General features: G+C 41.8%; 1 protein-coding gene across 2 annotated transcripts; it reads right to left on the reverse strand.

Moving 5' to 3' along the window:
- Positions 1-17,627: 17,627 nt before the first annotated feature.
- On the reverse strand, positions 17,628-32,038 carry ZNF334 (zinc finger protein 334). Of its 2 annotated transcripts, XM_059407998.1 has the most exons (5): positions 31,956-32,038; positions 28,214-28,269; positions 22,539-22,665; positions 22,199-22,294; positions 17,628-19,427 (listed from the first exon to the last, which is right to left on the reverse strand). In XM_059407998.1, the coding sequence occupies exons 1-5, from the start codon at positions 31,966-31,968 to the stop codon at positions 17,662-17,664; spliced, it is 2,058 nt and encodes a 685-aa protein (XP_059263981.1). In that variant the 5' UTR covers positions 31,969-32,038; the 3' UTR covers positions 17,628-17,661. The 2 variants fall into 2 exon arrangements, with proteins under 2 accessions (XP_059263981.1, XP_059263982.1); XM_059407999.1 differs by lacking the exon at positions 28,214-28,269 and having other exon boundaries at positions 31,956-31,996.
- Positions 32,039-72,089: the final 40,051 nt, after the last annotated feature.

Below are 72,089 nucleotides of genomic sequence, written 5' to 3' on the forward strand. Positions count from 1 at the left end.
AAAAGATATATTGACAAATATTGTTAATATTGATCAATACTACATATTGATCAATATTCAATCTACTAATAAATTTAGCTTTTGTGCTTGTATGTGCCTAGTACCATAGGATTGAGACGTATAACACTAAAACTGATAGCATTGCAAGGAGAAAAATCTCGGTGGGAAACTTCAATACACCTTTAGAAATCCACAGAGCAAGTAGTTGAAACATCTGGTAAAGCACAGGAAAGATTTGAAATACCACAGTTCACAAGCTTTATCGACTAGATTTATGTGCAGATAAATGTTTGCTCTTTTCAGACACACATGATAACTTTACAGAAATCGTTCATGTTCGAAATAGGTTTTCTTTCAGCCCTCTCCCCCTTTTTCTCTCTTCTCCTATTTTTTTTAAGATTTTATTTATTTATTTGACAGAGATCACAAGTAAGCAGAGAGGCAGGCAGAGAGACAGAGAGGGAAGCAGGCTCCCCACTGAGCAGAGAGCCCGATGCGGGGCTCGATCCCAGGACCCTGAGATCATGACCCAAGCCGAAGGCAGAGGCTTTAACCCACTGAGCCACCCAGGCGTCCCTATTCTCCTGTTTTTCTTTCCTCCCTTCCCATGTTCCTCTCTGGGCCACCTGCTTCTCCTCCTTCTCAGATAACCTTGATAGCAGAGCGATTATCTCATCTAGCTCTCTCTTCGAGCTCATACAATCGGCTGAAAATAGATACACCTGTGTAGATTTCGCTCCCCGTCTCTTACAGGAATGGAACTGTACATTTTTATACATTTTATACATTTTATACATTTCTCTGCGTCTTGCAGAGAGGGAGGACAGAAGTCCCCTTGAGATGAGAAGTTTCTTTTTTAGTGACTGCATGACATGTCATGATACAAACGTGTCACACTCAGCCCTTCCTCTGCCCATACTCATGATCCCTGTTGATGAGAACATCCACATCTATGTACATTCTGTGGTTTTTATTTCTATGGTTGTGGATTCCCAGACATGGGATTGCTGGTCAAAGAATATATGGGGTTTTTTTTGTTGTTATTGTTATTGTGTGTGTTTTGTTTTTTTTTTTTTTTTGTTTTGTTTTTTTTTTTTTTTTTTTATAGATGTCGCTAGATGGCTCTCCAGCAATCTGTGACGTGGTGACTAGAGTCCTTTCCCAGCCTGTGGTAGGTGTTCACAAGCTTCCGATTTGCTAGTCTGATGTGAGTAAAGCCATGTCTTACATTTTCTTTGAGATTTTATTTATTTATTTGGCAGAAAGAGACACAGTGAGAGAGGGAACACAAGCAGGGGGAGTAGGAGAAGGAGAGGGAGAGGGAGAAGCAGGCTCCCCGCTGAGCAGAGAGCCCCATGCGGAGCTTGATCCCAGGACCCTGGGATCATGACCTGAGCTGAAGGCAGAGGCATAACTGCTTAACCAACTGAGCCACCCAGACGCCCCACAGCAAAGTCTTATTATTTAATGTGTATTTTTCTGACTCCCAGGGAAGCTGGGTATCTTTTTAGGTTTTTTCACCATTTGAGTTTGTTCTATGAGTGCTTATGATCATTTTTATTCTGATACTAAGCTCTGATACAAAGCTCTTTGTGTACCTAGGTATTAACCCTTTATCTGCCGTCTGCATTGCAGGTGGATAGAAAGAGGTTGCAAGTGTTAGGTAAGTATAGCGTTACCTGTTTTCTTCTAAGATTCGAATCACTTTATTTTTTTTAGATTCAAATCCTTAAATCACTTGGAATTTGTTTTTGTCCGAATGATGTGGGCAATAAGGTTCTAAATTTATTTCTACTATCTCTAGGCTATCTGACATAGTAGCCATGAACCACATGTGGATTTGGGGCACTTGAAATGTTGACTGGTCCAACTGAAATGAACTGTAAGTTTAAAACAGATGCCAATTTCTGGGGCGCCTGGAAGACTCAATCTGCTGTATTTGCCTCTCGATTTCAGCTCAGGTCATGATCTCAGGTTCATGGAACACGACCAGCATCAGGCTCTGTGCTCAGCATGGAGTCTGCTTGTCCCTCTCCCTCTGCTCCTCTCCCTTGCTCGTGTTCTCTATCTCTTAAAATAGATAAATACAATATTTTTTAAAAAATAAAATAAAATATACACCAATTTCCAAGATTTATGATGAAAAAAACCCAAAATGTCTAAAAAGTAAAATTATTTTTATTGACTGGTTATATTTGTATATGTTGAAGTCATACTATTTTGGATATGTTGGATTAAATATTAAAATTAACTTCACGTCGTTCTAGTTCTTTTTTGTTCTTTTTAATGTGGCTGCTAGAAAAATTTTAATGACATATGCAGCTTCCATTATATTTCTATGGGACAGCGATACTCTAGGTAATGAGCTTGCCAGGATTATTTTTTTAAACATGTTGCTTCTTTTTCTCTTATTTTGATCTGCCTCACGAGGGGTGTAGCTGTCTTATTGCTTTCAGTAGACATCTGTCTTATATTCGCCGCTTCCCATCCTCTTTGGAACACCGCTCTTTGATTTGGAGAAATTCACAGTAGTGAGTCCTGTCTCTCCAGGCTTGGATCAGAACTCAAGTTCCCAGGGCACCTGGGTGGCTCAGTGGGTTAAGCCTCTGCCTTCAGCTCAGGTCATGATCTCAGGGTCTTGGGATCAAGCCCCACATCAGGCTTTCTGCTCAGCAGAGAGCCTGCTTCCTCCTCTCTCTCTGCCTGCCTCTCTGCCTACTTGCGATTTTTCTCTCTCTGTCAAATAAATAAATAAAATGTTAAAAAAAAAAAAAAAAGAACTCAAGTTCCCAAGGTTCCTTAATTGTTAGGGCGTGGACACTGGACCTTTGTGGGATGAATGGAAAGTGGGCTGGTTCCATGGGGAATCAAGTTCTGCATGGGGTTGCCCTTTCTGGTCCTGGTGGGACAGGCAGTGAGCTTTGCAGGTGGCCATGCTGGCAATGATTCCAAGGTCAAAGTCATATAGCATGGGGGGAAGGGTGATGGCAGGAGTGGTAGTTCATCAGTAGATGGCACAGTTGTGGGCATTATTTCACCTTGAGTCCGGCTTTTCAGCCCTCATAGCAATAGGGTGAGCTACTCAATCTCTCATCAATAAACTTGCTTGCTGCCTTGTTATCAGCATTGGCGTACATTGCTGACCCCAAAGAACCCTGACCGATATCTGGGGACGGTTTTCCTCAAAGAAAGGGATTTTGGATATTTTCCCCTACTCTTCCTAAAATATCATCTTCTATCTTAATGAATTCTCCTTAATTTTTTTTTCAGTTTATTTTCTCATTCTTTTTCTATTTCTCAAGAACAGCATGGGCTTAGCCTGGACTTCCCAGAAAACAGTGCATGTGGGTATAGTCTACAGGCTAAGACTGCATGAAGGAGTTCAACCTCAGAGAAACCAGGCTGGGGCGGGGTGGGGGGGAGAGAAAGTGAGTCAGGGAGGAGGAGATCCAGGGGGAGCCTCAGCATTACTAAGAGTTTTGTAACTAGGGTCCTGGGAGCAAGCCCTGAGTTGGGCTCCTTGCTCAGCAGGGAATCTGGCTCTCCCTCTCCATCTGCCTCTTCCCCAGCTCATGCTCTCTCACTCTCTCTCTCTGTCTTAAATAAATAGATAGATAAATAAATAAATAAATAAATAAATAAATAAATAACATCTTAAAAAAAAGGTATACGTGTGGGGAATGAGTGGATTAGCAGCGTCACCTGGGAGCCTGTTAGAAATGCAGAATCTCAGGCCCCACCCCAGAACTACTAAAACAGAACCAGCAGTTTAACAAGAGCCCTGGCTGATGTATTTGCTCATTGAAGTTGGGGAGGAATTGTTGTGTGTAGTAAGACCAACAGATCATGCTCACTGAAGCAAGACAATGCCTGAGGACAGAGGGAGGGGAGACTGAGGCAGGGAAGACGAGGGAGGTGTAAGATGTGGCTCTGGATTTGAAGAAATGCTTCAAGGGAGTCATATACAAGTAGCAAGTTTTCCTCACTCATTAATGGAGTTACTTAAGGCTACAAAATTTCCTTTGAGTACAGCTTTTTTTGGCCCCATAAGTTTTCCAGCGAAGTCTCCTTTTCTCGGTTTTCTAGATAATTTGTAATTTTGCTTTTGTTTTTCTTTGATCCAAGTATTTTTAAACATTGTATTTCCTACAGTTGGTTTCCAACTAGTAAGTATATTTTGGTAACCGTTTAAATTCTTTCTTTTTCTTTTTTCTTCATTGAATGATGAGCTAGGAGATAGATAATTTCTTGAATTTTTCAAGATTTTTCTATGATCAAGTAGATGATAGATTTTGGTAAATGCTCATGGATGCACAAAAATATATATTCTGCATATGAAGAAATATTTGAGTTTGTGGACTATGTTACTAATTCTTCTAAGTATCTATTTTTCGCTATCAGAGTTACCAATTTTGAAAGAGATAGATTGAAGCGTCCTACTGAAACTGTATTTTCATGAGATTGTCTTTGCATTTCTGACCATTTTTGCTTTCTACGTTTATCTGCTCTGCTGTTGGGTGTGGAAAGTTTTATGCCCATTACATCCTGTTCATAAATTGCGTAGCAATCGTCTCCTTCATGATCCAATCGGGGATTTTAATCTTAAAATCCAGTTGTCTGGTCTGAATATTGCTGCCCTTGCCTTTTTGCCTGTTTCTAGATCAAAGCCAGTTTTTGGATCCTGAACCCCTTGACCGAGCAGAGTATCAGTATGACCCTGAGACCAGCTATGTTGCAGGGGTTGTGGTTTGTCCCTTTAACGTTGCTCTTATAAATTTTCCCTCCAGGAAGGATGCCAGTGGGAGTCCTGGAACTGGAAATGAGGAAGTGGTGCAGAGTGGCAGGGGTGGACAGTAGCGGACACTGGATGCATGGCCCCGACCCCCTTTAGGAGGAAAGGACCAATTCCCATCGAGGCTGGAAATACGGCCAGCAAAGAGTCCCCCATTGTGAGCACTCTTCTGGGAGTGCCTGGGCCAAAGAAAGCTGCTTCATCCAAGGTCCATCCAAGGTCATGCCCTTTCCCTAGGGAAGCCCATGTTCAGTGACTGGTTGACAGGGGAGTCCCAGCTCTCCTCATACAAGCTTGGGACAACTGTGAAGGGCCAGCCTAGCTTCATAGCTCATCTATGAAGGGACTTGCACCTACTTTTACTGAATCTATGTGACAGCCCAGATCTTTCTCCCTTTCACAGATGTGATCCCAAGGGCGCCTCTCGTGCAAATCTCAGCTTCGGAGTCTTCCTTCTGAGAAAGCCAGCTATGGCAATAGGAGATCATCCTTATTCTTAAGAGATGTGTGCTTAAGAGTGGAGCGTCACTGGGGCGCCTGGCTGGCTCAGTGGGTTAAGCCTCTGCCTTCGGTTCAGGCCATGATCTCAGGGTCCTGGGATGGAGCCCTGCATCGGGCTCTCTGCTCGGCAGGGAGCCCGCTTCCTCCTCTCTCTCTCTGCCTGCCTCTCTGCCTACTTGTGATCTCTCTCTGTCAAATAAATTAAAAATTAGGAAAAAAACTTATAAAAGAAAACACTTTTTAAACTTAAAAAAAAAAAAAAAGAGTGGAGGGTCATAGTGGCACCAAGGTGGCTCAGTCAGTTAAGTGTCTGACTCTTGGTTTTGGCTCAGGTCTGTCAGGCTCTGTGCTGGGCATGGAGTCTGCCTGAGACTTTCTCTCCCTCTGCCCTCCCGTCTCCCTCTAACTTTCTCAAATAAATAAATAATTCTTAAAAAAAAAAAAAAAAACCACAGTGGGGGTGCCTGGCTGGCTCAGTTGTTAAACATCTACCTTCAGCTCGGGTCACGATCCCAGGGTCCCAGGATCAAGCCCCGCATCTGGCTTTCTGCTCAGCGGAGAGCCTGCTTCTCCCTCTCCCACTACCCCTTCTTGTGTTCCTTCTCTCTCTGTCAAATAAATAAATAAATATTTTTTAAAAAGAGAGTGAAGTGTCATAATATTGGTAACTGTAGTCGATGATTCAGGAACAAAAATGTGTTTCTATGTACGAAAAGATAGAGATAAAGCTAATGTGGCAAAATCTTAGCAGTTGGTGCATCTAGATGGTTCCTAGAGCCGTGTTAATTGTAGTGTTCTTGTGCCTTTTGGGAATTAGAACTTTTACAAAATACAGGTGAAAATAAAATCTCTTTGTTTTTAATAGGCATCTCAGTGGAAGCAAAAATTAGTCTTGAATGTTCAATGTACTATCTTTACCTGGGGCCTCTTCATTACTTTTAATCTTTTGCTTGCTTTTCTAAAGCAGTCATATAAATCTCTGTGTTCCTTCAAATTCTCCTTTGGTCACATCTCATAGATTTTTGCATTTTTTGTTCTCATTGTTATTCATTAGAAATAATTTATAATTCCTTCCTTGATTTTCTCTTTTACGTGATAGATAGTTGGAAGCATGAGTGCTAGTATTTATGTCTGGAATGGTTTTGGTGAAGTTTTTGGTTTCTGAGTTGGGTCTTCTAGTTGATGATTTCTGGTTTTATTGCACAGTGGTCTGTGAAAACGGCCTATGGTATTTTGGAATAGCGTGAATTTTTTTCCTGGAAATTCCAGGAACATGATTTTTTTTTTTTAAAGATTTTATTTATTTGTCAGAGAGAGATCACAAGTAGGCAGAGGCAGGCAGAGAGAGAGGAAGGGAAGCAGGCTCCCCGCTGAGCCCAGAGCCCAATGTGGGGCTCGATCCCAGCACCCTGGGATCATGACCTGAGCAGAGGCTTTGACCCACTGAGCCACTCAGGCGCCCCCAGGAACATGGTTCTTAAATATAGCCTTGCCATCATTCTCCTGCAGCTTTAAACTAGCTACAGAATATTCTTTGAGGCAAGAGGCCTCTGAGGTTTAGGGTGGCTATAAGGCTTTGCTTCTCCAGAGTCCAGAAGAAGAGAGGTGGCAGAGAAACTTTCCACTTCTGAGTCCAGTGAGAGCCTGGGGACCAGAAGCACAGAGCCCAGGAGTCACGGTCAGAAGCCAAGGGGTGAGATCTGGGAACACCGACCTGTAGAAATCCTAGGATATCCTGACATCGAGGTTGTACTTGCCCACCTAAGGCTGCTTTGGGCTCATTGCTCTGACGCACTTAAAGTGCTGTGGTACAGGGGCGCCTGGCTTGCTCAGTGGTTAGAGCATGCAGCGCTTGATCTCAGGGCCGTGAGTTCAAGCCCCATCTTGGGCATGGAGCCTACTTAAAAAAGAAAAAAAGAAAGAAAGAAACAAACAAACAAACAAAAAATGCTATAAAGAAGAAAACAAGGTGCCTCTTCCTTCTTCAGGAAAATGTCAGCGGAGGAGGCTGGAGTCCTTCTGGGAACCACGACTTGCCAGCGAAAGTGCCACTGATCCAGAAGGGCCAAGCCTGGTGGGCCATCCATTACTTAAGGGACTGACCCTGCGGAAGATCGCCAGCAGCAGAGCACAGGCCCTGATGAGCCAGCGAGGGGAAATACTGACATGCACACAGGAAGCGAGCGAGATTAAGAACAGGTGCATCATGGAGACCGGCGGGCACAAACCTACCGGAGGAGAGAGGGGGTGCCCTGGATAGGAACCAATGAGGACAGCACCACCCACGAGCTGCCAAGCACAGGGCAGTACATTCACCTTCACATTCACTCACACACATACACACACAAGTGTGCTGGGTGGTATGAAAATCTGTTCAGACTAAACATCCCAAGAGAGGAGCAGAGGATCGGAGGAGGAATGGTCGCTGCTGGCACCTGATGTGGGATTCCCTGGGGAGACGTGAAACAAAACACACATCAGAAATGCAAAGGGATGGAAATGATAAGGTGAAAAAGAGAGGTTGGAGGGAGTGATGCAGGCAACCAGATGTCAGGATACTGGGATTATTCAATATTGGAATTATTATTATTGGAATACTGGAGACTCATTAAATGGAGGAAATGGAAGACCGGCAAAAATGAAATGGAATGAAGGGGGAAATTTTCCCAATAGATACTTGATCTGAAGATTTGAAGGGTTCACTGAATTCCACACAGAACTTAGAAAAAATAATACCTTTAGGTATGTCCTGAAATGACATATGTCCTGAAATGTCCTGAGTGAGCTCTAAGGATAAATGTGAAGCTTCCCCAGGCACCTGGGTGAATGAGTCGGTTAAATGTCTGCCTTTGGCTCAGGTCATGATCCCAGGGTCCTGGGTTTGAGCCCTGAATTAGCCTCCGTGCTCAGCAGGAAGCCTGCTTCTCCCTCTTCCACTCCCCCTGCTTGTGTTCCCGCCCTCACTGTGTCTCTCTTTGTCAAATCCTTTTTTAATTATGCTCCTAAATAAAATCTTAAAAAAAAAAAAAAAAGCTTTCCAGTTTCCAGGGAGGGAAAATAAGTAACTTACAAAGAAAACCAGTGAGGCAGGCATTGGACTTCTTATTTCGTTTTTAAAATGTTATTGTATGATTTATTTATTTATTTGGCAAAGAAAGACACAACAAGAGAGGGAGTGGGAGAGGGAGAAGCAGGCTTCCCACCCCAGCAGAGAGCCTGATGTGGGGCTCGATCCCAGAGCCCTGGGATCATGACCTGAGTCCAAGGCAGATGCTTAATGACTGAGCCACCAATGTGCCCCAGACACTGGACTTCTTATCTGTTACACTGGAAGCAAATGATGGCGTAAGCATAATCTACAGAGGTTTGAGAGCAAAGGAATCCTATGGAAGACCAATAATACTGGAGGACCTCCACCTGGTGTTTGGGGGAGGGGCAGATGGAGAAGGAGATAAGAGCCTTCACGTCTCTTTGGGGATGGGGAGCACAAAGATGTAAAAGTATTATAAATGGGAAATAGATGGTATTTTTTTCATATAATAGATTACATGATTGTGATGATGTATTTTATTCTAAATGTTAAAAGGGAAAGATAGGGGTGTCTGGGTGGCTCAGCCGGTTAAGTGTCTACCGTCAGCTCAGGTCATGATCCTGGGTCCTGGGCTCGAGCCCCTCACTGGACTCCCGACTACTTCTCCCTCTGCCCTCTGCCCCTCCCCTGGCTCATGCTTTCTCTCACTCACTCACTTTCTTTCTCAAATAAAAGAATAAAATTGTAAAAAAAAAAAAAAAGGGAAAGGTAACTGTTGTTGGAATGGAAAAATACAGAAGAACACTAAAATCTAAAAGAAAAAAAGATAATGGCCATGTTATCAAGCCAACGAAAACAAGAAAAAGGAAATAATAGAGTAAAATGAATAGTAAGGCCGAATTAAAATGGAAAGAATAAAGTATATCCATTTCTACACTATTTCAAATGGGTCTGTGGGTATAAATGCCAACTCAGGCCCTGTGCCCGTGTTTTTTTTAAAAAATACTGGCATCTCCCCCTTTCCCAGCATATTGTTATCTGTCATGGTCTTATGGGGTCCTTCTAGGGATCCTGCCGCTCCTTCAATGATGTGTATGGAATCCCAGCACTGGCTCAGGTCTGGAAGCTGAGTAAGGGATTGGGTCTTGTGAAAGGGGTGATAAACCACCTGCTCAGGGAAGTTAAATTAGGAAAAATTACATATCTTCGTGTAGAAGAGGTACAGGGTCACATATTCCTATGTATAAGACGTTTAGGAAAAGACTAGAAGGAAACACAGTGGACTGCTGGCCATTCTTACCTCTCAGTGGTGGTAGCGTGGGCCATTTTAATCTTGTGTTTGTCTGTATTTTCCACATTTCTGTACCGTAGCAGATGTACTCTGCAACACCAGAGATTGCATGTGTGTAGGTGGGTTTTCTCTCCTCTGGAGAGAGGTTCCAGAAAACCGTCTTGGCATAGTGAAAGTTGTTGTCAAATCCCAGCTCTTCAAAGGGAGGGTGTGGCTCTCTGGCATCACTGGAGAAAGCTTCCCAGGAAAGATCCTTTTGAATTATGCACGAGGAGTGGGAAAGGGATCTTAATCTCCCCTTTGTTGTCAAGTTAGAGATGCAAGCGTCATACAAGCCAGTAATATGTCTCCTAGGTGTTTCACTCAAGAGCAATGAAAACCCAGGTGCATACAAAGACGCACATGAACACATCTAGCAGCTGTATTCATGGGGGCATCAGACTGGACACAGACCAAATATCCATGAACAAGTGAACGAATGAACAAATTTTGGTACAACCGAACAGTACTCAGTAATAAAAAGGAATGGACCGCGAAGAGACCCAACATGTGTCCAACAACATGGATGCATCTCAAAATATTTAGGCTGAGAGAAACAAGCAACAAAGAAAGCGTAGGTTCCATTGGACTCCATTTATAGAACGCTCTGAAGATCGCAAACTTGTCCACCATGACACAAAACACATCAGTGGTTGCTTAGGGGATGGGCTGGCAAGACAGAAAAGCGGGGGAAAAGGATGGTGCATGGGGAAACTTTTGGGAAGGGTTCTAATGGAACACTGGAATTTCACTTTCTCCGGGGGGCGTGCATTCCAAGCAGTAACAAGATCTTCAGTGAGGAACCGTTGAGGTTGGACGGTACCTGACATACCCCAGGTTCCAGGAGAAAGGACTGTCCTACCTGCAGATGTGGGGCAATGCTGGGGTGTTCCCTTGATGCATCTCCCCTTCCTGCAGTGTTTCACAGCCTTTACTCTTTTAGGTTCCAGTCCTCCACCCCCGAAAAGCCTTTTTAGATATTTTCTTCCCTAATTGTCTCCCTCCTCATGAAATTTTAAAAGCATAGATAGTTTATATCTATCCTATGGTCCTTTCAAAGCTACAAACCATTGCAAAATCTAGGATTTGGGGTGGGACCCAAGAATCACTTTTCACCCCATTGGGAGCTGTATTGCGCCCGTTGAGAATGCATGCCTGATCCAGTATGAAAATAAAGTGGGCAAGGAAAAAGAGGGATTACAATTAAAACGATCGATTTGATTCTTTGACAGAGACATAGGGACACACACGCAACACTGTGCATTAATGTGGACTTACCCAAATGGGGGTGCCCGAAATGCCTAGGCAGAATTCACAAGGCAGACAAGCCTTCGGAGAGGTGGCCGTCTTTCATGGGAGATTAGAGCCCTCTGCTGGCCATTTCGGGAACATCGCCTGGTAAATTAGCATAGCCCATTCACTCGCTTGCTATTTTTCCAATATCCGTAAGGTGTCGTTGTTGAGCTCCAGGTTGGGGGTTGAGATTTCGTTAAGGTTTTTATTTTTTTATTTTTTTTAAGGTTTTATTTATTTATGACAGAGAGAAATAATGAGGGAGGGAACACAAGCACGGGGGAATCTGGAAAGGGAGAAGCCGGGAGCCCAATATGGGGCTCGATCCCAGGACCCTGGGATCATAACCTGAGCCAAAGGCAGATGCTTAATGATTAAGTCCTCCGGGCGCCCCAAGGTTTACTAAGGTTTAATGACAGAGTCAGAATCACAGAGTAGTAAGGAGACAAACCTGGAATTAAAAGTCAGGTTTGGGGAGCCTGGGTGGCTCAGTGGGTTGGGCCTCTGCCTTCGGCTCAGGTCCTGATCTGGGAGTCCTGGAATCGAGCCCAGCATTGGGCTCGCTGCTCAGCGGGGACCCTGCTTCCCCCTCCCTCTGCCTCCCTCTCTGCCTGTTTGTGATCTCTCTCACTATCAAATAAATAAATAAAATCTTAAAAAAATATATATATAAAAGTCAGGTTTGTCTGAATCCAGAGCCCATACTCTCTTCCTTTGGAGGTCAAGTTTCCTCTCTCTGTATACACATGGCTAATTGCTGCAGCACCATTTGTCCAAAAGTCTACTCTTCCTCCATTGCTTTTGCACGTTTTTAAGAAAAGTCAGTTGGTCATATCTGTATGAGTCTATCTCTGGGTTCTCCATTCTCATGCATTGTTCCATTGATCTGTGTGTCCATCCATTCACCAAAGCCACACCGTCTCAATTATTGTAGCTTTATCATAAACTTCCAGTAGACTGAGCCCCATTTTGTTCTCTTCCGAAATTGTTTTAGCAATTCTAGTTCCTTTTTCTTCCCTATCATCTTCTGAATGATCTTGCCTGTATCTACCAACAAGAGAGGACAAAACTCCTGCTGGGGTCTTGATAGAAACGGCATTAAACCTATGTATCAGAATGGGGAGAATTGACATCTTTCCTGTGCTGAGTTTTCCAACCCATGAACAAGGCATATTTATGCATTTCTTTAGATCTTTTTTTTTTAAAAGACATTTATTTATTTATTTGACTGAGAGAGAGAGAGAGAGAGAGAGAGAGCACAAACATGGGGAGGGGCAGAGGAAGAGGGAGAAGCAAACCCCCCACTGAGCAGTGAGCCCGATGTGAGTCCACCCCAGGGTGCTGGGATCGTGACCGGAGCCCAAGGCAGACGCTTAAGGGACTGAGTCACCCAGGAGCCCCTGGATCATCTTTGATTAGCATTAGGTAATTTTCAGCTTGCAAATTCTGCACGTGCTTTGTTAGATTTACATCTAACCATGGGTTTTTTGGGGAGCAATTGAAAATGGTATTGTATTTGAAATTTTGGTGCCCGTGTTCATTGTTAGCATATTGAAATACCGTTGAATTTTGTATGTTTACCTTGTTTCTTATGAGCTTGTTGAACTCACTTACTGTATCTAGGAAGGTTTCTTTCCTTTACTTTTCTTGAAGATTCACTAGACAATCATGTCATCTGCAAATAAGGACAATTCTATTTCTTCTTTTCTGATGTGTGTTTTTAAATTTCCTTTTATTGCCTTTTTTTTCAGAATTGGTTTTTATTTTATTTTTGGAGCCCAATGCAAGGCTTGAGTCACAACCCTGAAATCAAGATCAAGAGTTGGATTTCTAACTGAGCCATCCAGGCATCACTCAGAATTGGTTTATTTATTTATTTATTTATTTATTTATTTTAGAATTGGTTTATTTAATCTAAATTGTCAAATTTATGGGTATAAAGCTGTTCATAGTTTTCCCTGCTAATCATTTTGATGTCTATGTTGTCTGACATGATACTGGATTTCATTACTGATATTGGTAATATGTGTCTTCTTTTTCTATACCAATTTTTCTAGAAGCTTGTCAATTTTATTGATGTTTTTAAAGAACCAACTCTTATCTTTATTGATTTTTTCCTGTTGTTTTCTGTTTTTCATGCCATTGGTATCCCCTTTTATCTATATTATTTCTTTCCTTCTGCTTGCTTTGGATTTATTTTGTTCTTTTTCTAGATTCTTGAGTCATGAGCTTAGATTATGTTTTCTAAATTTTTAAAAAAGCTTTATTTATTTAAGTAATCTCTACACCCAATGTGGGCTCTAACTCATGAGCCCAACATCAAGTCTCATGTCCCTCTGATGACTGAGCCACCCAGGAGCCCCATACCACATCACTTAAAACCCACGCTTGGACTTCAACCATCTTTGAATTCTCAGAGCACTCAGTCAAATAAAATGCCCTCAAGTGACTGCAGGAGACAAATGATGAATTAAAATTTACTCCTGCCTTCTAATCCTTTGATTTCTTGGTGTTTCTTTGGAGTCTGAGGCCAAGTTGAATTTCTGTAGCTTCAAGATGGCTCATGGACTCTCCAGCCTGCTATTTTTCTTAGTGGACCTGGTTTGAGTTTGCTAGAAGCCAGGTTTGGGATTCTAGGGGCCAGTCGGTGCCATTAGAAACAGATATTGGTTACTGGGGTGGAGTCTCCCACCTAAAATGACTGTGCTTAGGGCCCAGATACTGACTCCACATAAATACACTAGCTTTTGTGTGTTAGGAGGAGACCCCAGGAATAAAAATCCAACAAGGCGACTCACAGTGAAAGCTCTGGGAAGAGGTAGGAGGGCTCCAGACAAGGAGCTGGGTGAGAAGGAATCCTCCTGTTCAAAGTATTCAAAATTTGCAGCTGTACCTCAGAAGGGACTGTCAGAACTGGGTGACGATGGAAGGCTTGAGGCAACTTCCGGAGATGTGTCCTGAGCCATGGGGACTGGCAGGAACCAGACTCCACCAGAGAAGGACTATTCCTGGGTGTCCACAAGCTAGGTAGGAGAGTGACCTCAGGCTCAGCTGAGGTCTTTTTTTAAGAATCTTCAAGCTCCATGTTGTCTTCATTCTCCACTTTCTCTCCAGGTCATTGCCGTTGGCCTCTAAGTATGTGCTGATTGCTCTGTAAATTGACATCCAAAGTTCCGAATGATCATACTGGAAAAACATGATAGCTGTTATGGACTGTTTGTATCCCTCCAAGATTCACATCTTGAAATTCTAGCCCCCCAGATGTGGTGGTATTAGGCGGCGGAGCCTTTGAGAGGTGATTGGGTCACAAGGGTAGAGCTCTCATTAATGGAGTTAGTGCCTCTAAAAGACACCCCACAGAGCTGGTCCATCCCTCCCACCCCACAAAGACACGGTGCACCAGGAAGTGAGCCCTCACCAGATACTGCCATGATCTCGGACTTCCCAGCCACCAGCACTGTGAGAAATAAATTTTTGTTGGTGCTTAGACCTGCAATGTATGGTATTATCATAGCAGCCCAAATGGACTAAGCCAACAGTAATTGTCTAAATCTGCTCTTCATTTTAAAGATTAATAAAATTGGGCTGGAGGCAATGTCAAGATTAGAAGTCTCTCAGTGCCCTGTTCATCATTCCAAATAAAGTCAAAATGAGCATCTTAAAAAGTTTCTTACTAGAAATGAAAACCAAGGGAGGACCCTCAATCAGAAAGACACGGGTGTTTGGAAGCCCATTCCCTCCTCTGCTCTTTCCAGAGCTTCCTGTGGAGCCTCAAATCAGGAAGCGTTAAAAACATTATTTTAAGACAGAAAAGGAGCATAACCTGAACATATATTCGTATCAGTGGCTATTTCCCTATGAGATCAATTTTGACGAGAGGCTGAAGAACCTCATGTTTAAGAGCACTGTTGGGTTAAATGATATCATCACAGGACTTAACAGTGGGTACTTATGCTTTAATGGAGGAATGTAAAAAGAATAGAAAAGATATATATATATATATATATATAATCTATATTTATAAATATCTAATATCTATCTATCTTTCATCTGTCTATCCATTCATCCATGTATCATCTTTTGCCCAGTCTCTTAAATTTTTTTTCTTTTTTTTTTAGAGAGAGAGGGAGGGAGAATCTTAAGCAGGCTCTATGCCCAGTATGGAGCCTGACGCAGGACTCAATTCCCCCAACCCTGAGATCATGACCTGAGCCCAAATCAAAAGTTGGATGTTTAACCGACTGAGCCACCCAGGTGTACCTCCAATCCTTTAAATTTCAAGCTTCCTTTGTCATATATACATACATATACATATATATGTATATATATATCTTAAACCACACATAGATGGTTTTTAAACCATTGAACCATCACTGTTTTTGATGTGTGAATTCAACTTGTTTATGTTTGTGAGAACGTTTATTACTTTTTCATTTTTATTTATATTTACTATTGAAAGCACTTCGATTTCGTTTCTTTTTCACTAGCTTTACTTTTTCTATCTTGGTCAAAGCTCACTTTACTGTTTTTAAAAAGTTAGGATTAGTTTTACAAGGGAGCAAAAGGAGAAATACAATAAGGGAAATCAAGATGGTGAGTTGCAAAGAGGAGATGGGTAGACTCTTGAAAATATCATTATGGAAATTTTGGATCCAGAAAAGTAGACAAATCAAAAAACTTAACTATGATCTTTATGCCAAAACATCACTTTTGCTAACATTCTAATGCAATTATCTTAAAGCCTGTTTCTTGAAAATTAATCTATAAACAGAAATAGCCATTTAGGCATATATATGATATAAAATATTAAAAGCAATACCTGTATACTCATGAATCATTTGAGAAACATGCATCTCTCTCTCTCTCTTTGTAAATATAAGTCCCTCTTTCCTCCACAGATGTAACTGCTATCCTAGATTTAGTTAATCTTCCACTTGCTTTCCTTTGTTCTTTGACAACTAACATGTATGTTTCTATGTCTGTCTATACACAAAGATGTATATGTATATATATATTTTTTATTATTCAAACACTTTATTTCAACTTTTATTGAACCAAATCCAAGAACTGTTCAATGCCTTACTAGCGGGTTGCCTCACAAGTGAACCATCCTTTCTGGAGGGGAAGAAACCACGATTTCAGGTACATGACTAAAGTTTGGCCATGTTCCATCATAAGTGCTCCAACATCAGCAGAGACAGGAAGCTCAGCGTTGAGGACTTCTATCCAAAACACCCTACGAAAGGTGCTTCTTCAGCTCCTTCACCACCTCTTGAGGCTCCGGGAACTTCAGTTTGCGTGGGGGCCCCTTCTTAATCCCAGTCCAGAGCTCCACACTGCTGCCGTCTGGGCGCAGCAGCGTCACCTCGAAGCCTATATATATATATATATATATTTATATATATATATATATATATATATATAAAATCCTCAAACAATGTACTGCTGATTTCTTTGTTTTCTAAACTTTTTGGAATGCAGTTACATGATGCCTATATATTTTTTCATTTACCATTAAGGTATAATAATTTTGAAGTATTTAACTAATTAATTCATTTTCATTGCTGCAACCTTATTTCCCTGGTCTGACCATAACCAACATTTATTAATCTAGTCTATTTTTTAAAAAGATTTTATTTATTTATCTGACAGGCAGAGATCACAAGTAGGCAGAGATGCAGGCAGAGAGAGAGAGAGAGAGAGAGAGAGGAGGAAGCAGGCTCCCTGCTGAGCAGAGAGCCCAATTCGGGGCTTGATCTCAGGACCCTGGGATCCTGACCTGAGCCGAAGGCAGAGGCCTTAACCCACTGAGCCACCCAGGAGCCCCAATCTAGTCTATTGTTAATGGACATTTTTTACTTCCCATTTTTGTAAATCATACTGCAAGACTTATTGCCATGTTGTCTCGAACATTCTGGTATATGTCTGTGGGTGCGCGCACACACGAGAGTTTCTCTAGGGCGTGTTTTTTCTGTGCTGGAGCCCTTGGCATTGTGGTTGAGCCTCTTCTTGTCCTTTTACTGACCCATTGCAGGACATTTGGTGTCTCTGGCTTTCCCACGCACTAACCGCAGACAACACCCTGTCCCAGTGAAAACCAAACCATCCCGGTATTTCTGAACACCCTTTAGGATGCCCAGTTGAGAACTATTGCTTTAGGGTATGTATCCAGAAGTGGGACTGTTGGGTCACAGGTTATGGGACTGTACTTAGTCTATGTACACCATATGTTGACATTCAGAGACAGTGGTGGATTTGATCACAAATCCAACATACACATAACTCATGTTCTATGGCATGCTCACATACTGTATGCCAATATATAGTTCAATACACCTCAGAAAGTCTTCACATATATATTTAATGCTATTGTATCAATGACTTAAGGTATTCCTGCTTTTATAAAAGGTACACATTTCACAGTCAATTAACAGGACATTTTCTGTTTATCTTTTCTCTAATAAGTTTGGCATCACATCCAAAATATGACTTCTACTTAACATTTTCACAAGAACATTTTTATCCATATTCTTTAAAGTGATAAATTTCCCCTCCATATTTTTGAATATTTGCTGAAAGCTTTCACATGTTCCAAGCATTCATAAGGTTTCACTCCTGTATTAATCCTCTAGTTCCAATAAGCTATAACTGATTGATGAAGACTCCTTTGTGTGTTGACATCTTAGCTTTTTGGCCCTGTGATTTGGCTGATCTTCACCGAACCTGATTTGTGGATGCAGGTTTCTGCTTGTGGGCAACATGGATGGGAGTTTTCTTCTTGTGTGTTTTTCTTTGATGTTTGGTGAGGGCTGACCTCTGGCTGAAGGTTTTCCTACATTCATTACACTCATAGGGTTTTTCCCCTGTGTGAATTCTCTGATGTTTTGTGAGGGCCGATTTTTCATAGAAGGTTTTCCCACATTCAGGACATTTGTAGGGTTTCTCTCCGGTATGAGTTCTCTGATGTACAACAAGGTTGGATTTCACACAGAAAGATCTCCAGCATTCATTGCATTTGTACGGTTTCTCTCCCGTGTGGGTCCTTTGATGTTGAGTAAGGTTGGATTTCACACAGAAGGTTTTCCCACACTCATTACATTGATACGGTTTCTCTCCCGTGTGAGTTCTCTGATGCACTGTGAGGGCTGACTTCTGGCAGAAGGACTTCCCACATTCATTACATCGATACGGTTTTTCTCCTGTGTGAGTTCTCTGATGTTCGGTGAGGTTGGATTTCACAAAGAAGGACTTCCCACATTCATTACACTCATAGGGTTTTTTGCCCGTGTGTGTGCTCTGATGTTGAGTAAGCTCTGTTTTCTTATGAAAGCTTTTCCCACATTTATTACAGTCGTAGGCTTTCTTTCTGTGGTGAGCTCTCTGATTTTGAGTGAGGTGTGACTTCTTACTTAAAGCCCTCCCACTTTTGTGACACTCAGCAGTTTTCTTCCCTGGGTGCATTCTCTGGTGTCGAGCGAGTTTTAACTTCTCACACTTACCATCTTTAAAGCTTCTCTCTCTTGTGTTAATTCTCTGATTTTGAGTGAGGTGTGACTCCGTTATGACTCTCTCACGATCATGACACTTGCTCGGTTTTTCTGCTGTGTGAGTTCTCTGATGTTGAGGAAAGCATGGCTTTTCATGGGAGGATTGTCCATATTTATCACATTCATAGATTTTCTCTCCGATGTGAGTTCTCTCACTTTGAGTGTGGTATGACTTCTGCAAGGTGTCCTCACTTTCACTACACTCATCAGGTGTTCCTCCTCTGTACTCTCTCTGCTGTTGAGTAAGGTTTGACTTCTTGCCAAAGGATCTCCCCAGTTTATTACAATCATAGTGTTTCTCTCGTACGTGAACTCTCTGATGTACACGTGTTGACTTCATGCATAAGGGTTTCCTATTTTTACTGGATTCATGTAGTTTCTTTTCCTTAAGGGTTCTCAGATAAGCATTGAGCTTTAATTTTGGGGTGAAGGCTTGTCTGTATTCATTACCTTCAGAGGGTTTCTCTCCTTTGTGAGCTCTCTTATGTGTAACAAAGGCAGTCTTTTTGTGAAAGGCTTTCCCACAATTATTATATTCAAGAACGTTCTCCAAAACAGAATTCTTCTGATGTTGACTAAAGTCCTCATTATGTCTGTGGGATTTCTTCTTGTGATCATTTTCACAGGGCTTGTTCCCTATATGAGTTTTCTCATGCATAGTATCAAGGAATCCACATCCATTCATATCATTAGACTTTTTTCTTACATGGTTTCCATTACTAACAATTAATTCTGAAACACTTGTTCTAGATGAGTCAAATTTATGGGATCGTTTTCTTGAGGGTACTGGGTTTGTGGCCATATTAAATGTTTCTCCCAAGGTCTTATTTCTCTCCTTAATCAATATTCTGTTGTTGAAGAATAAAGCTTGTTTTGAATATTTATCTTCCTCTTCTTGGCTTCTTTCTTTCACATTATTGGTTTTATGGACTTCTAGAAATATGAGAAATTGACATACATTATAAATCTTAACATGTTTCTTAAGAAATAGATTTGTACACAAGTGGCCTACTAGTTGTCATATGGGTTTCTATTGGAGTGGATTCTTGGGTTTTTAGACACAGTATTCTGGGATGAAAGAAGTCCTGAGCAAATATTTATTCTACTCTTTTGGTTTGGTAACATGAAAACAGAGACAAAAACACATATTATAGTAGAACACAAAAGGAAAGGAAGCTGAAAATTAACACAAATGGCTTTGATTTGTTACAAATGAGATGTCAAGATGGATAGAGAGTTTGAAATAAGACAGAAGGAACAGTGAGTTGGGTAAAAAGGATGTCAGGAAAACAACACCCAAGGATGGAAGATTTTCAAAGGATGGGCAAAGACAAAGGACACTGAGGAGGGAGACAAGGAAGACTAGAAGGTAATAAGAGAAGTATCAGAGTCAAGATCAGGTTGACAGCAGCTCAGACTAGAACCATATCCTCCTCTCCCCCATACTTTACCACCTGCAATGAAGTCCTTACTCTGCTCTCCATGTTCCCAAACTCTTCCTCCTCCTTCCCACTCTGTACACCAACTCCCAACTGAACTTATAAAATCACTAATTTCCTTGGGTCTAAGGGTTCATTCCTATAGTTCATCCCCATCTCTTCATAGAGCTGTGATATGGTAAAACACTATCCAAAGAGAGTGTTAATACATAGGAGAGAACAAGCCATGCTTGCCACAGGATCTGGTTCACCTCTGTATTCTGGTTGTTGGTGTTTTCATTCGACTCTCTCAGGATTGATCAACAGTTATCTATCCTGACGGACACCCTCTTTCAATCTGCTGATTTACTTGGCCAACTGATTGTGTCCTCTTACAATACTAATGTTTAATTCTACTTTTATATCATGTTTTCTTCCTTTCTGATTTCTTTTTTCTGTGAAAACTCAAGCAGCTGGCTATCCAATTTGGTCCAAGGACCTTTATTAATCTTTGTCTTAAAATTTTTTTTAGCTATGCATGATTATTACTATCCTTTGCTATTCTCATTTTAGCAAAGAACAGCAATTATATCCTTAAAAATATGTGACTTTTCTGTAGCAGATAAAACAAAGAGAAACCCATATGCCAACTAGTAAAATTTGATATTGGATTTTTATACCTAGAGTTTACCCTAGGTTCTTATACCTAAGTTCACAGCACATGTTCAATGATCAGCCCACAAGTCTAAAGTATTGTCAGATGTATTGGATCAGGTACTTAATTCTGTAAATTGGACATTTCTAGCCACATATCCACTTTCATGTTCTTCATGTCACATATTCTGTCCTTAGCTCTACTCAGTACCTATGCATCCTTCAGGGCAATGCTACTGTCCCATTGCCCTTTCTTTCTTTCTTTTTTTTTTTAATAATCTCATTACTTCAAGTTCCATTTGTGGCAAAGTTTGCAAGTAAATACTACCTGTACAATGTGTTCTGACACTTTTTTTCCATAGTTGGTTTGTGTGATGTTTACCTTCTCCATCTACTTCCATGACCAAGCCTGATTTTCATTATTTTTGGTTGTAATCCACATTTTAATTAACTAACTAATTAATTCACTATTTTTCAAAGTAGGCTCCACATGGGACCTGAACTCATGACTCTGAGATCAAGACTAGAACTGAGATTGAGAGTTAGACACCTGACCAACTGAGCCACCCAGGCGCCCCATTCCACTTTCTAAGTTTAGGATTTCAGCTGATTCCCACCACTAGTGAAAACGGAATTGACATTTTGTTTTTATTTTCCCTGTGGCCTCTGAATAATACGCAGGAAAAGAGGCAATGCTGAGTTTACAGGTGCATGTGCATACTGGAATTCACTCCTTCCTTCTCAAAATGCCTTGTTCATGGGACTGTTGGGACATCACCGTCTTCTGGTTCCCTCCCTACCATACTGGGTGCTTCTGATCTCCCCTCTCACCTAATGCCTCACTCAGAGCAGAAGTCAGTCTCACCAGGCCCAGAGCGCTTTGCTCCAGCTAACTCTCTGACATCAGCCGCTACTTTCTTTTGAACCACCTTTGGTCCCATTGACTCCTCGATGTTCCCTGATTACACCAAGCACACTGCCATCTCAGAGACTTCACACCTGCTGCTCCCTCGATCTGGAAATCTCTCAGATAATCTGTGGCTCACACCATCCTTCCATTCAAAACTCGATTCCACTCTTCCTGCACTGCTCCTTTCTAAAACCAGCACTCCCTATCAGTTCTTCTACCCTTCATCTGACTTTAATTTTTCATACTGCTGATGACTACCAGACATATTACTTTTTTTTTTTTTTTGCTAAATCTGCCAATTTACTAATTCGATCTACTGATAGGAGTAGAGTCTTTGTACCCCCTTTGCTTAAAATGGGACCGATGCATATCAGGTCCATCCTAAATATTTGTTGAATATAAGAATGCACCAATAACTGCACAATGACAGCGTGTTCGGCACAGGAGGAAAGGTGAACAGGGTCATTACCCAACAGAGAAAAACAGAAACAATAGTCTAGGATGAGGAAAGGAGCAATCGGATCCTACAAAAACCAGCCCAACCTCTCTAGGCATTAAAGTTGAACAGAACACAAAGGGCACTTACATCTGAGGGTGCTGCTTGGAGGTCTGCTATCTAAGGTAGGGAGGTCATCTGTCTTTAGTCAAAAGGCTCTAAAATGAACTGGCCACTTGGGGTCCAGTTCCTCCCAGCTGCCTTCTCTCCACCACCGTGAACTCACCTGGGCGGCTCGGACTTGGGAGTTCTCTCTTTGGTACCCACGGCTCTTCACCTTGCTCCAGCTTGAGTATCAGCTCAGGCGTGGCGACACAGTGCCCTGTTAAGGGGAGATGACATGGGGCTCGGTCAGACCCTTTGAAGAATCAGAAGGGAGAAACTTTTGAAGCTGTGCAGGGATAGGGCTTTTTGCCAGGAGGGTGAGAGTGTAACAGACTTTCAAGTTCCCTAAAGGGGTCTTTGAATCCCAAATCTCAAGCCTGAAACTCATTACTCCCTATAGTGATTTGGGGGCTGAGACGGAAGGGCATGCTGTGGGTACTTGCATGGGAAGCTGTGCTTACCCAGGGACACCAGCTGCCTGTAGTTCTCCAGCATCACTTCCCTGTACAGGAGCCTCTGGGCAGGGTCCAGCAGCTGCCACTCCTTCTGGGTGAAGGCCACAGATATATCCTCGAACGACACCGAGCCCTGTAACAGTCCAGTCCTGCTTACTGGGAGGTACTCAAGACCCGATGGCACGGGAAATCCGTATGGAAATAAATATCTACTGTGTTCATTTTGGCGGAGGGGGGGGAGAGGGGGAAAGGGGCAGAGGGAGAGAGAGAATCTTATTTTTTCTAAGATTTTATTTAACAGAGAGAGAGAGAAGGAGAGCCCAAGGAGGGGGAGCAGCAGGCAGAGGGAGAGGGAGAAACAGGCTCCCCACTGAGCAGAGAGCCCGGCGTGGGACTCGATCCCAATATTCTGGGTTTGAAACCCAAGGCAAAGGCAGCTGCTTAACCGACTGAGCCACCCAGGTGCCCCTACCGTGTTCACTGTTAAGATTTACCAGAACGTGTTACAAAAGATGGCAACCATGTAACTTCCTTTACGTTATACTTTGCGGGAGAAACAGAAATCATAATAGAAATGCTCTGCCTCTGTATTTATTTATTAATTCATAAAATAAAGAAAAATTGAGTCCCTCCATATGTTTAAACGATCCTAGTAGTAAGGACGCTAAGACAAAAAAGACATTGGGCCTGTTTTTAAGTTGTTCGCAGACCAACAAGGAGACTTTCTACAAAGCACATACATGCCCAGTAATAAATTACATAATAATAAATAACGACACATATTAAATTAAGGGAGTTGCAAGTAGTGCACGGTGATGGAATAAGGTTGGGGGCTTCGATGAGATTCAGAGCAGTAGAGGTAGTCAGTGGTCAGACAAGGAGAAATTTTGGACTTTCTCCTGGAGACCAGTGGCCTCCAAATATCGAGTCACCCCATCAACAGAAGTTCCTAAGCATCCCTCCGCTCATTAATTTCTAAATGACACATGTCTAGGACTCTCCAGCTAGTCACCAAAAGTAAAGTTGCCTTTCTTAATTTTTTCTAGATACAAAAGAAACATGAAAGAGAATTCTAGAACTTTCTTTACATACCACACACTACTTGATGGTCAACTTCAGTTCTCTGGGGTGGACACCTGGCTTTGGAGATGACTTCCATGGAATTGGGGACATATACCTAAGTGACATGATCAGATTTAGATTTTGAAAGCAATGCCCTAGCAGCAGACTGGGAGAGGGTTTTAAAGGAGCAGTTCTCAATCAACATGATCTTGCCTGCCTGGGGGGGCATTTGGTGACATCCAAAGACCTTTGTGGTTGTCCCAACGGAGGAAAGGGGGCTTCTGGCATCTAGTGGCTGGGGTCCAGAGATGCTTCTGGAAAGCCTGTGATGCCCAGGACAGCCTCTACAACAAAGAATTATCTGGCCCCAAATACTGACTGTGTTGAGTTTGAGAAAGCCAGGGTACGGTTTTTCAGGGACGGGAAGGGAAGTCAAATTAGAGAGGAAGGTAATAACCATAATCAGAGAAGACTGTAATGTCGTAACAGGGGCATTTAGATGTGGACCTGATTCTAAATGGTATTTGTCATCAATTGGTCAAGGCAAGAGGGGCTACGGAATAGTACTCCGGGGCTAGGACTCTGGGGCTGGTACTCCGGGGCTAGTACTCCAGGGTTATCTCCAAGAGCAGCTGGGTCAAGGCTGGTGCCCTACACCAAGACTGAGAAGCCAGGGGGAAGACTAGGTCAGGCGGGAGAGAGAGAAAGAGAGGGAGAAATCTTGGACATCTGTGACACACACAGGTGGGAAGTTCCAGGTGACAGATGGATATATGGTCTTGGGGCTCAGGAGAGAGGTCAAGGATTAAGATACATTTTGGAAATCAGGAGTATCTCAGTGGTAGCCGAGGCCATCTGAGTGGGAAACCTACCCACAAAGAACAGAAAACAGAAGATTCAGAGCCTGCTGGGGAGGAGGAGGGAGAGGCGGCCTTGGGGAAGCAGGAGTTGGCAGATGTATCTATCCATGGAGAGCAGAGCAGGTCCATGGTGGTGCTCAGGAGGAAAACGTAGAAGGAATGACACGATCCTCGGGAGCCACCAGTGGTGACAATTTCAAGAATAAGAAAGGCTCCTAGCTTGACATGATGGGCTGGGCACACACATTTATCTCTTGGGCCTCCAAACCATAGCAGGGAGAGACATACATAAAAACACCACTACGGGATCGGGGCAGCGGAGTACAGGGAAAGGGGGCTGTCAGCAAGGGACAAATGCTGAGGGGTTTCTGTAAGTTACAGAGGAGGAGGCAGATTCTGGAGGCCACATGCTCATCCCCTACTATAAACCCAGAAGAAGCACGAATCTCAGGTTCTGTTCAGGGCTGGGCAGGACCGCCCAGGTCAGCAGCAGCTGCGTGCGGAGACCTAGGAGAGCGAGTGGGCCTATGAGGACTGCTACGCTCCTGGCTCTCTCTTGCCCCACAAAGGAGTTGGCGAAGGGTCAACACTGAGAACAACCTTCCCTATAAAAAGCAGGGCAACCGCCTCCAGGAGTCTGCATGAACTTTGCAACCGGAGAGAGAAGCAAAGTGCTATGCTGAGTACCCTGAGCGGTCCCAGCTTTGCTTTTAGGGCAACGCTAGGGAAACAGACAGCTCTGCCATCAGGTAAGGCGCTGCCGGCTCTGGCGGGGGTAAAGGAGGGGACCCCTGAGCTCTGCCCCGCTCTGTACAACCTACAGAGAGGCCCGTCTGGACACATCTCCCACCAATTCCCGGAAAAGCCCCCACGTCTGTCCTTCCATTCCAGGGAAGAGCTTGCCACGGAAACAGGTCTCCGTGCCGCCGAGTGAACACAGCAGCAGCTGCCTGGACAGCAGCAGCTGCCTGGACTGATCTTCCGATGCTTTTGTTTTTCCATTTACAACAGGAAACTAAAAAGGGTGACAAAATGTATCTTAATCCTTGACCTCTCTCCTGAGCCCCAAGACCATATATCCATCTGTCACTAAACTCTGCTGGTGGGAAAACAAACAACTGGAAAAATAAGCATCAGGAAAAACTGCGTAACAAAATATTATTTTATGACAAATATAAATAATAAAATAAATAGCAATAAACAATAAAAAACAAATAAAAATAACAGTGTCATTTTTACATAAATAAAAACCAACATCCTAAAAAGAGAAGTACCAAGACAAATCAATGGAAGCCTATGAAGACAGAATTAACTTAGATGTTGAAGACAATAATTTTTAAGACTTCCAATTGGTGTCCCCAGATTGGTGTCAGAATCTTACTTCCATAAAGTGAGAGAAGTTGGCTCTGCAGAAAGGCCAAAGACCCAGATAGAACATACTCGGTGGTTGACTTAGGAAAAGAGAAAAATCTAAAACCTAAAACCCTCCAAAGAAGGCGTTGAAAATCACATGACTTGGGTAACTAAAAATGAGCGAATCTCTTAACACACAGAGCAAAAGAAAATGGAAAATGGAAAAGATGACAGAAAAGCAAAGGAAGAACAGCCGGACCACAGCAGGGAGCCACTGACCGCCTCCTGGGAGCTCTGGGTGGTGTGAACGCAGAGGAGGCAGGGAGGGAAATAATGTCGGGAAGTCACTGCAAGTGTCCTGGGGCACGAGGCTTCGTGGGCAGGAACACCTTCATCAGGTACCAAGCAGGCATCTGGGCAGATGTGGCCTGGTGACATAGCTTAAACCCCGGGAGAAAGAAAAACTTTGCCAGAAGATAGAATAAAACTGGGGTGAGAAGCAAATTGGCCCATGACTTCTCCTCAGTCACACAAACAGGAGATGGTGTTTTCTCCTCACACCCCCTCAGGAGCGCACACCCCAACGCTACAGCTGGTCAATCCTGTCACGGGACGGAATAAAGATACTTCTGGACACGCAGACTCAGAAGGCGTAAGACTGTCCATAGGCATCCAATGGAAGTGAGCAGTCAGAGAAGGAACACAACCGGAGGACAGAGTGGTGAACAGACAAGAGCAGGAAGAATGGTTCCTGGTGAAGCTGGCCATGGGGGGACGTACAGACCATGCGAGGGAAGAGGCAGAGGGTAACTCAATAGGAAACCTCAAAAAATATTCACAAACTGTATGTAGGCAACATTTTTAACATTTTTGGACAAAGAGACATATTGTGGGCATGAGGCCTGAGAATTCTTGAAACTTGGGAAGAGGAACTGCTACAGGGATTGATGGGGAAACTGAGGCAGGTTGTGCCGGTCCAGCAACAGGCCATTTGGAATGACCTAGTAAAATCAGCCCCTGAAAAGACAGAATATGACTGATCCTCTGGATCAGGAATCTGGATTATGAGGAAGGCTCACGGGAGCAGAGGACACCTGAAACCCTCTTTCTACCGAAGTACAGTCCCAGCTCTAGGAAATAAAAACACAGGGCACCCAGGGAAATACAAATAGATTTTTAGTATACGTATGTCCCATGCAAGCTATACTTTCTGTACCCCGTGTCTTATCCGGCAATGCCATGCCTAAGAGATGTCGCATCCCAAGTCCTCGGACAGGCTGGAACAGAAGCAGATGGTTCTTACTCCCCAAAATGGATGGAAAGCTTGTAGTGGACTTGGACTCAAGGATTCAAAGACAAAGTTGACCTATCTGGTCAAATTTCTTTTATTTATTTATTTCCTTTTTAGTAATCTCTACACCCAATGTGGAACTTGGACTCATGACCCCAATATCAAAGTCACATGCTCTACTGACTGAGCCAGCCAGTCACCCCCTGCCTGGCCGAATTTCTAATGATGTATCCTTAAAACCACTCCAACTACAAGCACCTAAATTTGTTATTTATACTTTCAGTAAAATGGGTGTAATAAAAGTCCCTACCTCATAATGCTGTTGTAATTAAGCCAGGCAAGGAATTTAACAGTGACCGGAACATGACAAGCAACCCTAAATTGTAGATAACATTATGACGCTTTATCTTCAGACTTGGGACAGCAAAAACCAAAAAGCAAAAACCAAAAAAACCAGAAAATGTATATTAGAATTGAAATAATTTTTGTTCAAGTAGCTAGAAGATGTGATGCAATTGTTAATAAAGAATTCAAAAAATAGGGGCGCCTGGGTGGCTCAGTGGGTTAAGCCTCTGCCTTCTGCTGGGGTCATGATCCCAGGGTCCTGGGATCAAGCCCTGCATTGGGCTTTCTGTTCAGAGGGGAGCCTTCTCCCCCGCCCCTCTCTGCCTGCCTCTCTGCCTACTTGTGATCTCTGTCTGTCAAATAAATAAATAAAATATTTTTAAAAAATTAAAAAATAAAATTTATTGTGTAAAGAGAAAGTGGGAAAAGAAGCACTTAAAAGGTTTCCATAGAACTTGAGATAAAGGAGTGTATCTTATTTAGATGGTACCATGGGTGAAAACGATCCCTGATGTCGAAAGAAAAATACATTCCCATATGTGTCCCAAACATCAAAGGTAATCAATAATACAATACAAATCACACGTAGACCTTCAAAACCACCAGAAGAAGAAAAAAAGAAAGTCAGGCGATATCCCCCCAAAAAGAACACGTCAAAAAGTGAAAGAAAAAAAAAAAAGAACAATTGATAAGAAAGCAGGGTCACTAAAAAAATGTGAAGTCACTCTTAGATTCCATTGAAAAAGTTAAGTAAGAAGTAAATGACTCACCTGCGACGTGTTCATCTCCCGCTCCGGGGAAAGTTTCCAGAACTGGGAGGCCAGAGCTGGAGGAAGGGAATGGGGCAGAGCAACCATAAGAAACAGGGTCTGTCCTGAAGGTCTTCAGAGCCCTTGCCTAGAAATCCACACACAGTAGCTGATGGCCAGCCACACAGTGGGAGGATGTGTCTGACCCTTCAATGGGGCAGGAGTTAACTGTGGGTATTTAAGAGAAGCATGATTTTCATTGGGGAAAGTATATATATATATTTTAAATAAAGATTTTATTTATTTATTTGACAGAGAAAGAGCAGGAGAGCACAAGCAGGGGATGTGGCAGAGGGAGAGGGAGAAGCAGGCTCCCCGCTGAGCAGGGAGCACGATGTGGGGCTCCATCCCAGGACTGCAATCCCAAAGGCAGCTGCTTAACCAACTGAGCCACCCAGGTGCCCCTAAATATTCTTATCTGATTGGTTTGTTACAATTAACAGCTTTCTTTGGTTTAATAGCAGACATATAAAACAAGCCAAAGTCCAACTAAGAAGGAGTCGGTTAAACAAATCTTAGCGTAGCAAAGATGGCATACCATGGCTTTGGCCATTATTAAACAGGTTATATTTTAAGTTTTTGATGTCTGGGATTTATTATTTGTTTAAGTTTGTTTATTTATTTAACTACCCTCTACATGCAATATGGGGCTCGAACTCATGACCCTGAGATCAAGAGTCCCACGATCTTCCGACTGAGCCAGCCAGGCATCCCCGGGATTTCCTTTAAAATGATCTGGGTCATGAAAAGTGGAAGGTAAAATGCATATGTGTGGGGGTGGGTACAGATGAAACAAGATGGGCATAGCTTGATAATGGCTGAAGCTGTGACAAGTATTATGGGAGTCGTTATGTTATTTTCTTTACTTTTCTATGTTTTGAATATTTTCATCAGAAAAAAGTGTAAAAAATGACACAACAAACAAAAACCTGATGGAGATCCGCTCATTTACTTTCCAACACACACACACACACACACACACACACACACTTAATTTTTTAAAATTTATCTCTATACCCACCATGGGGCTGGAACCTACCACTCTGAGATCAAGTGCTGGTGCCAGCCAGGCGCCCCTCCTACTTAGATTTTTAATTTCATCAAGTTAAAAAACATCAGTAGGAACCTCTAACAGGATAGGTATGCTTCAGGGAAGTCTATTTTATTTAAAGGGATTTATTCTCCTTTATCTCCCGGGTTTCAGTGTCTTTAAGGGATTTTTTTAAATTAAGAAACTTGTTTCGAGGGGCCCCCGGGTGGCTCAGTCCTTAAGTGTCTGCCCTCGGCTCAGGTCATGATCCTGGGGTCCTGGGATGGAGCCCCACATGCGGCTCCCTGCTTAGTGGGAAGCCTGCTTCTCCCTCTCCCACTCTCCTTGCTCGTGTTCCTTCTCTCGCCACCGTCTCTCTCTGTTAAGTAAATGGATGAAATTTAAAAAAAAAGAAGAAGAAAAAAAGAAACTTGTTTTGACTTAACTGAGCCACAGTGGACAGAACAGGGGCTTGGGAGTCAGGGGGGTCCCAGTGGTTCCTCAGGTTCTGGGACTAACAAATAATGCGAACCGAGATTATGCTGCTATTAAGGACACTGACAATACTTGGATGGTACCTACTATGTAACGGGCACTGTTCTAAGTACTTTACATATGTTACCTTATTCCTTAAAATAAAGCAAGGTGTAGGGAGTATTACTCCCAGATTATAGATGAGGAAATTGAGGGAAGAAGTAAAAATAATGTAGCAGAGCCGGGCTTTGAACCCTGGCAGTCTGGCTCCAGAAACCTTGTATTTAACTGTATGCTAATGACCCAATACTGTTCACTTTTAAAACGAGACAGGGTTACATAACCCCTGAAGACCCTTGGCATTTGCCTACAAAGATAGGAATGAGGAAGGGGTGGGTACCATAGCCCTAAATTCCAGATGGGTGGAAGGCTGAGCGGAATCCCGGGACAATCCCGGGACAGGAGCTTCAGGGAGAATACAAAGCGCGGGAGGAGGTTGGGGAGGAGTGGTGATCGTGGCCGTCTTCCCAGACCACAGCCTCATCCACTGTCCACAGGATTTCCTCATCCCAGGAAGCCTGCTTCTTGCCTACCAGCCTCACTCAGCTTGGTTCCCTTCTCTCTTTTGAAAGTTGGCTCCCACTTCCACTGACAGGCACTTCTAACAACCTCTGGGGTGGTGATGTGATCAGAAATCGCTTCTGAGCAAGCAAAGATAGAACCTGCTTGTTTCTGGGGTCTGTGCCCCCAGCTGTGGTGGGCTGTGTCTGAGCAGGTGAGGATTCCCAGGTGGGTGTCCTGCTCGCAGCGGCCCTGCCTTCTTTCCTTACAAGAGCTGTGGGGTCCAAGGAAATGTGAACCTGGCTGGAGGGGTGAATTCAAATCACTGGAATCTGCACCCCAGGTCCCAGCTGCCCTGGGACTTCTTCATCTGCGACCACGACCACCACCACCACCCACGGACCACAGAGGCAGCAGAGGCAGGAGTTCTCCCTGCGGTTCCCAGCAGTATCTGCATCAGTCAGGAGCTTGATAGAGATGCAAATGTGGGAGCTCCCCCCCAAACCTATCAAACCCTGGTGGGTAGGGCCTAGCCAGCCCTGGGGTTTTAACAAGCTTATTTGAGAACAAGTGTCAGAAAAACCTGGTTTGGGAGTCTATAAACTGGGGAGGCCACTGGGCAGATGCACAACAAAGAAAGCCTAGAGAAGCCTTCATTGTGGAGTAACACGAGGGCTCTGAACTGATGTCAAGAAATCTCCATGAACTCTAGAGAAGATTCAGCTTGGTACACCCCAGGTTTTTGCTCGTGCCTCTGGGATGGGCCCCTCTGCAAAGGGTTGGGAAGGGTGTGCTGCGGGACAAAACCCAACACCGGACAAAACCCAACACTGGGACAGGGATAAAACAACAACAACAACAACAACAAAATTGCTTGAGGTTTGCATACCAGCCCCTTCAATTACTGACCATGACCCTTCACCTCCAGAGTCCCGGTTTTCTTCTTGGCTAAAATGGGATTAATACCCATTTTGCTGAGTGGGGGGTGGGTGTCTTTGGAAATAAACAATATTCTCAACGAAAAGAACAGTGATAAAGGCAATGAACATTTCCCAGGTCCTTGGTGAATGCCAGGACCTGTGCTGAGTGTTTTACAGGTGTCACCTTAGTCAATCCTCAGAACAACCTAGAGACGGGTTTGAGGAATAAGTTCATTTTACAGTTGGGGAAACTGAGTCTTAGAGGCTCCTCATTTTGCCCACGGAGACTCAGTGGCGGAGCTAGAATTTAACCTCGTCGCAGTTCAAACTCAGACCAGTCTGCTACAATGCAGACCCCCCCACCTGCCCGCAGCTTGCAGATATGCAATGAATATTAAAAGCCTCCACTCTCATCCCCGCCGCCGTCGTGGGTTTGACTCGCTAACGAATGGTCGACGGGGCACATGCAAATTCGAGGAGCTCCTGGAAACAGTTCTTTCGCATTCACATGCCTTTTCGCAGATGCAGTTTATTTGGACCGAGCAACCCGTGCCCTTATTCTTTTCGTGGAACCTGTGGGTCTGCAGCCAGGCTGCTCAGTCTCTGGCTTTCTTTAGGGTCCTCCGCTCCCCCTGGGGTTCGCTCAAGTTTTTGCTTCCACCATGTGTGGGCACAAACCTATCCCGCGCCGTGCAAAGCAACCCCCCGAGGTCCTCACCTGTAGTGCACATCCTTTCCGCAGGACTCGGTCACCGGGCGGCGAGCGGACTCCGAGGCTCGGCGATTACCTGCGGTGCGAAGCCGGAGACAAGGGAGCGGGCGAACAATGAGGAGGAACTGCACATGCGCAGAAGGAGCTGCGAGGGACAGGTTCCCTAGGCTCTCCTCCCGGTAATCCATCAAATTCGGGACTCCGTTTCCCATAAGTCTCCGCGCCCCCTTTCTTAGGGAACGTCGGAAGAGTCCCTGCCTTATCTGGCGAATCGGATTATTCGTCCAAAATCATCTTTACTTCTGTTTGGAGCCCTACTTCCTCCATGACCCCTAGATGAGGAATCCGAACCCGGTTCCACGGGTTCCTAGAACCAGGGTCCCTTCAGACTCAAAGCTACCTTGAGAAGGAAAGGTAGATGTCAATCGCACACATGAAAACATACAATGTTAATAAAGCCCAGCGATATAGTAAAAGAAACCAGCCCGTTTTCTCCCAGGAATGCAAACATCACCTCCACTCAAACACTGGATTTCAAAAGTACCACTAAAATTGTAGATAAAACAGCAGATACACAAAAATCAAAGGAAGATCTGACCAAGGACAGCCCTCATAATATCCCCCCCCATATGACCCTGTTAAGTGATACTTTTGTTAAAACAGGAACCTAAAGTTTATTATTTTATTTTGATATTTTCATTAAACACATGGTTAGTCATTTTCTGATCCTTCTCACCTTTTTTATTTTGAAAAACTTCAAGCTTCCAGAAAGGCTGCTGGCATGGCTCATTCTGCATGAACACCTGGAAACAATTAATTTAGATTTATCATTTGTTAATATTTTGCCATAGATGCAATTCTCCATTTCTTTCTCCCCGTCTTCTCCTCTTCCTCACCATTTGAGAGTAAGCTGCAGACATGAGCGGTCATCCCTAGAAGTTCAGTGTGCATCTCCTAAGAACAAGGACATTCTTTTATGTAACTACGACACAATGATCAAATCCAAGAAATCCAACACTGAAATATTATCTAATATGTAAACCATATATTCAAATTTCATCCATCGTCTCAATAGTAGCCTCTATAACATTTTTTTTCCCTCCTGATCCAGGATCCGATTCAGAATCATTCATTAGACCCAGTTGTCACACCATTTAGAGTCCTTTAATTTCACTCTTTAGCCTTTGTCTGACTTTCACGGCAGTGGCTGTTCTGAAGAGGACAGAGCAATTATTCTGAAGAATGTTCCTTCATTTGGGTTTGTTTGTTTCCTCACAGATTCAGGCTATCATATTTCTTGGCAGAAATTCTACATAAGGAAAGTTATATTCTTCTCAGTCAATCACATCAGATCAGTTTCATATGTGTGATGTTAGTTTGTCCCATTTTTGGTACTATTATCTTTGATCCCATGATTAAGATTGATGTGCAGGTTGGTATAATTTTTTTAAAAAGATATTATTTACTTATTTGACAGACAGAGATCACAGGTAGACAGAGAGACAGGCGGTGGGGGGGGGATGCAGGCTCCCCACTGAGCAGAGAGCCCAACACGGGGCTCGATCCCAGGACCCCGAGATCACAACCTGAGCCAAAGGGAGTAGCTTAACCCATTGGGCCACCCAGGCGCCCCTCAATATACTCTCATATCAATTGTTTCTCTTGTGCCACATAAGAATGAGAGTAACAAAAAGTGAGTTCCATTGACAGTATCATTGAGTGTCTAGGACTAGGTTAACAAGAATTTAGCTACACTGTGGTAAGCACAGCATAATGTACCAACCTGTGGAATCACTATGCTGTACACCTGAAACCAATACAACACTGTGTGTCAACTATACTCAAATAAAAAAACAAAAAACAAGAATCTAGCGGAATTACACAAAAGAAACTATTACACTCTACTGTGTGACATTAAAGACATGGTGCAGAGGTGCCTGGGTAGCTCAGTTAAAGCCTCTGCCTTCAGTTCAGGTCATGATCCCAGGGTCCTAGGATCAAGCCCCCCATCAGGCTCTCTGCTTAGCAGGGAGCCTGTTTCCTCCTCTCTCTCTGCCTGTCTCTCTGCCTACTTGTGATCTCTCTGTCAAATAATAAATAAAATCTTAAAAAAAAAAAAGACGTGACACATACTCCATTTTATTTATTTATTTATTCATTTTAAAATTAATTAATTAATTTATTTGACAAGTAGACAGAGAGGCAGGCAGAGAGAGAGAGAGAAGGAGAAGCAGGCTCCCCGCTGATCAGAGAGCCTGATGCAGGGCTCAAAGCAGGGCTTGATCCCAGGACACTGAGATCATGACCTGAGCTGAAGGCAGAGGCTTAACCCACTGAGCCACGCAGGCGCCCCACACATACTGCATTTTAAAGACCTATTGTTGCCCTAGATGGGAAAACTCAACATTCTTTAAAAAAAATCCAATCAAAATCTCAATCATGTGAGTAACGTGATTTCTTTCTTCCCTCCCTGCCTCCTTCCTTCCTTCCTTTTGCTTTATTTTACGTTAACAGAACCCATCTAAAGTTCAGCTGGAAAAGACAAACAAACCCTAGCAAAAAAGCCGGTACTTTAGAAAACTGGAGTATTCAAAACGTTGTCTACTCCTTCAAAGAACAGGTAAGGTACCCAAGAGCTCATAAGAATTGAGAGCACAATAAAGGTGGGATTTCCAAGCAGGGCACTGTGGGAGGAGGAGAGAAATGAGGCAGTCCAGAAATCATGTTCCGAATCTCGGGGCTGTGGGCGGAGAGGGCAAGCTTATGTCTCCAGCACAGACACATTCTAACGCACAAATTTCATACTGACTCTTGATTTAACATTTGAACGGTAAGCCACCAAGTACCTAGAGAAAATATAAGAGAATTTTCTCATTTAAACTCTGGGCAGGGATGGCAAGCTGTCAAGCCATAAAAGAAATGACTGCTGAATTTTGCTCTAGAAAAATTTAACACCTTACTTTCAGAAAAAAAAAATCAAGTAAACACATACTTGGACAATATATTTGTTAAATATATGAAGCAAATGGTTTATTGACTTCATTTAATTATCTCTTACACATTTATAAGAAGATCACACTACCATAAAAGTGATCGATGGAGAGGAGGGGGAAAGTAATAAAAGGGAAATGCAAATGGGGAATAAATATGTGGAAACAGCTGATAAACTACAAATAAAAAATGCAAATGTTTAAATACATTTTTTGGCCTTTACAGCTGGCAAAGATTATAAAGAAAAATGATAACCAGCATGGGCATAAGTTGGGAAAAATGTTCATTCTCATAAATTTCTATTTGGAATGTAATTTATAAAGCCATTTGGAGGCCACTCGCACCAAGATTTAAAGGAGCATGTACTTACTTAAAGATAGCAATTCTTTTTTTTTTTTTTTTAATGTAGCAATTCTATTGTTAGAAAACAACCTAATGAAATAATTGTCTGAAGATACATGTAGAAGTACATTTCTTACAATTTATGTTAAGGGCACCACGTTGTCAAAAATCTAAATCTTAAAATACCAGAAAACCAGAAAAAAAAAAAAGAGCTTGTAGAAATCCATAAGGTGGGGAATATGTCAGTAACCACGTAAGATTATAATGCAGAGATATATTGACTGACATGGGGAGAGTTTACAATATTTTATTTATTTATTTATTTAGTAAAGATTTTGTTTATTTATGTATTTGACAGACAGATCACAAGTAGGCAGAGAGGTAGGCAGAGAGAGAGGAAGAAGCAGGCTCCCCGCTAAGCAGACAGCCCTGCATCGGGCTCGAACCCAGGACCCTGGGATCATGACCCGAGCCGAAGGCAGAGGCTTTAACCCACTGAGCCACCCAGGTGCCCCTATTTTATTTATTTATTACAATATTTTTTAAAATAAAATACTTTTTACACAAAAAGATAAGGTATTTTTTTTTTTTAACTAAAAATCATAAATGTCTGCTAAGGGTATAAAAGCAAATGTAAAAACCAAATCCGGGAATAAAACTGAGCCTAAAAATTAAAAATTACTTTACTTTCATACGTAACATAGTGGAGCGGTCTATGCAAAGATTTTGCTTGTAAGACCTGGAAAAATTCAAAACCTGCATTATTCAGAACTCGTATCCCCATAGGAGGAGATGCAGAGAGGAAGAATGCATTCCCAGGGAGCATAAATTCCCTTCCACTGTGGAATGTATCTGCTTTAATGCTGCCTGTTTTATTTCCTTGGCCTTAACTCTGATGTTGTATTGAGTGTTCTCGGCTGAATTAACTGCACAGGGCATTTGGTGTTTGTTTAAAGTGTCTGTGTAGTATATTATAACATCTAATTTCCACTTCAAAGTAATTGGTCTTCATGAATTTTTAAGCCCCCTAAGAGCACTACCACTTAATGAATATTTGGATGAGAATGGTGTAGTAATTAAAATATTTTAAATTTAATAACAGTGTATGCTAAAATAACTGCCCAAGTAACAAAATCATTCAAAATATTCTGCAGCATTAGTAACAATGTGCTCATTCAAGGACATTAGCAATCCTGAGCTTGATTGTTCAATGGGTGAATTTTAGTTTATCTGCTAAAATGACATAGCCATATCTCAGTCACAGGAACAGAGCTCGCAATTAGCACTCTTTGCTGCTTATAATGTGTGTGGTTCCTTACAATTTTGGAAACTCCAACAGGCCTGCATTATATTGAAATTTGTACCTAATATGAGACATTAGTTATATTCGCTGTTGGTTTCTTATAAATGTCCATTGTCTTTCATATTTAGGAAATTTCCTTCTATTCCTAGCTTGCTAAGGATCTTTAAAATAATGAATTTAAAAAGTTATGATTGGACTTGAATTTTAACAAATGCACTTTCTGTATTATTGATATGACCTTTATGTTGCTAACACATTTTTGTTTCACTGGTTAATTTTTAGAATTAAACAAATACTGTATTCTTGGACTAAATCCAACTTGGTTATGAACTCTCATCTTTTAAAAATATTGCCCTTTTCTTTTCTTTTCTTTTTTTTGATCTATGTGAGATCATGGATGTTAACCAAACTCATTGTGGTAACCTTTTCATATAATATGAAAGTCAAGTGAGAGGTGCCTGGCCAGCTCAGTCGGGTGTAGAGATTACTTTAAAAAAAAAAAAAATCTTTTGGGTGCCTGGGTGACTCAGTTGGTTAAGCATCTGCCTTCCGTTCTGGTCATGATCCCAGGGTCCTGGGATCAAGCCCCGTGTCCTCTCCCTGCTCAGCAGGAAGCCTGCTTCTTCTCCCTCTCCCACTCACCCTGCTTGTGTTCCCTCTCTCACTGTGTGCTATCTCTGTCAAATAAATAAATAAAATCTTTAAAAAATGTTAAAAAAAGTCAATCACTATGTTGTACATCTTAAACTTATACAGTACTATAAGTCACTTATGTCTCAATAAAACAGGAAAAAATATTGCCCGATTTTATTTGCTAATATTTTGCTTAGAACTCTACTTCATGAATGAGATCGACTTTATTTATTTAAAGATCTTTTTAAAGATTTTATTTATTTATTTGACACAGAGAGAGAAAACAAGTAGGGAGAGTGGTAGGCAGAGGAAGGGGGAGAAGCAGGCTCCCCACTGAGCAGAAAGCCTGATGTGGGCTCCATTCCAGAATCCTGGAAACAGGACCTGAGACAGAGGCAGATGCTTAACAGACTGAGCCACCAGGGTGCCCTATGAGATTGACTTTTAATGTTTCATTCTTATAATATCCTTGTTTGGTTTTGAGATGCAGATTATGTTGGCCAATAGTTGACAACTGTTTTAACTGCTAAGTGGGTACCTGGGTTTTCATACTATTTTTTATACTTTTGTGTTTGTTATAAATTTTCAATCATGCAATGGAGAAAAAGAGGGAAAAAATTTGAAGTCTTTTTTTTTAACTTCCCAATCAATGACCTCTTTTTTATATCTCCACTTCCCTTATACATGTACCCCGAATCTAGGAATGTTTTAAAACAGTATTTTATGACAAAGTTGGATTTATCCCAGGAATACAGAGATAATCTAACACACAAAAAGTCATTTTATCATACTAAAGACTAAAGTATGAAAAACTAGAGCTATTTTAATAGATGCTCTGCAAGCATTTAATAAAATCCCATATCCATTCTTGATTAAAAACAAAATAAAAATCTACAATAAAAATACAGGTTAAATTTACCCAACAATAAAGGGAGAATGGGTGTACTAATTTTAACAAATGTAAGTAGGCTGAACTACTCTATTGAAGAATGGCTAGTGACTAAATTAAAAAAAATTTTTTTAATGTTTTGTGAAAAAAAAAAGAATATGTTGGCCAATAAAATAAATTGAGGAGTATTTCCATTTTTCTAGTCTCGAGAACAATTCTGTAAGATTGGGTTACTGCTTCCTAATGTATTTGGTACAATTAATCAGTGATAATATCTGGGACCTTAAAATTTGAATTATTGAATCAATTTTAAAAAAAATTTTAAGTAGTTAAAAAGAAAATTAAATAGTTGGAGGCACCTGGATGGCTCAGTGGGTTAAAGCCTCTGCTTTTGGCTTGGGTCATGATCTCAGGGTCCTGGGATCAAGCTCAGTAGCGAGTCTTCTTCCCGCCGCCGCCCCCCACCCCAGCCCCGCCTGCATGCATCTCTGCCTACTTGTAATCTCTGTCAAATAAACAAGTGACTAAATAAAATCTTTAAAAAAGAAAATTAAATAGTTAAAGAATTTTAAACAGTTAAATAGATTTTTCATTTCTTCTGTCATCAGTTTTGGTAATTGAAATCTTTCTAGAAATTTATCTAAAAACAGTGGCAGGAAGTTTCTCTCAATTTCTAGTCTTAATTCTGTCAGTCATGATATATGTGATCCTAGACAAGTTACTCTAATTTTATTGATATTCTAAACAAGGAGCAAGATTTTAGGTATCTTACAAAATTCACCCCAGTACTATCTCTCAGTGGTTCTTTAGCTAAGAGGAAAAGCTTTTTTTCACCTTGTCCGGGATTGAGGGGGGAAAAAAATCAATCAGGTATGGTAACACTTATGGTATAAGACCAGCCCTGATTCTGGAAAGAGGAAGCAGAAAATAGAATTGGTGTATAATGTAGGGAAGAGTGAAGAAACATTTTGTTTGCTGGGGTTAGTGAGCTCTTATTCTAAGGCCAACCCCGCAAATACCCTACAGTAATGTTTGTTTCCCCCTTAGACCCTGTCCCTTACCTGTCTCTCTTGCCCTGGCTTACCGCTCCCCTCTCAAAATTTGCCCACAGCTTCCCCTGTCACACTGGACTCGACGGCCCATGGAGGTGGTGATATTATCCTAATTTTGCTCACTATAAGCAGGAGAATCAGGAATTGTTTCAAACCCAGCTGTCTAGGATCTATCCCCTCCAGGGAATCTTTTCCTCTGTCCTTATGAAGTCTCAGGTTAGGGAGGGAGCTCTCCAAGATGCTCCTAGCTCGATCCCCTTATTCCTTTTCTTGAGCTCCTGTTCCTCTGGAGCTTGGACATGGGGGGCAAATGAACTTGATCGAGAAACTCAGACTGAGCTATAAACTCTAAATTGCGCTGCTGAGGACACAGCCAGCCTAGAAAGGTTAGGGGAGGCTCACAATCCTTATCGACTTTCTGAAATGCAATTGCCACAGTAGTAAGATTAATTCAATATTTTGTCCATAATTATTTGGCACGGGGGATCCATGTGATTAAGGATATTTTTATCATTTATTTATTTATTATTTTAAGGATTTTAGCTTTAAGTAATCCCTACACCCTGCATGGGGCTTGAACTTACAACCCTGAGATCCCAAGTCGAAGGATCTACCAGCTGAGCCAGGCAGGCACCCCAAAGATATTTTTACATCCTTTTGATATTAAGGACAAGATGGTGTATACATTTTCAATTTCAGGGATAAATATGTATTGAAAAGATAATGAAATTTACAGTTAAATATCTATTTGGACCCTAAAGCAACTCCATCCGCTAGCTCTATGACCTCCACTTCACCTGTATGAACCTTACTTTACCTATTAAAATGAATTTATGGGGCACCTGGGTGGCTCAGTCGGTTAAGTGTCTGCCTTTGGCTCAGGTCATGACCCCGGAGCCTCAGGATCGAGCCCCACACTGGGCTCCCCTTCTGCTTCTCCCTCTAACCCTTCCCCCCTGTGCTCTCTCTCTCACTCTCAAATAGAGAAATAAAATCTTTTTTCAAGAATGAGGATTTAAACCCCACCCTCATGATCGTGAAGGTGGACATATTTAAGAACCTAAGGAAACCAGATGAAATCAGAGAGGGAGACAAATCCCAAGAGACTCTTAATCCTAGGAAACAAACTGAGGATTGCTGGAGGGGAGAGGGGTTAGGGGTTGGAGTAACTGGGTGATGGACATTAAGGAGGGCATGTGATGTAGCAAGCACTGGGTATTATATAAGACTGCAGGTAATAATACATTATACGTTAATTAATTGAATTTAAATTTTTAAAAATGAGAAAATAAAGAACCTAAGTAAAGAGGCTTGTAAGAACACCACCAATTGGACGGATGCCTGTGTGCCCGTTAGGTGCGAGGTGGAGTGTGCAGAATCACCTGGGAACCTTGTTAAAATTATTCAGCCAATGTGTGTGTGGGGGGTGCGAGATTCTGCATTCCTAGCAGTCCCCTGTGATGCCCACGCTGCTGGGCCCCCATCATGTTTTGAGTAGCAAGGTGCTACAGCTCCCCCCGCCCCATCTCATTCAATACTCCTAACAGCACCTACATTTTTCAAAAGAGGAAACAGAATCACACAGATTTAGAAACTTGCTCAAGGTCAGCAGAGTATCTCAAGTGGCAGATCTGGACATGTTCGGTTCCGCGAGCCACCCGAGCACTGTGGATCTCACTTATCAGGGAAATGGAAGCAACAAGTCCATGATCTTTCCAGCTGCCCTCAAGGGCCTCACCGTCAGGTGCTCTGCTTTTATGGAATCGAGTCTGACAATTCGTTTTTTCCTTATTTTTTAAATCTGGGAAATATAAAACACTTCTGGAGAAGTGTGTGAAACAAGTGTGTGGCTTCCCAAACGACTGTGATAGGAAAGCCAGGGAACCACACCCACGTCAGGAAAGAGTTCTTGAGCATTTCTCCATGCTCGTAACTAGAAGACAGGAGTACACCGACTGGGAAAAGAACAGAGGCAAATGAAGCCTCCCCCAGCGTCCTCCAGCCCTGGGAAGCAGGTCTTGGGCTAAGGTACCCTTGGCAGACCTGCGGGGACTTTAGGGCAGGCTAAGAAATAAAGAATTATGGTCCTCGCTGCCATGGATGGGACCATCTCAAAGCTTTGCCTCTAACCCATGGGGGCTGAGCCTATGACCACTTTTCCCACAAACTGCCTTGGAAAGAAGAAAAAAAAAGAAAAAAAGTAAAGAGGGAAAGAAAAACCACACACAAAGGAGCCGCATGAAGAACGCTGCACACCTTTGGGAATCGTGTTTTGGTTTAACAAAATCCCAACCAAGATCTGATTAATTAGTTTATTTTTGGCTTTGATGTTTTACTTGGCAGACATCTCTAAGAGTTCATCTGAAAGGAAAATAATTAGGAGACCAGGCAGGACTTTTCTTTCTTTCTTTCTTTCTTTTTTTTTTTTTTTTTTAAAGAAAAGCAGAGTAATACTTCTGATAATCAGAATGACCCAGGATTGACACCAGATAGGCTTCCTGTTGAAAGACAGGCAGTGGGGGTGGGGGGGGAATGGCTGGGACACTGGGGATCCTTTGCCCACCGCCCAGAGCAGAGGATGGTGGAGGAAGAGGGTCGTCCTGAGGCACTGGGGGCAGGGAGGGACATGGACTAGGACTGCATCCGGAAAAGGACAGAAGGGAATGGATTTGAGAAATAAGTCTGGGACCAAATGCAAAGTAACTGGTAATTGATGGGGGTGAAGTATTACGTGGGAGCCATTTCTGGTGGCTTATTTACCATTACTGAGCTTGTGAAGATCAAACATCTATGCACATACCCTTACACAGCAGTGTTCTTCCGCATAATCTATGTCTTTAAAGAAAGGACTGAGGTCCCCGCTCAGTTGAGAAGACAAATGTAGTCACAACACACAGGGCACTTGACCTAGGTGGACTCAAACATACTCCATTCGTTACAAAATACAGATTCGCATATGCTATGAATGCCGTAGTGACCCTCGGAACCATAGAACACAGCCACACAGAAATCAGGACGTGATCCACTCAGCATGTCCCAGAGATGCCATACCTGTCTCTGTCATTACAATGTGCATATAGAGGCATATTTCTCTTGTCTAACCCAGCTGGAAGTAGCAGGATTGATGACACTTCTTTCTCTCTCTTTCTCTTTTTTTAAAAAAAGACTTTATTTACTTATTTGAAAGAGACAGAGAGAGAGCAGGAGCAAGAGGGAAAGCATGAGCAGGAGAGGAGCGGAGGGAAAGGGAGAGGGAGAAGCAGACTCCCCACTGAGAGGGGCTCATCCCAGGACCCTAAGGATCATGACCTGAGCTGAAGGTAGACGTTTAACTAACTGAACCACCCAGGGGCCCTTTCTTTCTCTTTTTAAAAAGACTTGATTTTTAAGTAATCTTGGCACCCAGTGTGGGGCTCAAACCCACAACCCTGAGATCAAGAGTCATGCGCTCTACTGACTGAACCAGCCAGCTGCCCCTTGTTTCTCCTCCTTAGGGCTATTCAAACAACTTCTCAGAAATGTTGACTCCCAGACTAGTCACAAAGGAAAAACGGAAGGAGATCAGCAAGCCAAATCGGGGAGTTCTTCTTGACAAGGGCTTTTGATAGAAAAAGGGGAGGGTTAGGTAATCCTGCAACTTTGTCATTTTTCTTCAATGACATGATCATGGCTATTATTGGACCTTTGCATTTTCATGTACATGTTAGAATCAACTTGACATGTTCAACAGTAAAACCTGCTGGAATTTTGACAGAGAATGCATTAAACCTACAGATCACTTGGGGGAAATCATCTTTATAATATGGGGTCATCAAGTCTAAGGGCATGGTACATTCTTCCTTTTATTCAGACCTTTTAAAATTTCTCTCAATATTATTTGTTGTTTTCAGCATTGAGGCCTAATACATCTTTCACTAGATTTATTCCTCTGTATAAATGATTTTGATACTAAGTGAATGGTATTTAAAAAAATATTTATTTATTTGACAGAGAGAGACACAGCGAAAAAGGGAACACAAGCAGGGGGAGTGGGAGAGAGAGAAGCAGGCTTCCTGCTGAGCAGGGAGCCCAATGCAGGGCTCCATCCCAGAACCCTGGGATCATGACCTAAGCCAAAGGCAAACGCTTTACAACTGAGCCACCCAGGTGCCCCAAGTGAATGGTGTTTTATTTTATTAAGAATTTATTTCTTTATTTGAGTGAGAGAGAGAGAGAGAGAGAGACCATGAGAAGGGGGAGGGTCAGAGGGAGAAGCAGACTCCCTGCAGAGCAGGGAGCCCGATGTGGGACTCGATCCTGCGACTCCAGGATCACAACCTGAGTAGAAGGCAGTCGCTTAACCAACTGAGCCACCTAGGCATCCCAAGTGAATGGTATTTTAAATAAGTAACTTGGTAACATTTAGATCAAGTTTAATTATGACACTCTTCTTCTTTATTCAATTTGCCTATGTGAACTGTTCTCTGAGATAAAGATGTAAAATTCCCTGTGGTTTTCTTTTTGTTTCTTTGTAATTTTTACTTGATTTAAAGTAATTTTTACTTGATTTAAAGTAATTTTTACTTGATTTAAAGCAGCATTAAACCTTTGCTGCATAAAGGTTAATGCAGATTCTGAATAAGACTAATTTTATCAATGTAAAATTCTTCTTTGTGTCTTTGACATTGAACATTTGGACATGTGCTCTATGAAAGGTGGAGGGGCTCCGAAGGGTAGGACTTACTGTGTTCCAAAATATATTTTGGCACCAACCAATCTATTGTTTCTTTTTTTTTTTTAAAGATTTTACTTATTTATCAGAGAGAGAGAGGGGGAGAGAGCGAGCACAGGCAGACAGAATGGCAGGCAGAGGCAGAGGGAGAAGCAGGCTCCCTGCTGAGCAAGGAGCCCGATGTGGGACTCGATCCCAGGATGCTGGGATCATGACCTGAGCCGAAGGCAGCTGCTTAACCAACTGAGCCACTCAGGCATCCCCAATCTATTGTTTCTAAATTAAACTTAATAGAGGAAAGTCAGTCCTTGATCAGAATGAGCTCCTACTGTATACACTGTGACTTCTTTACATTATTTTGTGTCCTCTGCATGGGTCCTTGAACCATTTAGTGATCTTTCTTGTCTGACAATTTTAAGTGTTCTAATGTGAATCCTGAATACTTTATCTGTACCTAAAGGAATGTCCAAAGAGATGTATTTCCAAGGTAACTTCGTTCCCATAACACAATCATGTCAGTTACTCCAGATTCAGGAACTGGATTCATCCCTCAGTCAACCCCAAATCCTGGACAACTTTTCTGCCACTATTAAAATAATGCCTTAAAGAAAAAAAATCATACCCATTCAGTGGAAAAGTTGAAAATATGGATTACAAAGAAAATGTGTCAACATGGCCACATCTCAGACCACCATTTGTAATTTTTCCTAGGAACCTGTATATTTTTTTCAGTCACACTATATAAAATTTATAATGTATATTAAAAGTTTAATATATAAAAATCATTAAATTGCAATATGCAACTGATAATAATAAATTATTGACTTTAATGGCTTCTTTGTAGTACATCCCATGAATAGGTATAATTTGACCAATCGCTCAATGTAGGCAATTTTCTGCTTTTTTTCACTATTGTAGAACACTGCCATGGACATATCTCTAGTTAACTATTGTCTATTTGTGTTAGGATGGATTTCTGGAAATTTCTCTGTTGAATCTTGCTTCTTTTTCATTTATGACACAACCCAAATTTATCTCCTCTTTGAAGGCATCATTCTTAGGCAAATTGTGATCTCACTTTTTGACATCCCTTGGCCAATATAACATAGTATTTAGCACTACCTGTTGTAATAATAATTTTTTAAAAGGCTTTATTTATTTGAGAGAGAGAGCATGAGCAAGGTGAGAGGGAGAGGGAGATGCAGGTTCCCTGCTTAGCATGAGAGTCTGACGCTGGGCTCCATCCCAGGACCATGGGATCATGTCCTGAGCTGAAGGCAGACTTAACTGACTGGGCCACCCAAGCACCCCATAATAATTTTTTTAACGAAAATAAATAACCCACCTTCCTTAAACTCTGCAAGGGCAAAAATGTTCCCTACAGTGTTCAGTTTGCATCACAACTTGACAAGCTAGGGGCGTACGTGCTACCCAATAATCTGATGTGGGTGACTCAAGATTCCTCCAGATTCTTATGTCTTTATTTCTTATCCAACTACATGTTCTCTAAGCCCTTGAGTTATAGATTTATGGGAGTTACAAAGACAATATAGAGGGGTTTTCTGTACCATTCACCCAGCTTCCACCATTGGTTACAACTTAATGTAGTAAGTGTAGCACAACGTAAAAACTAGGAAACTGACATGGGTAGAATGTGTGTGAATCATTCTGTCATAGGCGTAGATTAGTATAACCACCATGGCAGTCAGGACACAGAGCTATTTCATCATTGTAAAAATCTCATCTACCTCTTTATGGGCACGCCCAGCCCATCTCCACTCCATCCCTAACCTTGGACAACCACTAATCTGCTCTCCATTTCTATAGTTTTTATTTTAAAAATCATGAATCCAATTTCCTTACTAATTCTAGGGATATCTATTTCATATTGGGTGGGTTATAATAGTTTATGCTTTCTGAGGAGTTGGTCCCTTAAAGTTGTCAAACTGCGTGTGCAGAGTTGTTCATAGTAGTCCCTTATTATTTTTTTGACATCTGGGTGGTCTGCAGTGATGGCTACTATTTAGCTCCTGATACTGTTAATTTGTGTCTTCTCTTTCCTCCGAGTCAACCTTGCTACCCAAGTTTATGCTCACATTCAACCTTCCATTTTTTATGTCTCAAACAACCAAGGCTAATTTTCTAGGACTACTTGATTATATGGCCAGTTGGAGATGATCAAGTATGGAGATGTATTCGTTGGCTTTTCTTGGGAGCAGTGCTGTACAAGAAGGTGATATGGGAAAAGTACAAACATCTGATAACTTTGGGTAAAAAGATCATTCCCATTTGTTGATGAGCTGCCTCTTTGAGATTGGTCTTCCTACTGTACAAATATCTACAGAACTCTTGAAATGCTTACCTAAACTTCAGTTAGTCATCTGAGGGAACTTTCTGAATGAAGAGATGGCCATTCTCCTACTACAGATACCCAAGCCACATGGAACCCAGTCTCCTCAAACCCTCATGCCTATTTCAAAGACAACAGCGCAAACATGGATCCCAAATTTGGGATACTTCTTTGACCAGAGAACTATTTTTAAAAGGTGATTTGTGGGCAGAACTGTGAAAGAACACTGCTCTGAGGCTTCCTCTTTCTTTAGTGTCAATACATAACTTACCCTCCATTCTAGGTAGTGTCTGAAAGTGAAAGGGCATGTTACAAAGGATGCCAGAGTAACAAGCAAACTGGGGCCCAGAGTCACTGGGTCTAAATTCTCTGACACTCAAAGCATTGAGAAGGGCATTTTCTTTTCCTCTATTCAGGGCTTTTAAAAGCAAAAGTGAGGTCTTCTTTGAAGTGAGGCAGTGATTCCTGGATGATGGTGAGAGAGGGGACAATATTCTAGGCTCAGGTAAATGACACATGGGGAGCAGGTAAAAGCCATCACAACACACACCCCAACTGCTCAGAGGAACCTGGGTCCCAGAGGTGTTGAGACATGAGCTCTTTGCATGGGCTTTAGTACAGAGGAGAAAAGAACACACAAATGATTTTTTTACCCATCATTATTCCGCTAGAGTCCTCTTGCCATATCTCTCTTGTTAAAGAGGTAGACACTCTGTGTGTGTCTGTCTAGAGCCATACCTGTCTATAGTCACACCTTTTAAAACACCTTGACATAGGTCAGGATCCCGGAAAAGTAGAATCTGATATCTGAGATTTACATGTAGCAAGTTTTGGTGTTCTTTTGGGAACACCTGTGAAGAGTGAGGGAAAACTGGGTTGGGTCAAGGGAGAGACTGAACTACAGTGCTGTTGCAACAGAGGGTTCATCCAACGCTACAGGGAGTTTTAGGAATGACAAGACCCTTTGGAGTTCTGAATTGAGGCAAAAGAGTAGGACCTCTGTACCTCTGTCCTTACATGGCCACTAGCTACAGCCAGGAGGGGTGTAACTTTGGGCCACATAGCGGTCTTCAGGCAAGGGCAATGTCCAAAGAGTGACTCGTCTGTGAGCCATAAGCTCACAGCGGGACAAGTAAGGGTCTTAGTCCTAACGGGGGATCCGGGCGATGGTCCACGGCATCCACTATAACCTCCCTTCAAAGCTTAGCTTTCTCTCTTAGATTCAGATATGGATTTTTTTAAAAGCTGGTTTTTGTTGTTTTTAAATTTTATTTTACTAAGACAACAGTGCAGTGGATTGATACATGGATTGCTGAACTGCGTAACCAATTTCAATGAGCAAACATGAGTAAAGTAATTAATTCAACAAGCACAAGTATTACAGAGGTTTTAACACATGATTATAGAAGAGGCCTTTTAAAAATGTTTGTTGAACAGCAACAAGGAAACCGGGTAATAAAACAAACCTCAAATAATGAAGAAATTTATGTCTAGCTGGGGAGAGACGCTGTGATCTTAAACAGCAATGTAGAAACCACCAGCATTTCAAATCACACAGAACGTAAGTTCAATAGAGAGTTCAGATGTAGCAAAATATAATTTTCTTCCTAAGTTTTATAATAGAATCTTGAAAGAAATCACTGTCCATTAGCTGATGCCTAAAAAGGAAGGCGAGAATGTGACAGGGGAGTATTATTTCTGCTGTGAGTTGTAACTAAATTCAAAGAGTGGAGAGTAGATCGTACGTAGGTAGGCTGTAATCAGCTTGTAATGTCAACTGGAAACCCAGAAGTGAGTTTAAAGTCCCTATTTCTGAGAATCATTCATAAGAATCATGAATAACATCTGGGTATTTAGTTTCCTGGGTTAAAACCTGCTCCACGAAGGTGACCTTAGTAAGTTTCCATTTACAAGAGTTGAAGCATAAATTTGACTTCAAGACAGTATAACCTGAGTTGTGATCACTCCTGTAAAATATAAGAAAATACTCTTTCCTCAATTACATTTTCAAAAATATATATATTGATACATAATCAAATGCCAATCTATAAGGTTTTAGAAAAGAAAACACAAGAAATGACCACAGGGATGCCTGGGTGGCTCAGTCAGTTAAGTGTCTGCCTTCAGCTCAGGTCGTGATCCCAGGGTCCAGGGATGGAGTCCCCCATCAGGCTCCCCGCCCAGTGGGGACCCTGCTTCTCCCTCTCCCTTTCCGCCCCACCCCCGCTTGCTCACCCTCAAATAAATAAATAAATAATTTTGTTAAGGAAAAGAAATGACCCCAATCTCACCACTCTGTGAAAACTGAATTACCCTTTAGTTCTTACCTTAAAATTATCAACTGAACACTTAGTAAGATCTAACCGTCATCAGATGATAGCCATGTTAGTTTATTGTAGGCACACGCCAATGCCCGGGTCCATTTAGCTGGCTCCCAGGACTTTGGCACTTAAGGAACCATACAGGACACACAGAGTGGCAGAATGAGAAGCTTAGCAACTCCTCCCCCCAGAAGCACTGGTAAAACTGAACAAAATTGTGAAACAGCCATTTTAGGACGCTGGTAATAGACCAAGGGCATACAACAAATTGAGACGGTATTTCTCCAAGGAAACTACTGAACTATGGGTACAGACAGTAAGATTCTTGGTGTTTTATCCCAGCGGTCAGGCCAGAAGTCTCAGGGCAAGCTAGAAAATGAGACACTTTGCTGCTGGATAGGACTGACTTAATTCCGAAACTCAGCTTTCGGAAACTGTAGCAATTTCGGTGCAACTGAGTGAGGAAGGTCAGTGTTGCAGTTAGCCTGACCTTGTGATCCTTGTTGAGGCCAGCCACAAACTAGCAAACTAGCCAAGATTTTAATCAGAAATCCAAGAAGTGGGGGGCGCCTGGGTGGCTAAGCGGGTTAAAGCCTCTGTCTTCGGCTCAGGTCTTGATCCCAGGGTCCTGGGATTGGGTCATGTGTCAGGCACTCTGCTCAGCAGGGAGCCTGCTTCCTGCTCTCTCTCTGCCTCTCTCTCTGCCTTCTTTCGATCTCTGTCAAGTAAATAAATAAAATCTTAAAAAAAAAAAAATCCAAGAAGGGAGAGAGATATGGTTAGCCTTGGTAAGTTCCTTATATCCCTGATGATCCAGAATTCTGGGTACGGGGTGTGCACACGCTTAGGAAAGGAGGGACCTTGACTATCTACCCTTTCCTGGGAGGCCTTATACAGGCACAGAGGAGAAATGGTGTACCACGGAAAATAAAATCTGGAGCCTACCTGTAAATAGACTGAACTTTGAATTCAATACCCAACCCTCAGGTAGGTTCATTGGCAAAAGGTACAAGACAGAATGGCTGGAGATGTTTGATCACAATCTCTGACCCACCATTGGCTAACTACCAATCCACGCTGAAACAGGAACGGAACCAGGTTTATGAATGAAATCAAGAATAATTGTTTAAAATGATGAGCAGGGGCTCCCAGGTGGCTCAGTCGGTTAAGCACCCAACTCGATTTTGGCTCAGGTCATGATCTCAGGGTTAGGAGATCGAACCCCTTGCCGGGCTCTGTGCTCAGTGGGGAGTCAGCTTGAGATTCTCTCTCTCCCTCTGGCCCTTCCCCTCAAACAAATAAAGAAATCTAAAAACAAACAAACGAACAAATAAAATGATGAGTAGACACAGCAGTGGTTGTACACCATGGGGGAGACAGACTCCAAAGAATTGGTTCCCACAAGGCACCACACTACAAAACCAGCAACAATATTGCCCTCGTGTGGTAGAAATTGGAATTCCAGGGTTGCGGCAGTATTATCCTGTTAAGGAGGGAAAAAAATGGAGGCCACATAAAAACCCCAGAAATTGTGGCTCACAGTGAGAAAAGCAGCCAACAGAAATTCTGAAATTTTGCAGGAGCCAGATGCTGGACTTACAGACAAACACTTCAAAAACGGTTTTTGTAGGTTTATGTTCAAAGAACTAAAGGAAACCACGGTAGGTATGACAACGATTCAAATAAAGATTATTATTACAGAGACAGAATTTATGAAAACTGGAAATTCTGGGGTTTAGAAGCACCGTAACTAAAAGGATTATTTCACTAGAGGTACCCCACAGCAGATCTGAGCTGGCAGAAGAGAATTTGGCAGAAAGCAAACTTGAAGATGTGTCGATAGAAATTACCCAATTTGAAGAAGAGAAAGCACAAGAATGAATAAACATGAACAGAGCATCAAAGACCTATAGAGTGCCAGGAAGCATACCAGTATAGGACACCTGGATGGCTCAGTTGGTTAAGCCTCTGCCTTCGGCTCAGGTGATGATCCCAGGGTCCTGGGTTCGAGTCCCACATCAGGCTCGTTGCTCAGCGGGGAGCCTGCTTCTTTCTCTGCTTCTGCCTGCCACTCTGCCTGCTTGTGCTCTCTCTCTCTCTCTGACAAATAAAGAAATAAAATCTTTGAGAAAAAAAAAGCATACCAATATATGCCTAGTAGAAGTCTGGAAGGAGAGGAGAGAGAAAGAGAAAGAAAAAGTATTTGAATAGTGGCCAGAAAGATCTCAAATTTGGTGAAAAATAGTAATCTACGTATCCTAGAAGGTCAACAAATTCCAAACAGGGAAAGCAGAGAATTCCACAACTACATCCATCAGGATCAAACTGTTGAGAGTCCAGGAGAAAACCTTTTTTTTTTTCTTCAAGATTTTTATTTATTTGGCACAGAGAGAGAGAGAGAGGGAGAGATCACAAGAGAAGCAGGATCCCCACTGAGCAAGGAATCACGAAATCAGAAAGAGAAAAATGACCCATCATGTACAAGAGAACAACAGTATAAAAGGCAGCTGACTGCAAAAACCATGGAGGACAGAGGCGGCAGGATGATACTTCCCAAGTGATGAAGTAAAGAGACCAAGCCTGTGTGGCAAGACTCCTATTATTTCTGGTAAATATTCAGATATGCTAGATTATTTTTCTCCCATGCTTTTAATTATTTTTCTTTTATCCTGAGACTTCTAGTTGTAAATAACAGTGTTTATATTTGCCTTAATTTTAATGTTCTTTTAAATCCAATCTGGATTTTCCTAAATTCTTCATGGACTTGCCATTTAACTATTTTGTCTTTGCCTTTAGTATTCCATTTATCCCATCGACTGTATTCATTCCCAGTAGTTCTCCTTTATTTTTAAAATTATTTTTCTGATCCTGCTTCAAGTTAGCAACTTTATCCATTATTTTTTAATTTTTATTATTTTTATTTTTTAATTTTTTTAAGTTTTTTTTTTTTAATTTATTTGAAAGACAGAGATCACAAGTAGGCAGAGAGGCAGGCAGAGAGAGAGGAAGGGAAGCAGGCTCCCTGCTGAGCAGAGAGCCCAATACAGGGCTCGATCTCAGGACTCTGGGATCATGACCTGAGCCGAAGGCAGAGGCCTTAACCCACTGCGCCACCCAGGTGCCCTATCCATTATTTTTTAAAGATTTTATTTATTTGACAGAGTGAGAGCACAAGCAGGTGGAGCGGCGGAGGGAGAGAGAGAGACTCCTCCCTAAGCAGGGCTCTATCCGAGGACCCTGGGATCATGACTAGAGCCAAAGGCAGACATTTAACTGATTGAGCCACCTGGGTCTCCCCCGTTATCCATCATTTTGAGACAAGAGTAGCATTACCCACAGTTTGGATGCAGGCAAGTAACAGGATGCTAATTACACTTTTTGTAGGTGGTAGAGTCTCGAATTTACCAAATGTTCCTCTAGCAACTGAATAAATCCAAATTAAAAAAAAAACAGTAATAAAATCTTGTATCTGGACACCTGGAAGGATCAGTCAGTTAAGCATCTGTCTTTAGCTCAGGTCACGATCCTAGGGTCCTGGGGTCAAGTCCCACATCGGGCTCCTCATTTAGTGGGGAGCCTGCTTCTCCCATTCCCCTGCTTGTGCTCTCTCTCACTCTCTCCGACAATTAAATAAAATCTAAAAAAAAAAAAAAACCTAAAAATCTTTGTCTCTGTTTGTCAAAAATATAAAATATTTGTGGAACCTGAGGTTGGAAAAATCATGATAACAATGATAAATACGTGTATGAGAGTTGAGAGTACAAACAGACTAGATAGTTTTGTGCTTTAATATGTGGCAAGTATACAACTGAGATCCCTTTTTAAAAAGGTCTAATTCTAGAACTTTAAATATAGTATTCCGGTGGTTAAGTCCACAAAGACCTACATACAAGGTAGTGGATCACTCCTTATATTAACAAATGGACACAATGTGAATTCCAGGTAGTAAATCCATGGGTAAGTCTAATATGGCACTCTAACTCTTAGCATTGATGTAACATTAAAATCAATGTGCTATATATATTACACCATGTATCAAATCACTAAGGTCTGTGTTAAACAAAAAAATTTGAGAGTAAGATCCCAATTAACACTTTCTCTATTAAGGGTAAAATTTTTTTTCAAGATTTTACTTATTTGACAGAGAGAGACACAGTGAGAGAGAGAACACAAGCAGGGGAAGTGGGAGAGGGAGAAGCAGGCTTCCCGCCGAGCAGGGAACCCAATGTCAGGCTCAATGATCCAAGCTGAAGGCAAATGCTTAACAACCGAGCCACCCAGGCGCCCCAAGTGTAAAATTTTTTTGAGTGTAGGGGCACCAGGGTGGCTTAGTCAGTTAGGGATCTGACTCTTGATTTCAGTTCAGGTCATGATCTCAGGGTCCCGGGATGGAGCCCCACATTGGGCTCTGTACTCAGTGGGAAGTCTGCTTGAGGATTTTCTCTCCCGCTCTCCTTCTGCTTCTCCTCCACTCTCTCCCAAATAAATAAATAAATAAATAAATAAATAAATAAATAAGTTTTTGGAGTATAAAAATTTTAATGGGTAGTTCTTTTTTTTTTTTAAAGGAAATATTCTTTTTTTTTTTTAAAAGATTTTATTTATTTATTTGACAGATAGAGATCACAAGTAGGCAGAGAGGCAGGCAGAGAGAGAGGAGGAAGCAGGCTCCCTGCTGAGCAGAGAGCCCAATGCGGGGCTCAATTCCAGGACCCCGAGATCATGACCTGAGCCGAAGGCACAGACTTAACCCACTGAGCCACCCAGGTGTGCCCTAATGGGTAATTTTTACAGAAAAAAAACCTTAAAAGTTTAAAGAATAATGTCTGTGTCTTTTTATTAAATACTGGTGCTGTTTTTAAATAAGACCTTCAAAATGCATAGTTATACCACTCCCTCTTCACCCCCACACACTTCCAGACCTGCAATCACCATATCCTTGTATCTTACACACACACACACACACACACACACACACATCTCATTGTGATTTATACTGTGATGTGAGAGTCTAATCTTCTTTTCTTCTCTTATTGTCTCTCCATCAGCCTGCCAACCAACTCTGGATTTTTCTCCTGAATTTAACGAATGCAAGGATGCCTTCAGACAGAGCTCACACTTGACCACAGCAAAGAGTTTCTGCTGGAAGGCAGAACGATGAGTGTGAGGACTGTGGAATGACAGTCATTTCTCTCCCTTTACATGACATAAGAAAATTCATATGGTAGAGAAACCACACAAATAGGATGTATACATGAAGGCCTTTTAGGTACCATTCATCATTTTCTATTCACCAAAATGTCCATGCATTTGAGCCACTCTTTGAAGGTCATGATTGCGGAAATACTTTTTACCAGAGCTTCAAAGCTTATACATCAGAAAAATCATACAGGACCCAAACTACACAAATGTGATGCATGTAATAAGGCCTTTCTATTTTACTCTATTTACTTTCTATTTACTCCTTTTTGAAAATCAGAGGGTTCACATGAGAGAAAAACCCTTTCCATGTGGATGAATACAGAAGGGCCTTTAGCCAACTGGTGACCTTGAAATGACATAAGAGAATTCATAAACTTTGAATGCAAATGTATAGATACCTTGGACAAAGTTTCAAAGCCAACTGAACACTGGGCAGGTTCTACTGAACCAACACCAAACAAAGGTGGTAAATGTGAAAAATGCTTTAAGTTTTACTCACAATCTAACAGACATCAGAGAACTCATACTGGAGAGAAACCCTTCAAATGATCTATGTGGAAAGATCTTTAGTCGAGATGTCCTGAAATGGCATTAAAAAAGTCACATTGGAGAGAAAGTTTTTCATTGTCAAGTGTATGGACATGATTTTAGCACTAACTATGATCATACCCAGCATGAAAGAACTCATACTGGTGAAAAGCAATAGGGATGTAGCCAGTGTGACAAGACCTTCAGAATGGCATCTAATTTCAGCAGTCATAAAAGAACTCCCTTAGAAGGGAAACCTTTGTATTCAGTGTAAAAAAACTTTTTAAAAGGTCCTACCTGGTTCAACGTCAGAAAACTCAAAGGAAATAGAATTTCTAAAATCATGATAATACTGCAAAGGTCTCTAGGTGCCACATCTTTACTAAACACCAGAGGATTCACCCAGAAAGACTCTATAAATAGCTAAATAGCTTTCCATCCTGAATCCTCAACTTTTGTTCATCAGAACCCATACTGAAAAATCCTAGAATATAAAACTCATGTAGGAAATTTAAGAACCTATTCAGCAAGGAAAGAGCATTTATATGATTACAGATGTATTTTCTGTCTTCCTTTGACCATGATTCTTTGAAGATATCCACCATAAAAATGAGCAGATTCAGCCTAGACTTTGAAATAAGCCAAGACTTTGTCTTTATCATCTCTCCTATATTGAGAATAGGAAGCAAAGGAGAATACTGTAATCAGAAAAATACTTTATTGAGCTTTTTCATTGAAGATAATAAATTAGATCACGAAAGCTTTTTAGAAATAGAGGCAATATGGCAAATGATAAAAAGATTGTGTGGAAAACTATACACCTAATCCAAGTAGACATAAATAAATTATGTGAACTCTGTTTCTGGGATTAAAACTATCAAAGAAAATTCCTAGGGGCACCTGGGTGGCTCAGCTCATGATCTCAGAGTCCTGGGATCTGCCAGATTTTGGATCCACACTCAGTGGGGAGTCTGCTTGTCCCTCTCCTTCTGCCCCTCTCCCCACCCATGCTCTCTTTCTCGCAAACAAATAAATAAAATATTTTTTTAGAACTTGCTCTAGGAGCCCTTGGGTGGCTCAGTCAGTTAAGTGTCTACCTTTGTCTCAGGTCATGATCCTGGGGTCCTAGGATTCAGCTCTGCATGGGTCTCCCTGCTCAGTGGGGAGGCTGCTTCTTCCTTTCCCTCCACTGCTCCCCCTGCTTGTGCTCTCTTGCTAAATAAATAAAATTTTTAAAAAATTGCTCTAGTGGGAAGAGTTCAACTGAGCTTTAGGAAGAATGGATTCAGATTCTAGTTCTGTTACAAAGAACTGGGAACCTACACCGGGTCACTATACACATACATACATATATGTATATTCTGGGGAAAAAAAGCAACATCAAGTAGTTTTTCCTCTGCCTTCCAAACACCAGGACCAAGATCATAGTATGAGACGTGGAAGAACTATAGAGAAGTACAGAGAAGTATCCTTCCAGGTTGGTGGGTAGAATTCTAAGAATCAAACTCAATTTTTCAATGTTTCCAACTCCAGCATCTGGCCATTTCCTCTTCATCCTCTTCCTTCCCCACTTCCCATATTTTAATCATGCATTTAAAAATTGAAAGCCTATTCCTTTCAGGTATACATGTTCTTAGCTGCTGAAGATATACCCATCTGTGGGTAAGACAGAAGAGAAGACAGAAAAATTCTACTCCCTCATGGAGTGGTGAGGAAGACAAACCAACTATAAACTTACAGGTTGTCAGAAGGTTGGGATGCATGGATAAATATTTGGCTTGTGACCATGTTACATAATCAGTTAATGCCTACATTTGACAAGGTAGAGGGAGGTCACTCAATGCGAGCCAAACAGGACCATGTGCTACCCCTTTAGCCTGGAATGGGGAGAAACTGGTTGGATTAATTTCCAAAGCTGGGTTGGACAACATTGCCAGGGGGACTTGGCTGCACATTTTCCCAGACTTGAGACTCTGATTACTACTTCTGAGGGATGCTCAAGGCATGCGTTATCTTGTGAAATTCGGGGACAAAAATAATCTGAAGTATGCATCCCATATATGAGTAGAAGGACTGCTGAAAATGACAGGTCAATGGCCCATGTTCAGTGCAGTTTTGCAAAGTACAGGGAACCAAACATCGCTAAATGAGGAATAAGAGTTTAAATAAATCACATAAGCCACTGGGTGTATCATGTATTGTAACATCAGTAAATCATTGTATATGTAAGTATACATTTACCTGTATCCAGAATTTATGGCCATCACGTATGGCCGTCACATAGATCATGGCTGATGTCTGTAACATGACTATGGTGGTGGGTACACAACCCTGCACGTATAATAACATTGTATAGAATTCATACACACACACACACAGAGAGCAAACTGGGGGAATCTGAGAAGAATGGGGAGTTTTATCAATGTTAATATCCTGGTTTTGATAATATACTATCATTTTGCAAGATGTTACCATTGGGAAAACTGGGTACGTGGCATATGAAATCTCTATTATTTCTTACGATGGCATGCAAATCTACAATTATCTCAATAAAAATGTCGATTATTTAAAAAAAAAAAAAGTCAGACCCAAAAGAAAGTCTTTTTTCCCTGCAGTCTCAGGTTATACCTGCAGAATCATGATATGTTTGCATCATGCTTATGAAAAATAAAAAAAAAAATGTGAAAGAGCCTAATGCCTTCATTTTAAAGAGGAGGAAACAGGTGCACCAAGTAAGTACTTACCCAAGCCCCTAAAATCTGTTCATGTGAAGGAGCTTGTCATCATTCCTGCCTTTCTGTGTTTATAATGGAACATTTTGTGGCAACTGCCAAGCCCTCCAGCCCTGGGTTCAAACAACTTTGGGATCTAACCCATCAGGACCACAACAGTCCAGCCATGTGATCTTAGAAAAATAATGTTTGAACCTTATAATTAGAATGAGAACGATCATACCAACACCAACGGGATTTCAAGATGCTGAAATAAAATAATTCATGCGAGTACAGGGGGTAGATGGTGGAGGCTCTTAAAAGAATGCCTCTTGATTGTCAGGTAAAGTGCCAGACCCCGGACCCAAAGGCTTTGTAATAGAAAGACATAAAAGGTACAGTTCTTGCTCTATGAACAAAGCCTTAGAAAGAGAGAAAAATATAAAAAAATAACCACAGAAGCATGGAGTGTGAGAACTCTGTGGGTGTAGGGGATGTGGTGGTTGACAAGCCTGCCAAGTAAACTGGAGCCAGGTGCAAAGCTAGGTGTCTGAACGCTGCTCAGGGCTCTGCCCTGGAGGGTCGTGCCAAAGCGCCTAGTGGGAGGCTGGGGGGCTGAAGCCCCCTGGGCACCTTGACCACGAGGAGGTCTGGGGCAAATAGCCTCTTTCTCAGAATCCTCCCTTTCCTCATCTCCAAAATAACAGAAGAATGGATTGGAATGGAGTCAGTAAGTCCAAGATGGGTCTTGTGTGGGGCAAAACTCAAGGTACTGGCAAGACTGTATTCCTTCTGGAGGCTCAAGGGAGGACTGGTTTCCTCACCCTTCCTTAGCCCTTGACCCCACTTTCATCATCTGACGCCCCCCACCCCTTCTTACAAGGATCCTTTTGATGGCGTCAGCTCTACCTGGACATTCCAGCTTCTGTGTACCCCATCGCCCACTGAAGGCACCTAACTGCTTTGCTGCCTCCCTGCAGCTGCTTCATGTGGGTGGGGGGCACCAGGTGAGATTCCCCATCTCAAAGATTCGAGTGGGAAGTGCGCCACAAGCCCTCCTGTGACGTGTGTTATATGACATCAGGACTGGGGTACGGGTACAGTAGGCATGAACAAAGAGCACTTGGGAATTTCCAGCCTAAACCCTGACAGACACTCTTGCATTCCCTACTCCTTCTTGTTCCTACTAGACTCAGGACCAAAACTGCTGAGAGCTCTGCAGGCAGTTACTGGCCTTGATGGGGAAATGAGAAGATTCTGGGTGTGATGACCCAGGTTCTACATAAGTGGGCTCAGGTGGGTGCCAGGCTTGCTGGCCGTGTTGGGGCTGACGTCTCTGAGAGGGTGAGTTTGTGCTCTGTTCCACTGGGACGTGGAGGGGGTTCTGTTCAGGGCAGATCTGGGAAGCAGAGCCACACACTTTGGAACCAGGCCCCATAAAACCCCCAAATCCCAGCTGCTGCAGCACCCCTTGTGGGCTCCTTGTAGGGCCCAGGAGAAGAGAGGAACCTGCATGTCAAGGTTGGGTTCCTGGTTTCCTCTGTGTAGTTGAGGTGGGTAGTGACTTGGGGTGGGGATGGAGGTTGGGGTGTCTGGTTTCATATACTTCTGCTCTCAATTTGAAGGTGTGACTTCTTGGGAGTCTGCTATCTCCTGAGAAGAAGAGGAGGAGGAGAAAAATGGCCCTTTCATTTCTAAAGGTGATATCACAGGTGAATTGCTTACTTATTTCCTTCCTAAAATAGGAGTTTACATGGCCTAAAAACATTTTGCTAATTGGGGCTACAGGGAGACTCTGTTCCAGACCTTGACCCTAGCTTCTGGTTTTCTGGAACCTTGGGCGTTCTTTAATTTGTAGACGCATCCCCCCAGTGTCTGCCTTTATCTTTACCTTGTGATCTCCCCGGGGTCTCCTCATTGGTCTGTCTCTGGGTCCAAATTTCCCCTTTCGTAAAGGCCCACCCTAATCTCATTTTAACTTAATTACTTCTGTAAAAACCTTATTTTCTTTCTTTTATTCTTTTTAAAAAGGTTTTATTTATTCACTTGACCCACAGAGATCACAAGTAGGCAGAGAGGCAGGCAGAGAGAGAGGAGGAAGCAGGCTCCCCCCTGAGCAGAGAGCCCGATATGGGGCTGGATTCCAGGACCCTGGGATCATGACCTGAGCTGAAGGCAGAGGCTTAACTCACTGAGCCACCCAGGCACCCCAAAAAACCTTACTTATAAATAAGTAAGATCACATTCTGAGGCATTGGGGATTAGAACTTCAAAGTAACTTTTTGGGGGAAACTGTTAGGAATCCATAACAGACAGATATAAAAAATTATCAAACTGATTTCTTCTTGGAGAGAAGTTTTCATTTGTCTTGTGGTTACTGGTCATTTGACTTTTTAAATCCAAAGTGATAACTGCCTTTGTTTTTGAAGGATACCTTTCCTGGGTATAGAACTCGGGGTGTGTGACCTCAAAACTAAATGCTCAGTCACCCTGTTCTCCCGGGGCACTGGAATAGTCTGGAATCCTACATTCCTACCAAAGAAAGTAGGGTTTCTTAGTGACCTCTGAAGCTTCTGTCCAACTCAGAATCCCAAGACTGTTCTCCCAGGTCTGAGCCTGTGCAGGCACACTTCCAGTGTCTGCCAAGGACCCAGGGGAAATTCTCCTACAGGTGCTTAGGGCTCCTTCTCTAGCACTCTGTTCTCCCAACCCCAGCTGTGTTAGAAGAAAGCTCCAAACTCTGACATCCTCTCCCCCCATCCAGAAAGACCAACGCTTGGCTTCTATGTCCCTGCACTGTGGCTCTAGAAATACCATCAAGGTAAATGCCAGGATAATGTGCTTTTCTTCTGTTAAGGGTCACAGCCTTGGATAGGTTGCTTTCCAGTGTATAAGAATAGTGGCTTCTCTCTCTAGCTTTGTAAGTTCTTTGACAGTGAGAGGGCAACTTGAAGCCACTACTCCATCATGGCTAAAACCCAAAATGTGCTCTCCTTTAAAGTACAGCCCAAATTGACTTCATTTTTGCAGGTATCCCTCGATGCCTCAGCTCCTATAATCACAATCTTTATCAGTCCACACTGCATGGCATGAACAAGTGATTGTATTAATCAGGGTTCTCCAACAGGAGAACTATATGACTTATTATGTAACTCGTGTGATTGTGAAGGCTGAGAATGTCCCAGATCTGCAGTTATCAAGCTGGAGATGCAGGACAGCTGATCGTATAAGTTCTAGCCCAAGTAAGAAAGCCTAAGAACCAGGAAAGTCAATGCTGTAAGTTCTAGTCTGAAGTCTGTCAGGCTTGAGACTCAAGAGTCTGTTGAAGACTGAAGACAGGCAAAGACCAATGTTCCAGCCCAACACTTAGCATGAGGAGTATCCTCACTGTTCATCTGGGTGGGATTCTAATGCTTAAGTCATAATCCTACGGATGATGGCCTCCCCCTGCTAACTCCTCTGCCAAGCACATACACCAAATGTATTTCTTTAGTTGTTATTTTTTTCATGAGGATAGGCAATTTTGCCTCCCCAAACTCTACAAGGACAAAGTAGACTTCTTACAGTTTCTACTTCCCATTATAGCTTTTGGCCACACATTTTTAAACATCCTTATATACGGTCTGTCTCCCTCTTATGCCCAACTTGAAAGATATCTACAGAGAGCCACATGGAAGCATTTATAAAGTATAAATTTTTATTTCAGGAGTCCGTCCAATTGAGAGATGTGGCTGTGATCTTTTCTCCGGAGCAGTGGGCTTACCTGAGCTCTGAAGAGAGACAATTGTATACAGATGTGATGCTGGATAACCTTGATTACCTAGTGTCTTTGGGTAAGGAGATCTTTCCTCATTAGCTTAAAACTGCCAGTGGTAGAATTTTTTCCTTCTGTGTGCATATCTATAAAGACCCTGAGAATACTTGCCTGAATTTCAACTTGACATTCCTCAGCAAAGGACTGGAGCTATGTGATGCTAGGAAAGGACACTTTCATCTTCTGATGAGTCAGGCTTTCTATTCTCCACCATCTTCCAAACCATTGAACTTTCCTTAAGTGCCATGCTTCTCAGGCTATTGTGTACCTAAGAAACAGCTGGGGAATGGCGAAAAAATGTAGACAGTCCTTTTAAAAAAAAATACAAATAGTATTCTGGAGGTAGCCAAGAGATTTTTAAGTTTGTAATGAGACTCCTTATCACCAAAAGTGTGGGTCTAAATTCTGCAAGAATCACAGCATGATCAAAGTCCTTTATTTCTTCTAGGACACTGGACTTACAAGGCAGAAGTGGTATCCGCTTTGAGGCAAGGGAAGGACCTCTGGATGGTGGAGAAAGAGGTGACAAGTGCTCCATGCCCAGGTAACTGAACGGCACCAAGCAGGTGGAAGCCATTATGCCTCCCACCCCAACTGGTCAGAGTAACCTGGACCCCCGAGGTGACAGTAGAGGAACTCTTCCACAGGCTTCCAAAGAACTCTTGTGTCTCCCCACCCCATCCGCCATGTTCATCACTCTCCCTGAAATCCTTTGTTCAGTCTCAGAACGCCAAATGGTGGACTGGTAAAATAATGAAGCTTAAGTTACCACATGAAGTGACAGAAAGATAAAGTAACTTATCAGTGACTGGAATGAATGAATGGCTTACCTGGGGAAAGTGTCATGAAAAGCCCTTTTTCCCCCCAAGAAAGAGTTCAGGAGAAGGATTTTTTTTTTCTCTCTCTCTAGATTAAGATAATGGTTTAATCAGATGTACTGTAACCAGAAAAATGATCAAATCCACCTTCTGATGAAGAGTGAGGACATGCCCTCCACCCCCCCACCCCGCCCCAGTGCCCCTGACTTCAGTACAGAAACCAGAAACTGCCAGAATGCAAGATCATCTAGGGATTTCAGACAAATGGGCTTGGTTTCAGGGCACGATACAGAAGGCAGCTTACTAAGAGGCTCCTGAAAGTGAAGGGACAGAAAGTTAAAAGCTGAGACAGATGATGAGGATTTGGCTTGGAACATGATAAGATCTGAAGATTGGAGTAAGATCCGCAAATGCACATAAGCTGTTGTTGGCATTTTTAGGAAATGGGTCTGAAGCCCACTCAGAGCTTTTTTAAGATTGTTCCCAAGATTTCAAGTAACACTAGGCCTTCTTATTCTTTTTTTTTTTTTAAACTTAGCAGTCTACTTTTTTATTTTTTTTAAAGATTTTATTTATTTATTTGACAGAGAGAGATCACAAGTAGGCAGAAACAGAGAGAGAGAGGGAAGCAGGCTCCCTGCTGAGCAGAGAGCCCGATGAGGGGCTCGATCCCAGGACCCTGAGACCATGACCTGAGCTGAAGGCAGAGGCTTAACCTGCTGAGCCACCCAGGCATCCCTGGGACTTCTTATTCTTAAAAAATGTAATGACCTGGTCCAAACTCCTCTCCCACCCCAAACTAGTTCATCAATCCACAGCAGTCTTCTCCAAACTCTGATTCTGCTGATGTACTTGTCTTTATTTCTGTGCATGCTCTGTGCACTTCCAATATTTTTCTCTAAGGCTGTAGTCCTTTTAAGATTGACTCCAGTATTATTTCTTACTCTCTCTACTGTCTTGTTTTAGAAAAGCAACCTGTTTGCTTTCTGTTTTGTTTTTACCACTTATACACACATATGCCTATTTAAGAAAAACAATTCAGACTGTTTATGGCTGACCTGGCAGTCAGGTAGAGAATTCAGTCAATCCCATTGTTCACTTTATAGCCAATGATCACTGTTGCTCTATTCAAGAATCCCCCATTATGTTGCATTTCCTTCCTCTGTAACCCGTGATCTCTTTCTTCTCCCTACCCACAGCCAATCTGCTGTATTTCCTACGCTAAATTTACATATATTAGTTATAAAATACAGTTTCAAATATAAATGCGTTTTAATTTAAAAGGCATGCTGTGAAAAATCTCCTCTTTCCATTTATCTGTCTCTGAGGTCTTTACAAGTTATATATACAGACACATATGTGTGTGTCTGTCTCTTGTAGTGTAATACGGTGTTTTATAGTTTGGGTCCACCATATTTAACTTAGCAATCTTTTTCTCTAACAATAGGTAAGTCTCTACAACTCTTTCTGACCATACTTTATCAGATTTATCCCTGAGTATTGAATATTTTTGATGCTATTGTAAATAGTGTTTTTTAAATCTTTTAAAATATGGATTTATTGAAATTATTGGATCAAAGAAACACCTATGCGTAACTCAAAGAATCAAATAATGCTCTTAGGCTTACTCTGTGGTCTTCCTTTTCTCTATCTACCCCTGATTTACTCTTCCCAGAAAAACCACTTAACTCCAGTAAGAAACAGCTGAGAGGGATGCCTGCTGGCTCAGTTAGTGGAGCACGAGACTCCTGATCTTGGGGGCATGAGTTCGAGCCCCACCTTGGGTATAGAGATTACTTTAAAATCTTGGGGGGAAAAAAAAGCTGAGTAATTTTTTTTTAAGATCTATTTTTACTGTTTTTTCCTTACCTAGTTTAGATCTTGATTGATTCCGCCCATTGTACATACATTCCTCTCCTATCCCCACAACATGCTGTATGATCACTTCTTGTTACATGGGTATTCCGTGTTTACATAACTGTGCCTGACTTTATATGACTAGCCTCCCTCACGGTTGAGGCAAGCAGTCTTGAACAACTTAGTAGTTTTTCCAGGGATTCATAACCCCTTCAGCTTTTTTCAGTTCTTATCTAAAGGTTCTCAATCCATCTTTCAAAATTCTGGAAAAGCTAAAAAGCCTCTGGTATACTACATATATCAGGTGTCTGTCTAATAATTCTCTGTGAGCCCTCACTCCTGGACTCTCCATTTCTAGACCCCTCTGTTGACTTCATGCAATTCTCTCCACCCATCTCCCTCTTCAACATCACTGTATTACTTTTTTTTTTTTTTAGCAGCTTTATGGACACTCTTCAAGTAATAAAACAATTTTCCCCCTTAACAACAGATAGCATCTCTTCTCTTGCCACTGTATAAGGACATCCCTTCCTTTCCATTTATCTTCTCTCCACCTCATCCTTCAAACACTGCTATTCATCAAGTTTAATTTTACATTATCATCCCTGATAACATCTGCATCCTATTCTGTCATAACCACACTCCCTTCAAAGATGAAAACCATAAACAGCATTTACACTATTACGGTTACATTATGGTCACGGAATGGCTATGATTGGATGTCTTTGTCTTTGGCTCCAAAATTTTTATGTACATAATACTCAGAGGGAAACACTGAAATGAAGTCTACTTTCTTACAGCATATTTAAGCACAAAGCATACTTTTTTCTACTTTTACCATCTATTCAAAATCCTGCAGAATTTTTATTTCTACTTGAAAGATGCCTTTCTTGCAGTTTCAGTGATACTTTTTTTGCTTAGGGTGAGAAACCTGCATTGCCTTTGCATCTTTGTCAAAAAGTCAGTTGTCTACTCTTAATCTCATGAAACAAACAGAGTTGCTAGGGGGGTAGAGGGGGAGGGATAGGGTGGCTGGGTTATGGACATTGGGGAGGGTATGTGCTAATGGTGAGTGCTATGGAATGTGTAAGCATGATGATTCACAGACCTGTACCCCCAGGGCAAAAAAGACATTATATATTAATTAAAAAATCAGTTGTCTATATCCATGTTCTTGTTATTCCCTTACTACCCTTCTAGTGGCTGTAGAATCTGCAGTTAGATCACCTCTTTCATTCCTGACATTAGTAATTTGTGTCTTTTTTTTTTTTATCTGATGAGTATGGTTAAGTTGGTCAATTTTCTTTTCTTTTTAAAAAATATTAAGAAATCTCTACACCTATGGCTCAGATCAAGAGTCGCATGCATCATGGGGCACCTGGGTGGCTCAGTGGGTTAAAGCCTCTGCCTTCAGCTCAGGTCATGATCCCAGGGTCCTGGAATCAAGCCCTGAATCGGGCTCTTTGCTCAGCAGGGAGCCTGCTTCCCACCCACCCCCCAGCCTCTCTGCCTACTTGTGATCTCTGTCTGTCAAATAAATAAATCAAATCTTAAAAAAAAGGAGTCACATGCCCCTTCTTTTTGTTTTACTGTTTTTGTCTGTATTGGTTTCTTGTTTTCTATTTCATTGATTTCTTCTTTGATTTTTATTATTTCCTTCTACTTTGGTTTAATTTGCTCTTTTAAAACATTTTTTAAAGAGATTTATTTACTTACTTATTTATTTGACAGAGAGAGCACAAGAAGGCAGAGCGACAGGGAGAGGGAGAAGCAGGTTCTCCACTGAGCAGGAAGCCTGATGAGGGGCTCGATCCCAGGACCCTGGGATCATGACCCAAGCTGAAGGCAGCCACCCAACAGACTGAGTCACCCAGGTCCCCCTCTTTTTCAAATTTTCTTAAAGCAGAAGCTGAAGTCATGGATTTGAGACCTTCTAATATAGGTACTTAATCCTATGAATTCTACCCAAATACTGCTTTAGAGGTATCTCACAAATTCTTCTATACCGTGTCTTCATTTTCCTTCAGTTCAAATACTTAATTTCTCTTTTCATTTGTTTGAGTAGTTAGAAGTATATTACTTAGTTTGAAAGTACTTGGGAATTTTGCAAGGAATTTTCTGCTAAGTTCTAGTTTAATTCTATTGTAGTGAGAGAACGTACTATGCATAGCTTGAGTCTTTTCAAGTTTGTTGAGACTTGTTTTTATGGCCAGCATGTGGTCCAACTCGGGAAATATTTCCTTGTGCACTTGAGAATGTATATTCTGTTGAGTGGGGTGTTCCATAAACAGCAATTAGATCTAGTTCATTGACAGTGTTGTCCAAACCTATCATATATTTGCTGGTATTCTGCTTACTCCCTTAATCAATTATTGAGACAGCGCATTGAAATCTCTAACTATAATTTTGAGTTTGTCGACTTCCCCTTGAAATTCTTTTTGCATCCTGTATTTTGAAACTCCGTAGGTACATCAACATTTAAGGTTGCTTTGCTTTTCATTGACTACTTTATCATTATGAAATATTTTTATTCCTGGACATTTTTATTGCTCCAAGATGGGTTTTGTCTGCTATCAGTATAGCCAGCCACTCAGGCTTTCTTTGGACTGGTAGCACGGTGCACATACTTTCCATCCTTTTCCTTTTAACCTATTTGTGCTATTAAATATTTAAAGTGAGTTTTTTTAGAGAATATCTAATTCAGTTTTCTTTATCCAATCTTGATAATCTCTACTTTTTTAATTGGGGTGTTTATCCCAGTGGATTTGAATGAGAGGGGAGGGAAGATTTTGTCCCTTCATGATAGCTGGCAAAGTCTGGTGACATCTTTGGTGGTGACAACTGGGGATGAGAGTGTGCTACTGGCCTTTAGGGGGTAGAGGCCAAAAATGCTATTAAATATACTATGTGCTCAAGACAATCTGTACAAGAAGAATTATCTGGTGTAAATTGTCAGTAATGCCCAGTTTGAGAAACCTGGTTTATTGCCACTTACAGTTTTTTTTTTTTTAAAGATTTGTTTATTAGAGCGTGAGCTTGAGCTTGTGCGCACGCACACACACACCATGGAGAGGTGGTGGTGGGGAGGAGCAGAGGGAGAGGAAGAGAGAATCCCAAGTAGATACCCCACTGAGCTCAGAGCCCAACATGGGCCTTGATCTCACCACCTGGAGATCATGATCTCAGGTGAAATCAAGAGTGGGATGCTGACTGACTGAGCCACCCAGGCACACCAATTGCCATTTACATTTAATGCGATTTAAAAAAAGATTTTTTTTAAAAGATTTTGTTGAGAGAGAGAATGTGCAGGGGGGAGGGGCAGAGGGCAGGGAGGGGCAGAGGACGAGGGAGAAGCAGACTCCACAGCCAAGGAGGGAGCCGGACATGGGGCTCGATCCTCGGACCCTGGGATCATGACCCAAGCTGAAGGCAGACGCTTAACTGACTGAGCCACCCAGGTGCCTCATTCAATGTGATTACTGATATGGTTAGGTTTCAACATATCTTGTTACTGATTTCTCGCTTCTGCTCTTTATTCCCCTTTGTCTCCTTTATTGCCCTCTTCTTCTTCTTCTTTTTTTTTTTTTAAAGATTTTATTTATTTATTTGACAGACGGAGATCACAAGTAGGCAGAAAGGCAGGCAGAGAGAGAGGAGGAAGCAGGCTCCCCGCGGAGCAGAGAGCCCGATGTGGGGCTTGATCCCAGGACCCTGGGATCATGACCTGAGCCGAAGGCAGAGGCTTAACCCACTGAGCCACCCAGGCGCCCCATATTGCCCTCTTCTGAGTTGAGTATTTTTTCAGAATTCTACTTTATCATCTTTGTTGGCTCATTAGCTATAACTCCCTGCTCTATGTTAGTAGTTGCACTAGGGTTTGAGTTTATGGTATCCATTTTTAATACAAGAGTTCTACTTCCATTTATCTCCATCAGCCTTTATGCTGTTGGGACACATTTTACTTTTAGTTTGTCATAAGCCCCACAATATGCTGTTGTTTGTGTTAATCAGCCACACTTTTTTAGAGAGACTTAATAATTTTAAAAAGACTTACATATTTATCACGTAGTTACAATTTCTGATGTTCTTTGTTTCTTTGTGTAGATCCAAATGTCTAGCCGGTATCCTTTTCTTTAAAATTTTTAAAATTTAAACTTTTAACTTGTTGTGTAGTTCACTGGAAATGAATTCTTTCAGCTTCTGCATTTCTGGAATTTTTCTTCTTTTTTTTTTGTCTACATTTTTGAAAGGTTTTTGCTGGGCCTAAGAATTCTGGTTGAGGGGCACCTGGGTGGCTCAGTCAGTCAAGCATCTGCCTTCGGCTCTGGTCATGATCTCGGGGCCCTGGGATCCAGCCCCATGTGAAATTCCCTGTTCAGTATGGAGCCCCATGTGAGACTCACCAAGACTCAGCAGGGAGTCTGCTTCTTCTCCCTCTGCCCCCTGCTCACATTCTCTCAAATAAATAACATCTTAAAAAAAATTCTGGTTGATAGGGTTTGTTTTCCTCCTAGGATATTAATTTTTGCATCTATATAATTTTTTAAAGATTTTATTTATTTGACACAGAGAGAGAGAGAGAGATCACAAGTAGGCAGAGAGGCAGGCAGAGAGAGAGAGGGGAAGCAGGCTCCCTGCTGAGCAGAGAGCCCGATGTGGGGCTCGATCCCAGGACCCTGAGATCATAACCTGAGCCAAAGGCAGAGGCTTAACCCGCTGAGCCACCCAGGTGCCCCTATAAAATTTTTTTTTGCTTGAAGTGTTCCCAGTGGGAAGTCTGAGGTCCTTCTTATCTTTGTTCAATGTGCAGAACATCTTTTTCAACTTTTCTTAAAAAATAGTTTTCTCTTCATTGCTGATCTTGAGCAGTTTGATTGTCATGTACCTTGGTGCACTTCCCTTCATGTTTCTTGTGTTTGGGTTTGCAGGGCTTCTTGGATCAGTGGGTTTATAGTTTTCATTTTGTTTGGAAAGGTTTTGGTTATTTTTCTTTTTAATTATTTTTTTCTGGTCTTTCCTTCTTCTCCCAGAGATTCCAGCCGTGCACCTCACCACCCCCCCACCAAGACTTTTATTAAGGGATGGTGAGACTTCTCTTTCGATCCTCCTCCAGTTTTTGAGTTCTATATTCCATTTCTTCAGCTCATCATCTCTGAGTGCTCCAACCAGGCTCTCCATGTTATTGTGTTGTCTTTGGTTGGGCAATTTTGGTTTTGACTGTATGGTTTTGCTATAAACGTGAACTATTAAGTTTGTTTGTTTTATTATTTAAAGATTTTATTTATTTATTTGATAGAGCAAGACAACGAGAGAGGGAACACAAGCAGGGGGAGTGGGAGAGGGAGAAGCAGGCTTCCCGCTGAGCAGGGAGCCCGATGCGGGGCTCGATCGCAGGATCGTGGGATCATGACTTGAGAGCTGAAGGCAAATACTTAATAGTCACCCCTATTAAGTTTATTTAAACATTGTATCTTCAAAGCAATTATTTCTACTTTGTTTTTTTTAATTACCGCTTGATTCTGTCTTATGTTATAATGACATTTACCCTTTAGAAAATGTTACTCATCTATTTTTGAACTATTTCTTTGTATTCATACATTTCCAATCACTTCAGTAGCCTCTCAAGATCTAGAATGAGCAGGATAACAGAAACCCATGCTAGTTCTCTGTCTTATCAATGGTAAAAAGTTTTGAACTTATTAACCTATATAATACTTGCTATGTTCTATAGAAATGCTCAATTTTTTTCCTAGCTATTAACTGATCTTAATTTAGATTTCTTTATTATAAAAAAAAAGGTTAGTACTTATAACCCCAAAGTTTGACAAAAAAGGTAAGCTGGACAGAACAGGGGGTTATCAAAATACAATGATGTGCTCAACCAGTATAAAGCTTGAGTATGATGTGTGTGTGTGTGTATCACAAAATGGGACTCTTCTTACTTTAAAGAATCTATGCCTAGAATATATTTCAAAAAATTAGCAAGACATATATATATATATATATATATATATATATATATATATATATATATGCTATTCTTGGTATTCTTGGTTATAACCAAAATACAAGTAGAATAACCCAAATATCCAAGTAGAACACTGGCCCAGTCAATAATGACAGTAAATTCACACAGTAAAATATATAATATATAAAATATATATATATCGGTATTACTGATATATAAGAATATATATACTGGGGGCACCTGGGTGGCTCAGTTGGTTAAGCAACCGCCTTTGGCTCAGGTCACGGTCCTGGAGTCCCGGGATCGAGTCCCGAATCGGGCTCCCAGCTCCATGGGGAGTCTGCTTCTCCCTCTGACCTTCTTGCCTCTCATGCTCTCTCTCACTGTCTCTCTCTCAAATAAATAAATAAAAATCTTTAAAAAAATAAAGGAATATATATATACTGATATGTATCAGTAAAACTGATAAAACAGATTTTTATTTACTGACACAAAGACCCCCAATTTTATTGTTTAAAGGAAAACATTTAAAGTATAATCACTTTCACAACTTGCTAGATCTCTACAGAGCTATTTTAAAGAACCTTAATGAAAATCAATCTTTGGTCCCTGTTTAGAAATTCATGTGATGCTTTTTAGATTCTTCAAGCTTATTCTGTTTCGGTAATTAAAATTTTAACTACTTTTTAACTCTTACTTGATTTTTCTTTACAGTCACAAATATAAGCATTTCAAGTTTACAGAAATATTTCATGGGCCGCATGTTGATCACTTAACGTCTTGGACTGGTACACGTCTCTCATTCCTCCACCCCCACGTCCTGTCCTACCTCTCTGAAGTCCCCAGTCACTGAGATGTCCTCCTGTACCCCATATACTAATGGTCTTGATGTTTGTGGTCATGCCTGGATTTAATTTTATCTTCCTCCTATTGTTTTCCTACTAGCATGTCAGCCAGCATTGGTGAATTACGCTGCCCTTAACGAATCTGAGAGTATCATCAGACAAACCCCTCACCACACTAAATATAAGAAAATTTGTATTTTTGTCCAGCGTTATGAATGTGAGGACTGCAGCATGGCTTTCAACCATATCTCCCATCTCACTGGACATCAGAGAATTCACAAGGTAGAGAAAGCCCACAGACCGGGTCGAACCCCAAAGGCCTTTAGGCATGGCCCATCATTTACAACACTCCAAAGCATTTATATTCTAGATAAATACTTGGAGTGTAACCAGTGTGGCAAAACCTTTACCAGCGCTTCGAAGTTTATTCAGCACCAGAACGTGCACAGCGGACTGAAGCCATATAGATGTGGCGTGTGTCAGAAGGCCTTCAGGTTCCTCTCCTCCTTTCAGACACACCAGAGATTTCACGCCGGCCGGAGACCGGCCCTGATTCTCCATCACAAGCCTCCCACTCCAAAGAAACTCTTTACCTGTAAGTCTTGTGGAAGGGCCTTTGACACTTTCTCAGAAAAGATGCAACACCAAAAGATTCATGTGAGGAAGAAATATTACACGTGTAATGATTGTAAAAAGGACTTCAGTCCATACTCGAAATTTATCCTACATCAAAGAGTTCATACTGGAGAGAGACCGTATACATGTAATGAATGTGGAAAATCCTACAAAAGCAGCTCAAATCTTAAAAAACATCAGAAAATTCATACTGGAGAGAGGCCCTTTTCATGTAATGAGTGTAAAAAGACCTTTACCCAGCACATAGATCTTCAACGTCATCAACACGTCCATACTGGAGAGAAACATTACATGTGCAGCAGTTGCAAAAAGACCTTTGTCCGTTTCTCAGATCTAACTGAACATCGAAGGACTCATACCGGAGAGAGGCCATACCAGTGTGATGTTTGTAAAAAAACTTTTAAATATCACTCAAACCTTAGCAAACATCAGAAAATTCATTCCGAAGAGAAGCCTTTTACGTGTGACGAATGCCAAAAGACCTTTCGCTATTGCTCAGACTTTCAACGACATAAAAACATTCACACCAAGGAGAAAGTCTATCAGTGCGATGAATGTCAGAAGGTGTTTAACAATAATTCAAATCTTAATAAACACAAGAAAATCCATACCGGAGAGAAACCTTTTGTATGTGATCAATGTGGAAAGGCGTTTAGTTTAAACTCAAAACTTACTCGACATCAGAAAACTCATGATAAAAAGAAACCTTAAAAATCCAGAAGATGCAGAAAGGCGTTCAGAAAGCACTTACCTTTGGGTTCAATTTCTAATTCTAACCAAAGAGATAAATGTGGAAAGGTTTTTAGTCAAAGCCCAATTCTGTGTAAAATATTTGCGAAACAGAGATAGGTATATGGCGAGGAAACAGGGAGATGTGATTAGAAATGTCTTTTATATGTTACATTGACTGGATTCTTTGAGCAAAAATGACTAAATGCGTTCAACTGGAACTTGAAATTGGATAAGGCTGTTCCTATCGTGAGAAGTAGGCTAAGAGACAGACCGAAAAGAACAATTGTGTTGTCGTCTCTTCATATTCTATTTTCACTGGATGAATAAAAAGCCGATTTTCAACGGAGGCAGGTCTCTAGAGATGTCAAATTTTGTAGGGAGATGAGGCAACGGGAATCCAAGCAAAAATAAGGAAAACAAAAGCCTTCTCTTTGGAA

The sequence above is a fragment of the Mustela nigripes genome, chromosome 7 (genome assembly GCF_022355385.1).
Source record: "Mustela nigripes isolate SB6536 chromosome 7, MUSNIG.SB6536, whole genome shotgun sequence".
Taxonomy (NCBI): Eukaryota; Metazoa; Chordata; class Mammalia; order Carnivora; family Mustelidae; genus Mustela; species Mustela nigripes.

Excerpts from the sequence above, each read along its gene's own strand:
- ZNF334 (XM_059407998.1), bottom strand. Across the intron at positions 22,666-28,213 it reads GGGAGATGAACACGTCGCAG|GGCTCGGTGTCGTTCGAGGA; the intron begins GTGAGTCATTTA and ends GGACTGTTACAG. Across the intron at positions 19,428-22,198 it reads CCCAAGTCCGAGCCGCCCAG|AAGTCCATAAAACCAATAAT; the intron begins GTGAGTTCACGG and ends TCATATTTCTAG.